The 72,089-nt window shown below is 42.3% G+C and overlaps 2 protein-coding genes across 2 annotated transcripts; both read left to right on the top strand.

Annotated features, from left to right (window-relative positions):
• The first annotated feature begins 28,249 nt into the window (after positions 1–28,249).
• On the top strand, positions 28,250–28,825 carry LOC126086330 (zinc finger protein 664-like). Its single transcript, XM_049902483.1, has one exon. The coding sequence runs from the start codon at positions 28,250–28,252 to the stop codon at positions 28,823–28,825; it is 576 nt and encodes a 191-aa protein (XP_049758440.1).
• An 8,264-nt stretch (positions 28,826–37,089) lies between these two features.
• On the top strand, positions 37,090–52,133 carry LOC126086097 (zinc finger protein 875-like). The gene is made up of 5 exons (XM_049902215.1): positions 37,090–37,315; positions 37,611–37,668; positions 45,814–45,940; positions 46,392–46,487; positions 49,554–52,133. Exons 1-5 carry the CDS (start codon positions 37,215–37,217, stop codon positions 51,050–51,052), a joined length of 1,881 nt encoding a protein of 626 aa, XP_049758172.1. The 5' UTR covers positions 37,090–37,214; the 3' UTR covers positions 51,053–52,133.
• The last annotated feature ends 19,956 nt before the right edge of the window (positions 52,134–72,089 follow it).

Here is a 72,089-nt window from a genome sequence, read left to right as displayed (position 1 = left end):
CAGAACCGACTCGACGGCACCTAACAACAACAACAATCCATACTGAAGGCTGTGGTCTTTGATCTTCATCAGTAAGTGCTTCAAGTCCTCTTAACTTTCAGCAAGCAAGGTTGTGTTATTTGCATAACACAGGTTGTTAATGAGTCTTCCTCCAATCCTGATGCCACATTTTTCCTCATATAGTCCAGCTTCTCAGATTATTTGTTCAGCATACAGACTGAATAAGTATGGTGAAAGGATACAACCCTAATACCCGCATTTCCTTGTTTAAATCATGCAGTATCCCTTTGTTCTGTTTGAATGACTGCCCCTTGATCTACGTATAGGTTCTTCATGAGCACAATTAAGGGTTCTGGAATTCCTATTCTTCGCAGTGTTATCCGTAATTTGTTATGGTCCACACAGTCAAATGCCTTTGCGTAGTCAATAGAACAAAGGAAAACATCATTCTGGTATTCTCTGCTTCCAGTCAGGATCCATCTGACATCAGCAATGATTCCATGCCCTCTTCTGAATCCAGCCTGAATTTCTGGCAGTTCCGTGTTGATACACTGCTGCAGCTGCTTTTGAATGATCTTCAGTAAGATTTTACTTGCATGTGATATTAATGATATTGGTCAATAATTTCTGCATTTGGTTGGATCATCTTTCTTGGGAATAGGCATAAATATGGATCTCTTCCAGTCGGTTGGCCAGGAAGCTGTCTTCCAAATTTCTTGGCATGAACGAGTGAGCACTTCCAGTGCTGCATTCATTTGTTGAAACATCTCAACTGGTGTTCTGTCAATTCCTGGAGCCTTGTTTTTGCCAATCCCTTCAGTTCAGCTTGGACTTCTTCCTTCAGTACCATCAGTTCCTGATCATATGCTACCTCCTCAATTGGTTGAACATCGACCAATTCTTTTTGTATAGTGTCTCCGTGTATTCCATCCATCCTCTTTTAATGCTTGCTGTGTCGTTTAATATTTTCCCCATTGAATTTTTCAATATTGCAACTTGTGGCTTGAATTTTTTCTTTTGTTCTTTCGGCTTGAGAAATGCCAAGGGTGTTCTTCCCTTTTGATTTTCTACCTCCAGGTCTTTGCACATTTCATTATAATACTTCACTTTGTCTTCTCTAGCCACTCTTTGAAACCTTCTGTTCAGTTCTTTCACTTTATCATTTCTTCCTTTTGCATTAGCTACTCTATGTTCAAGAACAAGTTTCAGAGTCTCTTCTGACATCCATTCTGTTTTTTTCTTTGTTTTCTGACTTTTTAATGACTCCTTCCTTTCTTCATGTATGATGTCCTTGATGTCATTCCACAACTCGTCTGGTTTTCAGTCATTAGTGTTTAATTCATCAAGTCTATTCTTGAGTCAGTCTCTAAATTCAGGTGGGATATACTCAGGTTGGCACTTTGGCTGTCATGGACTTGTTCTAATTTTCCTCAGCTTCAACTTGAACTTGCATGTGAGCAGTTGATGTTCCGTTCTGCAAGTTGGCCCCTGGCCTTGTTCTGAGTGATGACATTGAGCTTTTCCATCATCTCTTTCCACAGATGGAATTGATTTGATTCTTGTGTATTCCATCCATTGAGGATAGTCTCCATTTATGTTGTCGAAAAAAAGTTTTTGCAATGAAGTTGTTGGTCTTGCAAAATTCTATCATGCCATCTCTGACATCGTTTCTATCTCCAAGGCCATATTTTCCAACTACCAATCCTTCTTTATTTCCAACTTTCACATTCTAATCACCAGTAATTATCACTGCATTCTGATTGCATGTTTGATGAATTTTAGACTGCGGAAGTTGGCAAAAGTCTTCACTTTATTCATCTTTGGCCTTAGTGTTTGGTGGATAAATTTGAATAATAGTTGTATTATCTGGTCTTCCTTGTCGGTGTACAGATATTATCCTATCACTGACAGCACTGTACTTCAGAATAGACCTTGAAATGTTCTTTTCGATGAACACAATGCCATTCCTCTTCAATTTGTCATTCCTGGCATTGTGGACCATACGATTTTCTTATTCAAAATGGCCAATACCAGTGCCTTTCAGCTCACTAATGCCTAGGATATCAATGTTTTTGTATTAGGTTTTATTTTTGATGGTTTCCAATTTTCCTAGATTCATACTTAGTACATTCCATATTCCAATTATTAATGGATGTTTGCAGCTCCTTCTTCTCATGTTGAGTCATGCCATATCACCAAAGGAAGGTCCCGAAAGCTTGACTCCATCCACATCAACTCTACTTTGAGGAGGCAGCTCTTCTCCAGTTGTCTTTTGAGTGCCTTCCAACCTGAGGGGCTCATCTTCCAGCACTATATCATCCAATGTTCCACTGCTATTCATAATGTTTTCACTGGCTAGTTTTTTTCAGAAGTAGACTTCCAGGTCCTTCTTCCTAGTCTGTCTTAGTCTGGAAGCTCAGGCAAAACCTGTCCACCATGGGTGACCCTGCTGGCATTTGAATACTGATGGTAGAACGTACAGTATCACAACACGCAAGCCCCTACAGTACAAACTGACAGGCTAGTGGGAGAATTATGTTGTCATGTCAGGAATTTGGAACAACCTAGAGATAACAAGACATTAATTACATAAGTAGAATGTAAAATTTTAAAAATATTCTGGAAGAGCTCTTAATGTTTACCATGTATGTGATTTACAAAACAGGTTAAGACATCAACGCTTACATTAAAGAAAGCTTAAATATAGATACAGCTATGCCTGAATGGAGGAATTACAGGTTTAAGAAAAATGTCTAATTGTAGACGGTGGGAAAAAGCACCTGTCTGTGCTCTTGTACATCTAGCCCCCACAAAACGGAGATTCCCAAGTGAGACCTTTCCAGTCCCAGGCGCTTTCAGCTCAGCGGAGCCACGCCCATGCCGCGTTCGGGGCGGGGCTTCGAGTGCGCCTCTGTCTCGCGCAGGGGCTTCTGGGAGTTGTGGTCCTGCCTCCGAAACCGGCACCTACGTGTCCCGGGGTCCGGCCCTGCCAGGTCGTTTTGTAGGTCCTCCGCGCGGGTGGCCCGGGCCGCGGTCCGGAGAGGTGAGGCCACCAGTTTCCCTGGCTGCGGAAGTGGGCGTGGCTCGGGTCCCCGGGTCGTGGAGCCCCGTGGCGGGAAAGCCCGGCGTCCGGGGGATGGCAGGGAGGGAGGCGCTGGCAGCATCTTGGGTTTGTTGAGTTGGGGTGGATTGCTGCGACTGTGTCCCCAGGTTGGCTGCAGGGCTCCCTCGGGTTGGGGGTAAGGATAAGGGGCCCTGGTGTTCAGCGGGCAGCCCGTGCAGGTCATGTTGGTTGGGGTGCACCTGGGACATTGCAACCCCTGGTTAGCGGGGAGGGGACCAGCGAGGCAGGGTATTTGGAGGCGCGCCTGGGGCTGTATAGCCTTCGATTTTTGTGAGGGTGGCTAGGTCCGTGTGTTCGCAGTTTGGGGAGGTGGGGGTATGGGAGCTGGGAACCTGGCGCCCCAGCGCTTGGAGTGTATGGGGTCACGTGTGTTGGTCTTTGGAGTGATGATGAGTTCTGGCATACTTGGGTTCGGGGATGTGGTTTATACTATAAAGAGGGCAGAGTCGTGTATCCCCACTTTTGCTGTAGATGCTTCTGGGAGGCCACCGTGACCTCTGGCCCAGAGTTTTCTGTAAGTGGGCCAGGGGCTGTGCTACTGGAGGGATGGGCAGATTGTCCTGGACACCAGGGTGGGCTAAGCCCCAGCCAACCCCCCTGTGGATTGCCAAAGGACACCGCCCATACACACACACACACGCACACACCCTTTGCTTCTGTGAAACCCCAATGCTCAAAAAGAGACCAGCAGCTACGTCTAAGCTTGCAGGTGTTATGGAGTTAAATGACCTTCCACAGGAGATCTGCCTCTGGGATAGCAAAGTCAGGAATACTGGCGTCTATTCACTTCCAGTCAGGAATACCGGTGTCTATTCGCTTCCACAAAGAACTGCAGAAGACAGTTCTCCACACTGACCCAGAAGGGCCTTGGGAATGTTGTTTTGTCACTGCCCGTCCCAGTGGAAGTTGTGGCAACAGGCATTAAAGGTAGGGGTGTCCTAGTTGTGAACTTGCTATCATGGGACTCCTGCGTCCCAGGCCTGACCCCATTTCTGCAGAGCCACTCTGAGTGCAGAGGTTGTAGGATGCAGATGACTTACTTTGTCCATTGTCCCTGCAGATCGTGGTTGGCTCCTGACTCCTTTTGTGTTTTTCTCTTAGGCAGGGGTGGATTTGCAGAACTTGGGTGTGGGGATTTCTGGAATGTGACACAGCCCGCATGTTCCTGGCTCCCTGTTTGAATGTCTGCTGGCCCTGAAGGATCTGTGGAAAGAGGAGAAAATGGCCCCAGTTCCTGGCACCAATACCCCGGTGAATGGGATTTAAGCTCTTTCCTGTATTGTCATCTCTGTCCCCCGTGAGGGGACACCTGTGTGCTCACCTGCTGTGCATCGTGTAGCCCACCAGGCCTCTGAGACAAACATGAAACACGGCACTGCTCTGGAAATCCCCAAAGGAAAAAGGTGGAGAATGGATGGGAGGGCATTCCAGAGGATGTCCTGGAATACCTCCGGCTTCAGGCTGCAAAGTCCTATCTAGTGGCACGGCAGGAAGAATGGCAACAGGTGGTGGAAGGGACCCAACTAGGACAGTGACTGGGGATGGGGATGAAGCGGTGGGGTCCTGGAGGAGATGGAGCAGTTCTAGGAGAGGAGAGGGCAGCCTGGGCTCTGGATCCTTGGAGTGTGGCTATGTGTACTGCTCCTCTGTACCAACAGTAACCCCAGCCCCCGCCACCGTGCCACATAGCACGTGTCATACAGGCTCCTTGTGTTCGTGGAAATGCAAAGCCCTGCCTGTGGCTGGAAATACAACTCTAGGCTTCAGAGAGGTTTAGTTCAGTTAAGTTACTGACATTAAAAAAATATTGGAATAGAGATTTAAGCTGTCGTTGTCTGAGTTGGCCGTGCGTAATATACCATCTCTTATAAGACCCTTAAGTTCTAATTGAAACATTAATAATATAGTAACATCCTAATGTCCTTTACTACCTAGAAGCAGACCAGTGCTAACGTGTAGTCCCTGAATTTTCCACATCCAAGGGACAGGAGGAATTTCAGAGTTGAAGCAGTGGACCCATAGTGTTGATTACAGTTATAACTATGCTGTTACTTAATTGTGTACAAAGAGTTAGAAACTCAATGTGCTTATAACTTTCACAGGAGTATAAACCCAAAATTTGCATACGCCTGTTGCAGATAGTACAAAGCCAACACAACACTTCCTTTTTTAAATGGAAGTTTTCAAACATCTTGCAAAGTATAAAACCAAAACTTGTATACATTTATAATAAATACAGTACTTCCTTTTTTTAATGGAAATTTTAAACACACACAAAAACAGAATAGAGTAATAAACTCCCATATTCACATCACTCAGTTTTAACAGGTGTCAACATTTTGCCAAACTTATTTTACTTATTGCCCATCTCTTGGACTTTTTTTTCCCCAATGTGTTTTAATGCAAATGTTATATTCTATCATTTCTTCTGTAAAAAATACAATATGTATCCCTAACATGGAGCCCTGGTGGTGCACTGGTTGAGAGCTCGGCTCCTAACCCAAAAGTCGGCAGTTCAAATCCACCAGCCACTCCTTGGAAACCCATGGGGCAGTTCTACTCTGTCTTATAGGGTCGCTGTAAGTCGGATTCTGCTCGACGGCCACTATCAACAACAACATCCCTAACATACTTTTATAGCAGTTGTACTGAGATGGAATTCATACAATTCATTCTTTTAAAGTGTACAATTCAGTGGTTTTTAGTATATTTACAGAGTTGTGCAACTCTCACCTCAGTCAGTTTAGAACCTTTTCATTGCCCCAAGAAGAAACCATCAGCAGTCACTCCTGTGCCTCCCTCCTCCCAGCCCTGGCAACCACTTACCTCCTTTCTGTCTCTCTGGCTTTACCTGTTCTGGACATTTCATGTAATAAAACTGTACAATATGTGGCATTTTGTGTCTGAACTCTTTGACTTCGCGTAGTGCTTTCAGCACGTTGTAGCAGGTATCAGTACTCTATTCCTTTGATGGGTGAATAATACTCCACTGTGTGAGTACACCACATTTCACTTATCCATTCATCCGTTGCCAGACACAGATTATTTCTACTTTCTGGCAATCAATAATGCTGTTAGGAACATTCATGGGCAAGTTTTTTATTAAACACCTGTTTTCAGTTATTTTGGGTCTATGCCTGGAAGTGGAACTGCTGGGCCATTTGGTAATTCTGTGTTAACATTTTGAGGAACTACCAAATGTTTTCCAAAGTGGCTACACCATTTTACTTCCCACCAGCAGTGTATGAGGGTTCCGATTCTCCGTCTCCTTGCCAGCTCTTACTATTGTCTTTTTTGTTATAAGTCCATTTCAATGGGTGTGGTTTTCATTCGCATTTCCCTTATGGCCAATAATGGTGACCATTTTTTCAGGTGTTTAATGGCCATTTATATATCTTCTTTGGAGACATGTTTATTCAGTTCTTTTGCCCATTTTTGATTGGGTTATTTTTCTTTTTATTTTGGATCGTGGGAGTTCTTTATCAATTCTACATGTAAGTACCTTATCAGATATCCCACTCGCAAGGATTTTCTCCCATTCTCTAGGTTGTCTTTTCACTTTCATGATGGTCTCCTTTGATGCACAAATGTTATAAATTTTTGTGAATTTGAGATAAAGTCCAATTTATTTTTTCTTTTGTTGCTTTTGCTTTTGGTGTCATATCTAAGAAATCATTGCCTAATCCAAGGTCACAAAGAATTATACCTATGTTTTCTTTTAAGAGTTTTATAGTTTTGGTTCTTACATTTAGGTCTTTGACCCATTTTGAGTTAATTTTTTTATATGGTGTGAAGTAGGGGCCCAACTTCATTCTTTTGTATGTGGAGATCAAGTCGTCCCAGCACCATTTGTTGAAAAGACTATTATTTAACCATGAATGGTCTTGGCACCCTTGTCAGATATCAACTCACCTTAGATGTATGGGTTTTTTTTTCTGGACTCTCACTTCAATTCCGTTGGTTTGTATGTCTGTCTGTATGCCAGTGCCGCACTGCTTTGTTTACTGTAAGTTTTGGAATTGGGAAGTGTGAGTCCTCCAACTTTGTTCTTTTGTCAAGATAGTTTTGGCTATTTTGGGCCCCTTGAATTTTCATATGAATTTTAGGAATAGCTTCTCAATTTCTGCAAAGAAGCCAGCTTGATTTTGAAGGGGTTGTGTTGAATCTGTACATTAATTTGGGGAGTATTGCAACCTGAACAATATTATATTTTCTGACCCAAGAATCTAGGATGACTTTCCATTTATTTGTCTTCTTTAATTTCTTTCAACAATGTTTTGTAGTTTTCAGAATATAGAGTTTGTACTTCTTTTGTTAAATATATTCCTATAAGTATTTTCTTCCTTTTGATACTATTGTAAATGAGTTTTTTGGTTTGCTTTTTTCTAGCTGGACTTTTTTTTTTTTTTCTTACCCTAACCACAATACATTTTCATGCCTAACAAAATTAACAATAATTCTGTAATACCCTGTCCATATTTAAAGTTTTGCGATTGTCTCACAGATTTTTTTTTTAAGCTTGGCATGTTGGAATTGGGATCCTGACAAGGTCCACACATTGCATTTGGCTGATAAATTTCTAAGTTTCTTTTAATCCCCCACCCTCCTTTTTTTATAACACATATTGAATATTTTATATGAACTAATTGATAAATTTTAGATGTGCTTCTCAGCCTTTCGAAAAAGCCATTTAGTTGTTAGAGAAACCAGATCACCTGTCCTAATGAATTTTCAATATGTGTCTGATTAGCAGTGTTCATTTAATGTGGCAAGATTTGATAAAACTCGAGGTAGATTTAATGTTTCCACGTTTTGATTTCAGTAAAACCAGGAAGATACCCATCTGTGTAAACCTGGGTATAGATCTCCTTGATACTACAAGGGTTATTTGCTAATTCAGGACAGCTAGACCTTATACTGACTCAAAATTTCTCCAGGCAGAAGTCATCCAATGCCTGTTTTAAGAAGGCGTCCCTGATAACTTGGTAGAGAGGTCTTACTCCCTTCAAAATAACCTTAGCATTGTGGCAGTATTAAAATCCAAACTGATGTGGAATGTTGAACATATTAGATAATCTTTAGGGGTTACTGTTAATTTTGTTAGACATGAAAATGGGATTAGGGATATGTTTAAAAAAAAAAACACAAACCTTACCTGAGAGATGCTGCATTAGTTTCCTAGGCTGCCATAACAAATTCCACACACTTGGTGTTTACAATAGAAGTTTATTTTCTCACAGTTCTGGAGGCCAGAAGTCTGAAATCAAGGGGCAGCAAGGCAATGCTCCCTCTGAAGGCTGTAGGGGAGAATTCTGCCTTGCCTCTCTAGCTTCTGGTGGCTTCTGGCAACAAAACTCCAATCTCTGCCTCCATTTTCTCATGGCTTTCTTCCCTGTGTATCTTCTCTTGGGGTCCTCTCCGCTTTTTGCATTTAGAGTCTACCCTAAATCCAGGATGATTTCATTTTGAAACCCTTAACTAATTACATCTGCAAACAACTCTACTTCCAAATAAGGTCATATTCTGAGGTTCCAAGGGGACATGAATTTGGAGGGATACCATTCAAACCACTACAAATACATACCAAGTACTTTAGGGTGAAATGATATGTCTGTAATTTGCTTTAAAAATACAGAAGCAAAATGAGAGTGTGAATTGGTACAACTACCATCGAAACTGTTTGCCAGTATCTGCTGAAGTTGAAATTATATGTATATGCTTTGACCCATCCTAAGTATATATCCCACAGAAATATGTCTATATGTCTACCAAAAGACATGTTAAAAACATGCATCGCAGAACGATTTATAAAATAAAAAACTGAAAAAACAGGTGTCCATCAAAATTAGAATGAGCAAATGTTGGCATTGTCATATGCTGTCTAGATACTTGTTCTACCTAAATGGCTTGTAGTATCACTAAGGTACGGGGAATAGAGTCAAATGGGTTGTTTTAAAATGTGATGCCATATGGCCATGAAACTGAACAAACTACAGGGATGAAAGTTTCAGATAAAATATGGAGCAAAAGAAGCCAGTCACAAAAGAGTGCAAACTGTATGATTTCATTTATATGAAGTTCAAGGGTTGGCAGACTGATTTATAGCGTTGGACGAGAGGATTATGGTTACATTTGAGGAAGGCGAGGGTACTGGCTGAGAGGAGCACGAGGAGAGGCGTCCAGGGTGCCAGTGATATTCCATGAGGAGTGTTTGCTTTGGGATAATTCATTGAGTTGATGTGCAGTCATGATTTGTGTACTTTTGTGTCTATGTTATGATTTAGTTTAAAAAGTTTTTAAAAATATTACAAGATTGGAATAAAGTAAGAAATAATACTCTAGGCAGAGAACAACAACAGCAAACTAACTGGGAAGGAAGGTAAATAAAACAAGATTGGCCTTGAGTTGATACAAGTTGAAGGTCGGTGGTGAGTCCGCAGTGGTTCATTAGACTATTCTGCTTTTGTGTGTACTAGAAAATTTCTATAATAAAATGTTTTTAGAAAAGTAACCTGAAAATGAGAGGAAGAAACAGAAAATTCAGTTCAGATTCAGGAGTAACTGGGACAACCCCTCCCTGGCTCCTGAGTTGGCCATCCTGAGGCCTCAGCTGTAAAGCTGGCCAGTGTTACTTGATTACGTTAACAGTTGGTGTTTGGGCCCCAGCACTGGGAAGAAATAAATGTAAGACTGGCTTCTGGCTGACTCTTCCTGAAGGACTGCTGGGTTGGACATGTTGGGGCTGGCTGGCGTTTCGATACCTGGACCCCCTTTGTAAGAGTCAGGATCACCCCAGGCTGGGCCTGTGACAGGTAAGGCCTGATGATATGCCTCTGGGCAGCCTAGGGCTGCCAGCACCGCCCTGGACTATGCCAGGATGCAGCCTCTGCTGAGGCTGACAGCTGTGGGGACAGGAAGGACCCATGGTCCTCAAGACTACCCCACTACCCTCACCCCTGCCCTTGCCAGATGTTAGGACAGCTCCCCCTGACCTCTGCCTTCCGTGGGCCTTGTACCTATGTACCACATCTTGACACATCGATGACAAACGAGGCTGTAGACTTATTATTTGTTTCTGCTACAAATAAATACTTTCTAACAGCTTGCAGAATGAGGTGTTAAGGGTTGTGATAAATTATTCCTCATGCTGAGGATCTAATTACACAATTTAATTCTCTTGTTCTACTGAGACGTATTAAAAAACAAACCCATTATTGTTGAGTCCATTCCGACTCATAGCGACCCTATAGGACAGAGTAGAGCTACCCCACAGGGCTTCCAAGGAGTGGCTAATGGATTCAAACTGCTGACCTTTTGGTTAGCAGACAAGTTCTTAACCACTGCGCCACCAGGGCTCCACTGAGAAGTATAGTGGGCTGGTAATATTGCAAGCCAGCAGCTACTTTTATGTGTATATAAAAATTTGAGAGTCCCATGATTTGGGGGAAAGGAAGCTTGTTTCCAGGGGGTCATCATTGTTGTCTTGGTAGAACTTTTCCATGGGGGTAATTCTTGCTTATTTTTAATAATAATAAAGTCTTGTTAGCTTGGTCACATGATTCATTTATTTGTTGTAGGTTTTGGGGCTGGTCCTACAGTGTATTGAGAAATCTGCTTGCATCAGTGGTATTTTTGCTTGTCACTTCCCAATAACTGAATTCTATATACCATATATAAGACAATCTCAGTTTAAGTCATCCATACCCCTGTGGCAAAGCTCATGTGGTATAATCTACCCTGTCCTCTCCCCCAAGTAATAACAGCTTGCTTATACAGTGGTCCTTGTGGGGTTAGGGTTAGGGTTATGCTGTCTAGACATTTGTTCTACTTAAATAACTTGTAGTATATCACTAAGGTAAGAGTGATAGAGTAAACTGAGTTGTTTTAAAATTTTTATGACATTCTTAATATTGTAAAATTGTGTATATGTTGTTGTTAAGTGCTGTCGAGTTGGATCCGACTCAGAGCGACCGTATGTTCCACAGAATGAAACACTGTCCAGTCTTGCGCCATCCTCATAATCACCGTGATTCTCGAGCCCATTGTTGCATCCGCTGTGTCAATCCATCTTGTTGAGGGTCTTCCTGTTTTTCAGTGACCCTCTACTTTACCAAGCATGATGTCCTTCTCCAGGGACTGGTCCCTCCTGATAACATGTCCACAGGATGTGAGACGAAGTCCCACCATCCTTGCTTCCAAGGAGCATTCTGGCTGTACTTCTTCAAAGATAGATTTGTTCATTCTTTTGGCAGTCTGTTGTATATTCAGTATTCTTCGCCAGCACCATAATTTGTCCAGCTTCCGCATGCATATGAGGCAATTGAAAATACCATGGCTTGGGTCAGGCGTACCTTAGTCCCCAAAGCGACATCTTTGCTCTTTAACACTTTAAAGAGGTCTTTTACAGCAGATTTGGCCAATGCAATGCATCTTTTGATTTCTTGACTGCTGCTTCCATGGGTGTTGATTGTGGATCCAAGTCAAATGAAATCCTTGACAACTTCAGTCTTTTTTCTGTTTATCATGATGTTGCTTATTGGTCCAGTTGTGAGGATTTTTGTTTTCTTTATGTTGAAGTGCAATCCTTACGGAAAGCTGTCATTTTTGATCTTCATCAGTAAGTGTACCAAGTTCTCTTCACTTTGAGCAAGCAAGGTTGTGTCATCTTCATAACGCAGGTTGTTAATGAGTCTTCCTCCAATCCTGATGTCACGTTCTTCTTCACATAGTCCAGCTTCTTGGATTATTTGCTCAGCATACAAATTGAATAAATATGGTGAAAGGATACAACTCTGACACATACTTTTTCTGACTTTACACCACGCAGTATCCCCTTGTTCTTTCTAAAGTTTCTCATGAGCACAATTAAGTGTCCTGAAATTCCCAGTCTTCACAATGTTATCCATAATTTGTTATGATCCATGCAGTTGAATGCCTTTGCATAGTCAATAAAACACAGGCAAACACCTTTCTGGTATTCTCTGCTTTTAGCCAGGATCCATCTGAGGCAATTGAAATCAGCAGTGATATCCCTGGTTCCACGTCCTCTTCTGAATCCAGCATGAATTTCTGGCAGTTCCATGTTGATATACTGCTGCAACTGCTTTTTAATGATCTTCAGCACAATTTTAATTGTGTGTTACATTAATGATATCATTCGATAATATAAAATTGTGTATATGATCAAAAGTAATTGTTATCTCTTTAAAAAAGTAAACTATTGAAAAGCTCTGAAGATTCTGCTGACCTGTACTCTTCAAAATGTTGGAAGAACTGTCTAGATTAAAGGGCACTAAAAATACATGACAACAAATTACAGAACTTGATCCTGCACTGGGTCTTCTGTTGGAGGAAAAATATGTTATAAAGGACATTATTGGGGCAGCTGGAAAGGGAATATTGTTGGGAAATGCAATATGTTTTTATGTAATCTATAAGACGTTTACTGTGGTTATATAAGAGAATAGCCTTGTTTTTAGGAAATACACACCAAAGGTTTATGGGATAAGGTGTGTGATGTATGTCACCTACTGTTAAATGGTCCAGAAGAAGTTATGTGTATGTGGAGTGAGGGAGAGTTAGATACAGAAGAAGGGAGGGGATAACATGAAGTGAGGGCATCATAAAGCAAATGTGGCAAAATGTTAAAAAAAAAAAAAAAAAGGCATGCTCGGGTAAAGTGTATATGGGAGTTCTTTATACTATTCTTGTGTCTTTTCTGTAAGTTTGGAAGTATTTCAAATAAGATTTTTTTAAAAGCCATTTGAAAGTAATGGCACTATTAGTTGGTGGGATACTCTGCAACCATATTAAAGGAGGAAGAAGCCTTGTAAGTACTGATATGGAACGATCTCCTGAATGTACTTGGAGAATCTTGATTGGGGTGGTGTTCACACAGGTTTAGATATTTGTCAAAACTCATCAAGCCGAACGCTTGAAATGGGAGCATTTTATAGGTATACCCTATAAACCCCGTTGCTGTCAAGTAGATTCCGACTCATAGCAACCTTATAGGACAGGATAGAACGACTCCCACAGGGTTTCCAGGGAGTGGCTGGTGGATTCGAACTGCCTACCTTTTGGTTAGCAGCCTATCTCTTCTTAACTACTGTGCCACTAGGGCTCCAAACACCTTATCATTAATTAAAAACATTGCCTTGAACCTAAGAAGAAATATGCAGAATCTTAGAGAGGACAGCAAAAAACTCCAAGGGCCATGAACACTATTCTTAGATTTTAAGAGGTGATTTAAAGTTCCGGGTGTATTTGAAGATTGTGAAATGGGTTTAAGGCTCATATGGAAAAATATTCTGGAACTAGCTGGAAAATAGATCTGTATAATACACACACACACACACACACTCTTGTTCATATATCAGTGTCAAGAATATCCCCTCTGCGTTATTACATGAACATTTAGTAAGCTCTTACATCCACTGTTCTGCTCTATGAATTTTAGATCTAGATTTCTTTTTATATTGAATTAGAAACAGATACGCAAAGGAAGAGTAGAAAAGTTATGACTGTCTTTAAGGTACCAATAATAATACAATCTAGCATATAACTGAACAAATGATAAGCTGTGTCAGGGACCATTGATATCTTTCAGAGTATTTACTTTTAAAGCTTTATTATAAAGATTAATGAATATGTGGTAATTAAATTTTGGAAAATCTAGAAAGGCACAAAAAAGAAACTCATAAGCCCATCACTTTTTAATAAAAGAGTAGAAGGTGGAAACTGTAGCCATTGTAAACAACTTGGCGTTTCCCTGCAGACATTTGTTGTGTGTACGCTTTTATACTCACTTGCAGGTGTGCGGAGCCCTTGTAACTAGTGGGTAAGAGCTTGGCAGCTAAGCAAAAGGTCAGCAGTTCGAATCCACCAGCCGCTCCTTGGAAACCCTATGGGGCAGTTCTACTCTGCCCTAGAGAGTCGCTATGAGTTGGAAGCAACTAAACGGCAGTGGGTCTGGTTTGGGGTTTTTTGCAGATGTGCACATTTTTTTTTTCAATGAGAGTATTCATATTCTGCAGTTTGTGTTTTTTTCTCCAAACACTAACGTGGATCTCCTTCCAATATAATCTATATCAGTATCTTCTCTTGAAAGATGTTTTAAAAGTTGTATGTTGTTGCATACCTTTGCTACCTGGAATTATTTAGAATTGCTAGTACTTTAAATTTTTGCAGAGTTTTTTTAGGTGAGGTGTAATTTGCATTCAGTAAAGTGCGTGAGTCTTAAGGTACAGTGTGATGGATTTTTAAATGTGTAAAATCGGTGCAATTTTTAAAAACTTACAAAAGTGTATCTTAGAGTTTAGCAGCTTTCTTTTTAAAATTGTAGTAAGGTCATCTTTGCGAGTGTACACAGAACTACCTCCTTTAACAGCTGTGCAGTGTTGCTGGTAGGGTGTGAACATACTTTCAGGTAATTGAAAAATTCCCTGTACTCCAAAGCTCCTGCAGTAAATGTCTTTGCGCGTGTGTCTTCAGACTCTCGTGCAAGTCTTACATGTAGAAGTGGAATTGTGGGGTCACAGGTGCACTGCTCATTAAAAACTATTTTTTAAACTGTATTTTTCAGTCGAGGTATAATTAACATGTAATAAACTGCACATATTTAGTGTTCAATTTGATAAGTTTTGACATTTGTCTATACACATGAAACCATCACCGTAATCAAGATAATGAACGTATCTATCACCCCCCAAAGCTTCTACATTTGCAGACTAAGTGGGCACACCAGCCCAGGGGCAAGGATGAGAAGGCAGGAGGGGACAGGAAGGCTGGTAATGGGGAACTCCAGGTCGAGAAGGGGAGAGTGTTGACATGTCCTGGGGTTGGCAACCAATGTCACAAAACAATACATGTATTGATTGCTTAGTGAGAAAGTAGTCTGCTCTGTAAACCTTCATCTAAATTACAGTTAAAAAATTAAATAAAAACAAATATTTAAAAAGTTTCTTTACCTTTCTAACCCTTTCCTCTGCCCCCTGAATTTGATAGATACTATCAAATTGCCCCGCAAAAAAGTCTGTACCCATTTATGTCCTAACAACATATGAGACAGCAACCTCAGCGATGATGGGATTTTCAGATTTTAAAACATTTTACCAATCTGATAGTTAAAAAGAGAAATTCATGAATGTTACAGGTACACCTTTTGAGAATCTTGAGGTGAGGGGTTTCCTGGGAAGCCTTCACAAAAGGAGCCATATTTCCTGCCCTGTGACATGATCTACCTGTGAAGCTCAGTCCTGGGAAGGTCAGGGCTGGGTGCCCCCATGAGAGGGGACCATGCCTTGTACACCATAGGTGCTTAATAAATGTTTATTAACTTAACTGTGGTTTAGCAGGTGGGACTCTCACTGGAGGTAGAGAGGTGTAGACCCTAGTCTTAAGGTCCCAGCTGCCAGGACATTTCCTCTCATGCCTACAGGAACAAGTCAGATGCCTGAGCATGGAGGCTGTGGGAGGCCCCCACACAAGGATTTTATCTTGGGTGGAGATGACACCTCTGGAAACTTCCTCCAGCTGTTCCAGCTGTAGGTGGGAGAGGCTGAAGAGAGCCCCCCCTCCCAGCAGAGCCACTGGGCTGAGGGGATTCCCCTCCTAATAGGGCAAAATGTGGGAGTATGCAAAAGCTGGAGTGATCCCAAAGTCTTAAGAGAAAGGTGAGAATTAAGTCGTTACCAGGCTCATAGTAGGTAATCAGTGCGCTATTGGAAGGATGGAATGAGGAGGAGTCTGGTTTGGGGGCTATCTGCAAAGGGGAGAGCATCCCGGGGGAGGGCCTGTGTGTAGTGGTGAGCCAGGACCAGTGTCACCAGCTGAGTACCATGTGCCCCCTTCTACCATCTTCGTAAGTAGGAGCCAGGTCCAGTTCTCACTACTTCTTTCTTCTTCCCCAGCACTGCCCTCCGAGGGCTCTGTCCCTCCTTGGGAAGAGAAGGAAATGACCAAACTACAGGTGATTTGGAGTCCACATTCCCTGGAAATGGTACCCCACATCCCTTAATTTTGGGATGAGAGAAGCAGAGCAACATTGGACATACAGCGTGCTCGCCCTGGGCTAGACATGTTACTCCAGTTTCCTTACTTAGTCCTCAGAGTAACTGCCTTAAGCATTCCAGGTAGGAATGTAAAATGATACAATTACTCTGGAAAACAGTTTCACAATTTCTTATAACGGTAAACACATACTTACCATTGACCCAGGAATCCCCTTGCTAGATAGTCACCCCGAAGAGATGAAAGCGTGTGTCTGCACAAAAACCTGTATGTGACTGTTTACAGCAACTTTATTCATCAGAGCCTCGAACTGGAAACAACTCAGATGCTCATCAGGTAGTGAATGGATCAGCAAAATGTGAGATATCCATGTAGTGAGTAACTTACTTGGCGATAGAAAAAGAACAAACTGCTGATACAACAACACAGATGAGTCTCAACATTATGCTGAGTAAATAAGCCAGACACAAAAGAGCACGTGGTGTACGATTCAATTGATATGAAACTCTAGAATAGGTCGATTAATAGTGACAGCAGATCAGTGGTTACTGAGCCAAGTGGTAGGGGCAGGGATCCACAGGGAGCAGCACAAGGAAGTGTCTGTCATCTAGTGCTGCTATAACAGAAATACCACAAGTGGATGGCTTTAACAAATAAATGTATTCTCATGGTTTAGGCAGCTAGAAGTCCCAATTCCGGATGCCAGCTCCAGGGGAAAACTTTCTGTCTCTGTCAGCTTCGAGGGAAAGTCATTGTCATCAATCTTCCCCTGGTCTGGGAACTTCTCAGCACAGGGACCCCCCATCCAAAGGACTTGCTCCACTCCTGGCTCTTCTTTCTTAGTGGTAGGAGGTCCCTGTCTCTCTGCTTATTTCTCGCTCCTTATATCTCTTGTAAGATAAAAGGTGATGCAGGTCACACCCTAGGGCAACTCCCCTTACATACGGTCAGGGATGTGACCTGAGTAAAGGTGTTGCATCCTACCCTAATTCTCTTAACCATAACCTAATCTTGCCTCATTAACCACAGGCAGAGATAGGATTTACAACACATAGGGTAATTTTATATCAGATCACAAAATAGAGGATAACCACACAATACTGGGAATCGTGGCCTAGCCAAGTTGACAACATATTTTTTGGGGGACACAACTCAATCCATGACAAGAACTTTCTTGGGCAACGGAACTGTTCTATATCTTGATTGGTGTGTGAGTTACATGGGGGTATACATTTGTCAAAACTCATCAACTAGTATACATGCATTTCACTATGTCTAAATTATACCTAAATTAGAAAAAACTGTAAGCAGAAAGAAGAACATAAAAATAATCCCTCCCCTGGGGGAAAAAGCTCTATACAGTGTTGGAGACATTCCTGTTTGAGAGGAAAGGAAAGAGGACCATAGAAGGTTTTGTTTTGTTTTTGCCCAGTGTCATCTGGTAACAGAGGAGAAAGACAGAAAGAGAAAGCCTTCCTCTGGAGCTGGCATTCTGAATTCAGACTTCTAGCCTCCTAAACCATGACAGAATAAATTTCTTTAAGTAGTATAGCCAAGATTTGAACTCAGGTTTATCTTACACTGTAGTCTTTTCAGAAATGCTGGTGGTGTGGCGGTTAAGAGCTATGGCTGCTAACCAAAATGTCAGCAGTTCAAATCTACCAGGCAATCCTTGGAAACCCTATGGAGCAGTTCTGCTTTGTCCTTTAGGGTCACTATGAGTCAGAACTGACTTGACAGGAATGGATTTGGGTTTTTTGTAGCCTTTTCCAGGGCTTTGAACTACTTCTGCCTCATTCAGTCAAGGCTGAGGAAGGGAAAACAGAACAGACCCAAATTTTTAAAATCTGGGTGAACCAGAACAGGACAAATTATGGACCGAAGCCCTGCTAAAAACCTAATCCCCTTCTTAGAAAACCAGGGCAGTGTATGCGTTGCATAGCAACCAAATATCTTGTCTGTCCAATTTTGAGCAGAGTCAGAAATAGTGGTGCCGCACTCTAAGAGGGTGGATGACAGCGCTGGTTTGAATGTGTGTCACTCTCCACGTCCTGCCAATAATCCAGTCTCCTGCTTTAGGCTCTCCTCTGTGCGTCACAAGGGACACATTCTGAGCTGCCCATTCCAGTTTTGACCTGTAAGATTTTCCATTCCAGTTATTATTCTGGTTCACCCAAATTTTAAAAATTCAAGTCTGTTCCAGTTTCACTTTGTCTGCCATGACTGAACTGGTTCAAACTGGTTAGAAGCCCTGCCTTTTTCTCTGTTATTTCTGGGTTCTAGGTTCTAGGGTATTTCTGCCCAAAAGAGCACCAAGCAGGTACTTGAGCCCAGTTTATCCACCAGAGGGCTGGGCCTGCACTTTTACAGGAAAAATCCTTAGAGAATGACATCTCTGCCAGCCACTCTCCGTTGATGTCCTTTCTTTGTTGAGAAATTTGTTTTGTCATGATAGTCACTCCTAGCTGCTATTTGAGCACTGCTCTACCAAAAAAAATTTTTTTTTTCTACCAGATATTGTGAGCTGGCGGAATCCTTAACCCCAAGGACCTGACTGTCCTTTTCTTTATTTACGTATACATAAATAAACAAACAAGTACAAGGGCTGAATTGGGGGACACAGTTCAATTCATCGAAGCTTCCTTTCCTTCTTTCTCTCTGCTGTAAAACTCTTTGCAGCTTCATAATGGTAGGTCCTTTATCTTACCAAACATGTAAGTTGTTTTAATTGCTCACTTTATATTATTGTCTAGATGAGTGGATTAAGGTTATCTTTTGGGGTGCTAGGATTGGAGTTCATTTATTTATAAGCCATGGAGGTAATAACTGGGGCCCGTGTTATAGAATGAAGCTGATTCATGCCAAGCAGAGAGAAGGTGATTTGCTTAGGGGTGCTTTTGGGTGACTGCCACTCCACATGCACACTTGAATGTTTCCCCTGGGAGTGGAAGTGAAGAGGAAGAGGGTGGCTGGGGAGAGGCCCTGGATTGTCCTTCCCTTCTGATACATGGAAGGGAGACATAGCAGGAGACTCCATTTTATTCTTCATCAGCATCCACCTTTTGCCTTCTTCTCCACATGTGACCCTTGACCTCGGTCTCCAGGTGACTGTGTTCACATTCTCTTAGCACCATATAATAGGATTTCAGTGTTTGATGTTGCGTCAACATGTAGCAGTCATGGGAGATCGTGGCAGGGATGTAAGAACAAGGAGATGATGAGGGAGAAGAGGGAGGCCATGAGGGGATGTCCTTTGTGGGCTGAGGACGTTAGAAAGGGATGCCAGCAGCTTCCTGTTCCATGCAGTCTGAATGGCCTGTTAGTCTTCACCTAGCAGTGACCTTGACGTAGTTCTCTTAGTATTCTTAGGTTCCAGGTCTTATGCTTTAATGTAGGAATTTCCATTAAGAAACCAAGATGTGTGCATCTTGACTAGATTCTAATTGTAATTTGTATATTTAATCTAATATTCATAAATTAGGTTGAATTACATGAAATTTGTTTTTATGGGTCAAAAAGGGTTGAATGCCATCAATTTTATGTAGTTTAAAATAATTAATTCCTTAATGTGGTTCTGGAGCCCTGGTGCTGTAGTGGTTTAGAGCTCAGCTGCTAACCAAAAAGCTAGCAGTTCGAATCTACCAGCTGCTCCTTGGAAACCCAATGGAGGCAGTTCTGCTCTGTCCTATAGGGTCGCTATGAGTTGGAACCTACTCGACGGCACCTAACAACAACAACAATGTGGCTTTATGAGTTACTATTTCATATCCATTAATTTATTTAATTTTCACATAAGTCACGTGTGGTAGATACAATCGTTAGACTTTTAAAGATAAGAAAAATACAACTTAGGCTGAATAATTTGCTCTTCAGTGGTGGAAGCAACTATCAGTTAGGGAAACTTTAGGTTGCAGGTAACAGCTACTTACTTACAGTGGCTTATACATGTAGATAGTATTCCTTCACTAAATCAAATGTTGGGATAGAGGCAGAATAGAGTGGGAATAGTGCTCCACATTCTCATTAATATCTCATTCTACTTCTCTCTTTCAATTCCACCAACCTCACAGGATGGCTTCCAAGAGCGTACTTGTTTTTTCGTGTTTGCAACATGGTTTTGGCATTACCGGATATCGGATCCATGTTCCAGACAGGAAGAAGAGGAAACAGACAAAACACTTTCTTGCTATTCCTCAGTGCTTTTCTTCAGAACAGGAAGCCCTTCTTGGCAGTCTTGTCCCTACAGTTCTTTGGTTAGAATTGGGTCATGTGACCACTCTAGGCTGAAAAGGAGCGCATTAGTCAGGGTTCTCCCAAGAAACAGAGCCAATAGAGTGGATGGATATGTGTGTGTGTGTATATAGGCATGTGTGTATATATAGGCATGTGCGTGTATATATATACATATATATATATGTATATATATACACACACACACACATATAGATACATGGAGAGAGAGAGATTGATTGAAATTTATTTTAAGGGATTGGCTCATGCAGTTGTAGGGGCCACTAAGTCCCAAATCTGTAGGGCAGGCAGCAGGCTTTCTATGCTACAGTCCTGAGGCAGATTTTTTTTTGTTCTTTACTCCTTCAACCAATATTATCAAGGGTGATCCCCTTTAAACCACGCAGCATCCCCTTGTTCTGTTCAAACAACTGCCTCTTCGTCCATGTACAGGTTTCACATGAGCACAATTAAGTGTTCTGGGATTCCCATTCTTTGCAATGTCATCCATAATTTGTTATGAGCCACACAATCAAATGCCTTTATATAGTTGAAAACACAGGTAAACGTCTTTCCGGTGTCCTCTGCTTTTGGCCAAGATCCATTTGACATCAGCAATGATATCCCTTGGTCCACATCCTCTTCTGAATCCGGCTTGAACTTCTGGCAGTTCCCTGTCAGTGTATGGCTGGAGTCCTTTTTGAATTATCTTAAGCAAAATTTTGCTATCATGTGATATTAATGATATTGTTCAATAATTTCCTCATTCTGTTTGATTGCCTTCCTTTGGAATGGGTACAAATATGGATCTCTCCCAGCTGGTTGGCCAGGTAGCTGTCTTCCAAATACTGCATAGTTCAATATTGAAAAAGATGTGCAGCAGGGTTGTATCCTTTCACCTTACTTATTCAATCTGTATCCTGAACAAATAGTCCAAGAAGCAGGACTATATGAAGAAAAACAGCGTTAGAATTGGAAGAAGACTTAACAACCTGTGATATACAGATGGCACAACCTTCCTTCCCGAAAAGGAAGACAACTTGAAGCACTTACTGATGAAGATCAAAGACCACAACCTTCAGTATGGATTACACCTCAAAGTGAAGAAAACGAAAATCCTCAAAACAGGACCAATAAACTGGTGGTGCAGTGGTTAAGGGCTTGGCTGCTAACCAAAAGGTTGGCGGTTCAAATCCACCAGCCACTCCTTGGGAACCCTATGGGGGCAGTTCTACTCTGTCCTATAGGGTCTCTCTGAGTTGGAATTGACTTGACATCAATGGGCAGTGGGATAATACTACGAGCCAGAGAGAACATTGTTGATATTTGAGAAATCTCCTAAGGATGCTTACTGACTTTGTGGGGATACAGAGAGAGAATAAAGTGAATCCCACTGGATCCCAGTGAAGAGACCAGGCCTTCTCCCATTTCACCTTATGGGTAAATAAATGACAGGAAAATGGACTCCTGACCCCTTCACCCAGTATCATCCTGGTTCAAGCCACAGATGTTAGGGAGCCTTCTGAATTTCCACATTTCTAATGTTCTCCAATTCCAGTGATCTTTAGTAGTTCCAACTATGATTGTGGATTTGCTGATTTCTTCCTTTAATTCTGTCAGTTTATGCTTCATGTATTTTGAAGCTCTGTTGTTAGGTGCATACACATTTAGGATTGTTATGTCATTATGAAACATTTCTCTTTATCCCTGATCATTTTTCTTGGTGTATTAGTTCCCTAGGGCTGCCATACCAAATTACCACAAATAGTTGGCTTAAAACAACAGATATACACTTCCTTGCAGTTCTGGTGGCAAGAAGCCCAAATTCAGGTTTTCAGCAGGGCCATGCTCTTTCTCAAGGCTCTAGAGGAAGATCCTTCCTTGTCTCTTCCAACTTCTGGTAGTCCCAGGCATTCCTTAGCTTGCTGGAGCATAACCCCAATCTGTACCTCCATCTTCATATGGCCATCTTCCCTCTGTACCTGTCTCTCTGTTTCCTCTCCTCTTTATAAGGACACCCGTCATCTAATATAGATCAGGGCCCATTCTCCTTCAGTGCAACCTCATATTAACTGTATCTGCAAAGGCCCTACTTCCAAATAGGTCACATTTACCGACACTAAGGGTTAGGACATCAACATATCTTTTGAGGGCACAATTCATCCCATAATGCTTAGCCTGAAATCTACTTTGTATGATATTAATATAGCCATACCAGCTTTCTTTTTTATTAGTGTTTGTACATTACACATTTTTCCATCCTTTAGTTTTAACCTATCTATGCCATCATCTTTAAAGTGCATTTCTTAGCATATCGTTGCGTCTATTTTTTATCCCAGAAATAACAATCTCTGCATTTTAATTATAGTGTTTAGTCTGTTTACATTTAATTATTTATATGGTTAAGTTTACTATCTTGCTATTTTTCAGTTTTCTTGGTTCCTTTTTTCCTTCTTTTTGTGAAATGTGTATTTTTAGAACTCTTTTATCTCTATTGATTTATTAACTATTTGTATTTTTTTTTTTATGGTTTCTGTAGTCTAATATTCTACTTCATCGTATGAGTTGGAATAAACTTGATGGCAATGAGTTTGGTTTTTTGTTTTTGGTTTTAGTCATTCCAGTGGTCTTCAAAAAGATACCAGCTCACCCACCTTCTTAAGCCTCTACATCACTGAAAAATATTCTATGTGTAATACCTTGGGCTTTAAAAGTCCCCTTTCAGGCCGAGTACAATATCTCATGATTGTCTACACTAGCCATGTCCTCATTCTAGGCAATGCTGGTTCTTTGACTCCTCTTTATGAAGGCACACCTCAATTCTGTCCTTAATCTTTTGCTTGATCAACTGATTTGTATTTGTACTTCCAGTTTTTTTATTTGACAACCTTAGACTCCTCTACTTACACTTGCCTCCCCCTCTAACACATCAGTAGCATGAGAAAATGGCCCTCTCTTCTGGCCTTGCAAACTGGGTAAGGGTGATAGGTTTATTGTATTAACAGCTCCAACTTTTCAAGCCTCCTTGATCCCACACCCTTTGGTAGTGCCCTCCCACACTGCCTGTGGGCTTGGCCAAATGACTTGCTTTGGTCAGTGAGACAAGAGCAAACTTGACAAAGCAGAGATCTGAAAAGTGTGTGCATGTTTCTCCAAGTTCTCCTGTACAATTGGGCCCTCTTTCTCAGACTTGTGTCACCACCTTGAGAACATGCCTGAGATAGCCTGCTGTGGAATGTGAGTGATGTGGAGGGAACTGAGTCATTAGCCGAAGCCATCCTAGACCAGCCAGTCCCCTAGCCAACCAGTTCAGCTAAATGACCACAGACACAAGAAAGCCCAGCCCAGACCAGCAGAACCACCCAGATGGCCTGTAGATTCAAGAAAATAAACAGTTGTTTTAAGCAAAAAAAAAAAATCCCCTTTCACTAAAACCTGGGTGCCTTTCCCCTTTTGTGCCCTTTCACTCTTAGAAAAGCTGTCATTACTCACGTCAAGAGACAAGTACTTGGAGAAACTAGTCTACAGGACAAATAGTCCACACAAACCACAGCCTCACCTACCTTGAGACAGAGAATTTGATGGTGGCTGGCTACCCTTACTAAGTGTCCTAATCAGGGCCACAATAGATGAACCCTGATAGAATGGGAGAAAAATGTGGAACTTCAAATTCCTAAAAAAATAATGAGACTGGAGAACTCCCCAAGACTATTGCCCTGAGATTGGTTGAGACTTGAGGACTCCCCAAGACTACTGCCCTGAGATAGTCTTTAAATCTTGAACTGAAACTAATCCCTGAGGTCACCTTTTGCCATCATCTCCACCTTATGAGTTACCAGCCCAGTGTAAGCCCTCCTGACCACATTCTATATTTGGCAGGCCAGAAATCAGGCTGCTGACATCTGACACCCATCTGCTCTCTGATCCCTGCATCCATCCCTGATTTTTCTTTGTAGTTGTCCCAAGGCTTTCCCTCCTTCTGCTCCCAACAAGCCAGGAGCCTCACTTTCCCCACAGCGGTAAGCACTATCCTGACTTCTAGCACAGTACATTAGCTTTGCCTGGTTTTCAACTGTATTTAATGGAATCATATAGTGTCTACTGTTTCGTGTTTGTCTTCTTCTATATTATGTTTGAGCTTCATCCATGTTGTTGCATGTAGCTATAGTTTGGTCATTTTCATTTCTGTATAGCAGTAATTCTAAAATTTTTGGTCTCAGGACCCCTTTACACTCTTAAAAATTATTGAGGACCCCAAAGAGCTTTTCTCTGTGAGTCATCCATATTACCATATTAGAAATTGAAGCTAAGAAAATTTAAAAATATTAATCCATTAAAAATAAATACATTGCATGTTATTATGATATTTTATGAAAAAATTACATTTTCTAAAAAAAAAGAGAAGAATGGAGTCATTTCACACTTTTGCTCATCTCTCTAATGTCTGGCATAATAGAACATGGGTGGTGCCTCATCTGCTTTCACATTTTCCCTGTTATGAGATCACACATCATGGAAAACTCCTCTGTATGCACATAAGATGGTGAAAGTAAAAAAGCCCAATAATGTCTTAGGATTATTCTGAAAATAAGTGTTGATCTCCCAGACCTCCCCTGACAGGCTCTCAGGGGAATCTTAGGAATCCCTGAACCACACTTTGAGAACTGCTGCTGAATACTCACCCCATATGGGATTATACCACAATTCATATATCCTTTTTACTGTGAATGTGTAAGTGGGGAGTTGGGGTCTGCTATGGATTGTGTCCCCCAAAAATGTGTCTCATCTTGGCTAGGCCATGATTCTCAGTATTGTGTGATTCTCCACCATTTTATGATCTGATGTGATTATCCTATGTGTTGTAAACCCTACCTCTGTGATGTTAATGAGGCAGGACTCAACCTGCAGGATTAGGTTGTATCTTGAGTCAGTCTCTTTTGAGAGACCTGAGCAGAGAAGGGAGGGACCTCATGCCAACAAGAAAGAAGCGCCGGGAGTAGAGTGTGTCCTTTGGATCCAGGGTCCCTGAGCTGAGAAGCTCCTAGACCATGTGAATATTGATGACAAGGACATTCCCCCAGAACCAACAGAAAGAGAATGCCTTCCCCTGGAGCTGGCACCCTGAATTTGGACTTCTAGCCTCCTAGGCTGTGAGAGAATAAATCTCTGTTTGTGAAAGCCATCCACTTGTGGTATTTCTGTTATACCAGCTCTGTGTAACTAAGACAGGCTCTATAATAAACATTATCACTCAGTCATCAGAGAAAGGTTTTCTAGATTGCAGTTATCAACCAAGGAGACTTTACTGTTGCAGAGGACTTGCTCCTTCCTGGTGCAGTTGTCCACTTTTCTTGCCAGCTGGAGTTCTCCACCCTTCTTTCCTTCCATTCTTAACCATCCCACTGGGCTGGTACCTGGCTTTCTCCATGACACCTGGCCTCATAACCTAAGCACACCCTGGAATCTCCCCTTCTCTACACCCCTCCCTGAGTGAATCACAAGTCCACTTTCCTGATTCATAGACTGTGGTATGAACAGCACCCCTGGAATTTTGCAGCTGGTGACCTCATTCTCAAGTACCATTTCTGGTGTACTCTGGTTGAATTTTGAGTCTTCTCTTCCAAGAAACTTTAAGTTCTGAGGAGTAAAAAACGTGCCCCTATTTCTTTTCCATTTTCTACATAATGTAGCACAAGCAGGTGTATGGATGTGTGCCTAAAAAAAATCAGCCTCACTTGGGACTCTAGAAACTTCCAGGACTACTTTTACATATCCAAATTAACTGATGCTGTGAGCTGCATTCCTCTGTGGGAATAGATATGGCTGAGGACGACTGTTTGCTGTTTTAGGAGCTGATGACATTTAAGGATGTGGCTGTGGACTTTACCCAGGAGCAATGGGAACACCTGGATTGCTCTCAGAGGCACCTGTACAGAGAAGTGATGTTGGAGAACTATGAGAATCTCCTCTCCTTTGGCGAGGACAGTGTCTCCCTGAACCCGTCTGCCCTCTCAGTGGTTCAAATGTGTGGAATAAATCTTGAGGATTTAACTCAACTTAGGTTCAGGGGTCCTAATATTCCAGATCCTTCATTGCGGTGGGTGTCAGACTTGAGAATGTATAGGAATACTTAAGCCACTCTTAGAAAAGCTGGTTCCTGTCCAAATTAAAGGAGACTAAAGAGACATGACAGCTAAAGGCAGTGCTTTGTCATGGATACAAAATATTTAGGAAAAAGTGGTTATAAAGGATGTAATTGGGACAATTGGCATTACTTGAAAATTACCTGTGGATTAGATGATAATACGTATCAACATTAAGCTCCCTGATTTTAATAGCTACAGTGTGGTGGTTCTTAGGAAATAACACAGTGAAGAGCTAAGGCACAGACAACCATGCGGTTTACAGCTTTCTCTCAAATGGTTTAGAAATGAATGTGTGTTTGTGCAAATACTAAACCAAATGGGGCAAGATGTTAATAACTGGCATATATGGATTAAGGGGTCTGTGGGAGTTCTTTGTATTATTCTTGCCACTTTCCTGTGAAATAAAAAGTTACCCAGAAAATGCCAGCTCTTGGGTTTTATCCACGGAATCACTACTGATTGAGTGGATTGGGGTGGAGTCTGCATTTTGACAAGTCTTCAGACCATACTTTATTCAGTGTTTGCTTGGAAGGCAGAGAATTGTTACTACTTCTTCAATCCACTGAGAATTATTACTCTTTTATATTGGAAAGGAGCCCTGCTCGCGTAGTGGTTAAGGATTCAGCTGCTAACCAAAAGGTCGGCAGTTCAAATCCACCAGCTGCTTCTTAAAAACCCTATGGGGCAGTTCTCCTCTGTTCTGTAGGGTCACTAGGAGTTGGAATCAACTTGACAGCAACGGGTTTGGTTTTGGTTTATACTGGAAATGGGCCTCATCACTGAAGTTCCCTGGAAGTTCACCTTTCTCAGAGGACCTTCACAGGATTCAAGTTGTGGGAGAGTCCTTGTCTACCATACAATGCCCTGATCCGCGTCTCTTTTCCCTCAAGCAGGGCATCTGCTGTCCAAGCCAGAAATGATTTTTCATTTTGAACAAGAAGATGATGTGTGGACAGAAGAAGAAATGCCAAGAAACTCCTATTCAGGTGAGTTACCAGTTAACTAGGAGTAAATGCCGTCAACAACCCATGAGGGGTTGGGTAACAACGTATTATCTGACTTTTTATGCTAATATTTTAAAAAATATTCTGTTCGTTCCTCATTAAAGTCTTTGACAAGTGTTCATTTCAAATTTGTATAAAAATGAATGTTTTTAAGTTTTTGGAAATGATATTTTGGCAGCATTAACCCCTTACCTTTGAAGCAAAAATGAAAAAGACAGTAGGACAGAAACCAGCAGCCCAACACTTTGCCACTCAGTGAAGCTTCTTTGCCTTACCAGTACTACCCAAGAGTATGTCCAGGTGCACCATGCAGCCTCTGACAAAGCCCCTGCTCACTTCCATCATCTAATTTTCCTTATTCCAGGAGTCAGGGAAAAGGATGGGACTCTCCCTTGGCAGGTGTCTCCAGGAGAAAAACCCTATAGCTCTCCCCATTGTGGCTGAGACTTCTGTCAACTCAGAAACCTTCTAATTCACCAGAAAATCCACACAGCAGAGTAACCTACTCCATACAACGGGTGTGGAAAAGCCTTCAGTGAGAGGATGACAGACCTTAACCTTCCAGTGCTCCTCCCAGCAGAGAAGCCCTATCAATGTATGGAGTTTCCAGGGTCTTCAACTCCCTGTCTGCTCTGGGAAGGAACAAGAAGGGCCACATAGGAAAGAAGCCTCACATGTGTGAGGAATGTGGAGAAGACTTCAGTCTTAGCTCCAACCTGTCTATCCACCAGTGAATGCACACAGGCAAGAAGTCCTTCAGGTGTGGCACGTGTGGAAAGGACATCAGCCGTAGCTCCAACCTCTCTATCCACCAGCGCATCCACACAGGCGATAAGCCCTTCAGGTGTTGTGACTGTGGCAAGGATTTCAGCCACAGGGCAGCCCTACAGATCCACGAGAGTGTCCACATAGGAAGAAAGCCTCATGCCTGTGAGGCCTGTGACCACGGCTTCACCTCACGTTCCATGCTAGCACAACACCAGCAGGACCACGCAGGGATCGAGGCCTACGTGTGTGACACATGCGGCCGAGGCTTCAGCCAGAGAGCCAACGTCTGCCTGCAACAGTGTGTCCACACTGGGGAGAGGCTGTTCGGGTGCGAGGCCTGTGGGAAGTGCTTCAGCTGGAGGAAGGACCTGGGCATCCATCAGAAGGTCCACATGGGCTTCTGGGAGGGACTTCAGGCATCACTCGGCCCTGAAGAGGAACCAGAGGGTGCACACAGGGGAGAAACCCTATCCATGTGCTGCGTGTGGGAAAGGGTTCAGTCAGGGAGCTCACCTGCAGACTCACCAGAGGGTGCGCGGTAGGGAGAAGCTTTGGGGATTGGGTTGTGCATATACAGGTGCCTCCCAGAGCCAAGGGGAATACCAGATGGATGCTAAGTTACACAGCAAGTAGACAGCCTCATGGCACATGGCATTAGTGTTTATGCAGAAAACAGCACAGATCATATGTACATGCAGGTCGGCGGGTTTTCACAAGGCAAATGCACCTGGGTAACTGGCACTTGGAAGAATAAGCAGATAACTTCCAGCCTTCCCAAAAGACCCCCACATGTGCCCTCTGCTTGTTACCCCACAAGGGGAATCACTATCCTGACTTCTAAAACCAGAGTTTAGTTTTTCTGCTTCTGGAACATACTGCAAGCAGAATTACACAGTACATACCCTCTCACATAAGGCTTCATTCCCACAGTACATGTCTGCGACGGTCATCCATGTCGTTACGTGTATCCGAAGTTTGTTCATTTTATTACTATTATTTCATTGTACGGATGACCCAGTTTGTCCATTCACCTGTTCATGGAATATTTATATTTGCGTCATTAACAGTTTTTGTTCGTTATGATAAAGCTGCTGTGAACATTTATGTGCTCGTCTGTGTGTGGGTGTACGCTGTCATCTCTCGGGTATATACCTAGGAGTAGAATTGAAGGATATTATAAAACTTTTCAAAAACTGGGCCTATTAAAGTCCTAAAATGTTGTTTAATGTTTACTATGTATCAACATACCAAAAACAATTGTGGCATCTAACAGTATGATTTTGTACCTGGGAATTTTTTCATGTACGTGGAAAATTTCAAACAAATACAGAAGGAGGATAGTATGACAAACTCTTATGTCCCCCTCATCAAGCTTCATAAATAATCAATTAATGACAAACCTTGTTCTATCGATTCCGCACTCCTCCCTCACAAACCTAACCATGAAGTGTTTTAGAGCAAATCCTAGACTAGGATTTCATCATTAAATAATGTAGTTTACTGTACATCTCCAAAGCATAAGGACTTATTTAAACTCTTTCAAAGAATGACCCTATGCTTTAAAAAAATTTTTTTTTTAATTAATGAGGTAAAAGTCACACAAAAATTTACCATTTTAGCCATTTTAAGCTGCACAATTCAGTGGCTTTTAATATATACGCAATACTTTGCGACCATCACCACTAATTCCAAAATATTTTCTTCACCCCAAAAAGAAATCCTGCGTACGTTAAGCAGTCCCTCCCCATTCTCCCCTCTCCCAAGCCTCTGTTTATCTGTTCTCTGTTTCTGTGCATTTGCCTTTTCTGGACATTTCATATAAATGGAGTCATACGATGTGTGGCCTTTGGTGTCTGGCTTCTTTGGCTTAGCATAATGTTTTCAAGTTTCGTCCATGTTGGAGCATGTCTCCCTGCCCTTTTCATGTACTCTTTTTAGGGGTGAGTAATAATAGTCCGTTCCACCAACACATCTGTCAATTTGTCATACTGTGGTGGCTTGTGTGTGGCTGTGATGCTGGAAGCTATACCACCAATCTTTCAAATACCAGCAGTGACCCACGGTGGACAGATTTCAGAAAACCTTCCAGACTAGGAGTGGGAAGACGGACCTGGCAGCATACTTCTGAAAAGAATTAGCCAGTGAAAACTTTATGAATAGCAGCAGAACACTGTCTGATATAATGTCAGAAGATGAGCCCCCCAGGTTGGAAGGCACTCAAAAGATGAATGGGGAAGAGCTGTCTCCTCAAAGTGGAGTTGACCTTAATGACGTAGATGGAGTCAAGCTTTCGGGACCTTCATTTGCTGATGTGGCACAACTCAAAATGAGAAGAAACAGCTGCAAATACCCATTAATAATTGGAACCTGGAATGTACAAAGTATGATTCTAGGAAATCTGAAATCATCAAAAATGAAATGGAACGCATAAACATCGATATTCTAGGCATTAGTGAGCTGAAATAGACTGGTATTGGCCGTTTTGAATCGGACAATCATATAGTCTACTATGCTGGGAATGACAACTCAAAGAGGAATGGTGTTGCATTCATCGTCAAAAAGAACATTACAAGATCTATCCTGAAGTACAACACTGTCAGTGATAGGATAATATCCATACGCCTACAAGGAAGACCAGTTAATACGACTATTATTCAAATTTACACACCAACCACTAAGGCCAAAGATGAAGAAACAAAAGATTTTTATCAGCTTCTGCAGTCTGAAATTGATCGAACATGCGGTCAAGATGCATTGATAATTACTGGTGATTGGAATGCGAAAGTTGGAAACAAAAGAAGGATCAGTAGTTGGAAAATATGCCCTTGGTGATAGAAACAATGCCGGAGATTGAATGACAGAATTTTGCAAGACCAGCCGCTTCTTCACTGCAAATACCCTCTTTCACCAACATCAACAATGACTATACACATGGACCTTGCCCGATGGAACACACAGAAATCAAATTGACTACATCTGTGGAAAGAGACGATGGAAAAGCTCAATATCATCAGTCAGAACAAGGCCAGGGGCCGACTGTGGAACAGACCATCAACTGCTCATATGCAAGTTCAAGCTGAAACTGAAGAAAATCAGAGCAAGTCCACGAGAGCCAAAATATGACCTTGAGTATATCCCACTGGAATTTGGAGACCATCTGAAGAATAGATTTGACTCACTGAACACTAGTGACCAAAGACCAGACCAGTTGTGGAATGACATCAAGGACATCATACATGAAGAAAGCAAGAGGTCACTGAAAAGACAGGAAAGAAAGAAAAGACCAAGATGGATGTCAGAGGAGACTCTGAGACTTGCTCTCGAATGTCGAGCAGCTAAAGCAAAAGGAAGAACTGATGAAGTAAAAGAATTGAGCAGAAGATTTCAAAGGGCATCTCCAGAAGACAAAGTAAAGTATTATAATGACCTGTGCAAAGAGCTGGAGATGGGAAACCTAAAGGGAAGAACACGCTGGGCGTTTCTCAAGCTGAAAGAACTGAAGAAAAAATTCAAGCCTCGAGTTGCAATAGTGAAGGATTCTATGGGGAAAATATTAAACAATGCAGGAAGCATCAAAAGAAGATGGAAGGAATACACAGAATCGTTATACCAAGAAGAATTAGTCGATGTTCAACCATTTCAGGAGGTGGTATATGATCAGGAACCAATGGTACTGAAGGAAGAAGTCCAAGCTGCTCTGAAGGCATTGGTGAAAAACAAGGCTCCAGGAATTGATGGAGTATCAATTGAGATGTTTCGGTAAAAAGACCCAGCGCTGGAGGTGCTCACTCCTCTATGCCAAGAAATATGGAAGACAGCTTCCTGGCCAACAGACTGGCAAATATCCATATTTATGCCTATTCCCAAGAAAGATGATCCAACCGAATGTGGAAATTATAGAACAATATCATTAATATCACACACAAGCAAAATTTTGCTGAAGATCATACAAAAACAGCTGCAGCAGTACATTGATGGGGAACTGCCAGACATTCAGGCCAGTTTCAGAAGAGGACGTGGAACCAGGGATATCATTGCTGATGTCAGATGGATCCTGGCTGAAAGCAGAGAATACCAGAAGGATGCTTACCTGCGTTTTATTGACTATGCAAAGGCATTCGACTGTGTGGATCATAACAAACTATGTATAACACTGTGAAGAATGGGAATTCCAGAACACTTAATTGTGCTAATGAGGAACCTTTACCTAGATCAAGAAGCAGTTGTTTGGACAGAACAAGGGGATACTGATTGGTTTAAAGTCAGGAAAGGCGTGCGTCAGGGTTGTATTCTTTCACCATACCTATTCAATCTGTATGCTGAACAAATAATCCGAGACGCTGGACTATATGAAGAAGAACGGGGCATCAGGATTGGAGGAAGACTCATTAACAACCTGGGTTACGCAGATGACACAACCTTGCTTGCTGAAAGTGAAGAGGACTTGAAGCACTTACTAATGAAGATCAAAGACCACAGCCTTCAGTATGAATTGCACCTTAACATAAAGAAAACAAAAATCCTCACAACTGGTCCGGTGAGCACCATCAGGATAAATGGAGAAAAGACTGAAGTTGTCAAGGATTTCATTTTATTTGGATCCACAATCAACAGCCATGGAAGCAGCAGTCAAGATAGCAAAAGACGCACTGCACTGGGTATATCTGCTGCAAAGGACCGCTTTAAAGTATTGAAGAGCGAAGATGTCACCCTGAAGACTAAGGTGCGCCTGACCCAAGCCATGGTGTTTTCAATTTTTTTCATATGCATGTGAAAGCTGGACAATGAATAAGGAAGACTGAAGAAGAACTGATGCCTTCGAATAGTAGTGCTGGCGAAGAATATTGAATATACCATGGACTGCCAAAAGAATGAACAAATGTGTCTTAGAAGAAGTACAGCCAGAATGCTCCTTAGAGGCAAGGATGGCGAGACTGCGTCTTACGTAATTTGGACATGTTGTCAGGAGGAATCAGTCCCTGGAGAAGGACATCATGCTTGGCAGAGTACAGGATCAGCGGAAAAGAGGAAGACCCTTAATGAGGTGGAGTGACACAGTGGCTTCAACAGTGCTCTCAAGCATAACAATGATTTTAAGGATGTCATAGGACCGGGCAATGTTTCATTCTGTTGTGCATAGGGTCGCTATGAGTTGGAACCAACTCAACGGCACCTAACAACAACAACAACATAGTCTGTTAATGTACGTGCCTTGCCCTGTGTTATGGACTCACTTATGTCCCCCCAACCCCCGCAAAATGTGTTGTAAATCCTAATCTCTATGCCTAGGGTTGGAGCCCTCGCAGAGCAATAGTTAAGGACTTGGCTGCTAACCAAAAGATTGGCAGTTTGAATCCACCAGCCACTCACTGGAAACCCTATAGTGCAGTACTTCTGTCCCATAGGGTCGCTATTTGTTGGAATTGACTTGAGGCCAATGGGTTTGGTTTTTTGTTTTGTTTTATGCCTGTTGTTATAATTCTGTTTGGAAATGGGTTGTCTTTGTCATGTTAATGAGGCATAATTAGTGTAAAGTATATCTTGAGTCCTCTTTTGAGATATAAAGGAGATTAAACAAGAGAGCAAAGGATGGGCAGAGGAAGAGAGATGCCTAGACACATGGAGATCTCTGAGGAATGAGGAAGATGCTGAAGAGACAAGGACATTTCTCCAGAGCCAACAGAAACAGAAAGCCTTCCCCTACAGCCAGTACCCTAAATTTGGACCTTCTCGCCTCCTTGTTAGGTGTTGTCAAGTTGGTTCCAAGTCACCGCGACCCTGTGTACAACAGGATAAAGCACTGCATAGTCCTGTGATATCCTCACAATCATTGTTATGCTTGAGTACACTGTTGCAGCCATTGTGTTCATCCATCGTTGAGGGTCTTCCTTTTTGCTGACCCTCTACTTTACCAAGCATGATGTCCTTCTCCAGGGACTGGTCCTTCCTGATAACATGTCCAAAGTATGTGAGATGAAGTCTCACCATCCTTGCTTCTAAGGAGCATTCTGGTTGTACTTCTTCTAAGAGAAATTTGTTCATTCTTTGAGCAGTCCATGGTATATTCAATATTCTTCGTTAACTCCATAATTCAAAGGCATTGATTCTTCTTTGATCTTCCTTATTCATAGTCTAGCTTTCACATGCATATGCAGCAACTGAAAATACCAGGGCTTGGGTCAGGCACACCTTAGTCTTCTAGGTGACATCTTTGCTTTTTAACACTTTAAATAGATCTTTTGCGGATTTGCCCAATGCAATGCGTTGTTTGATTTCTTGATTGCTGGTAGCCTCGTAAACTGTGAGAAAAAATAAATTTCTGTTTGTTAAAGCCATCCACTTGTGGTATTTCTGTTATAGAAGCACTAGATAACTAAGAATTTGGTATCAGAAGAGCGGGGTGCTGTTCTAACAGATACCTGAAATGTAAAAGTGTTTTTGTAACTGAGTAATGGGTAGAGGCTGGAAGAGTTTTAAGGTGCCCAATAGTAAAAGCCGAGAGTGCGCTGAAGAGAGTGTTGGTAGAATTACGGACGTCAAAGGCAATTCTGGTGAGGGCTCGGAAGGAAGTGAAGAAAGCTACAGAGAAAGTCTCTGTCATCTCAGAATACATACGGCACCAGCAACAGAATGTTGCTAGAAATGTGGACATTAAATGTGCTTCTGGTGAGCCTTTAAAAGGAATTGATGAACACGTGATTGGACAACGGAGGAAGGGCAATGATTTTTACGCAGTGGCAGAGAACTTGTCTGAATTATGTTCAAAAGTTTGGTGGAAGGTGGAACTTTTAAGTGATGAACTTGGATATCTGGCTGAGGAGATTTCTAAGCAAGATCTTAAAGTGGCTGCATGGTTTCTCCTTACTGCTTATAGTAAAATGTGAGAGGAAAGAGAGGGACTTAAAAACGAACTGTGTAAAATGAAAACAGAACTTAAAGATTTGGAAGATTCTGTCATACAAACTAAGGACACGTGTCCTATCCTGTTCACCAAAGATGTGGCTACACAATCTTTTGTTAAAGCGATTAAGCCTGTGACTGACGTTCTAATCAACTACCACAGCAGAAAACCCATCAGCCTAGACTGAAGGGGACAGAGAAGGAACAAAAGGAGAGAACGCTGTCTGCCTCTTGGAATTCTACAGGCAGAAAACAGGCCAAAGGACCTACATCTGTTGTCCTCAAAGCAAAGGAAAGAACATCCCTGGAGTAGCTCTGAGATCAGCAGAACTGTTAGGAGAAGCAGTGGAAACAAGGTCATCCACATTTCAAAAGGCGGTGCCACAGTCTCCTGGATCACAAAGAGTGGGGCCACACCCTCCTAGGTTTCAAAGAGTCAGATGTTTGCCAACTTGGTTCCAGAGTGTGGGGCTGCCATTAAGGCGTGCCAGGAGAATGGGGCCAATACCCAAAGTGGAGAGGGTGGGGACAGCAGAACAGGGCCTATTTCTTAACTTCTCCAGGCACAGGGTTGTTGGAAGAGATTCTAGAGGGGTGTGTGAAGGTTTAAGAATAATCTTTGAATATTTACATCTTGGAGGTGACTTGGAGGTGGGACTTTATTAATGAAGTCAGGAAAGAAAAAGATCACTCAAACTTCAACAATACAATGAAAGCTCCTAAAAGGCTCTTAGCCCCAGGGGCACAGTGGTTAAGAGCTTGGTTGCTAACCAAAAAGCTGGCAGTTGGAATCCACCAGCTGCTGCTTGGAAACCGTATTAGGCAGTTCTACTCTGTCCTATAGGGTTGCCATAAGTCAAAATCCACTCGATGGCAACGGATTTTTGGTTTTGCCTTATAAAAGGTTAGATCTATTGATGACTTTCATCAGGGCCCAGACCATAGGGCAAAATTTAAGGGGATGTCAAAAAACGTTGTAATCAAGGTAAACAACATTTTAATGCATTAACTTTAAAAGTCAAAATTAATACAAAAAATCCATGATGAACAAAACAGAATTATGCCTCCTCCTGCCCCACCACCTCCTCCTCCTCAACACTACCACCACGGAAATTTGCTCCCAGCTGTCCCTATCCCCCACTCTCCAATAAAACCCCCCGGGGGTTTCTTTCTGAAGTCTGGAGTCTCACCATCACCACCACCACCACCAGGGGGCTTTTACTGTTTGCCCCAAGTCCGGCATCCGCCACCCTCCAAAATCCCAGGAACACACGACCCTAACTTCCACTCCCACTCCGGTAATTTGGCTCAAACCAATCCTGCTCTCCCCGAAAACGGTCTTGGAGTTCCCTGTCAGTCCTAGCGTGTCCTCCTACAGCCAGAGATGCCCCCAACGCGGGAGCCCCGGCTGAGTTTAACCCCGCAGCCCCACGCCCGTGCGCCCAGCCCTGAGTCGCCCCCACACCTGCTCCGCTCAGGCGCTGCGTCCCGCCCCTCGCCTCTGCGCGGAGAAGGGCGCTCCGGCCGGGATCTGCAGGCGCTCACCGCGCTCCTCTGCGTCGCTGAAGGTCGTTGCGCACCGTCTGACCACCGGCCGCTGACGCACACCCGTAGCGCGCCAAGAAGACCACCTTCTTCCAGAATCTTCGGGCGTTCCCGCGACGCTGTCGCGATCCGCGATCTCCCTGGACCTCTGAAGAGAAGCTTCCGAACCCTGTGATAGGGATTGACTCCTCCTAATCTTGGTTTTATAACAGGTGCGGATGTCACCGTCCCCCTGCCTCGGCAAAGGCAACGCCCCCTCCTGCCTCTCTAACTCAGGACTACATTCCCCAGAGGCCTTTGCGGCCGCTTCCGTCCTCCCTTAGTCCCGCCCCGTAAGCAGGAGCACTTCCTGTTGGTGGGTCTGACCTGGAAGGCAGGTTGGCAGCCGATGGCCCAGCGTCTCTTCCGCCCGGCACTTCCTTGTTCCCCCGGCTTCAGCCTCAGGGTCGGCAGCGCGCACCCGGGGACCGTGAGTGCGCTCTGGGCATGGCCTGGCCCTGTCGGCATGGCCTCGTCCAGCCAGCACGTCCCTCTGCTCGTCCCGGTTTGACTCGCGGGGCCACCGGCTGGGAGAGGCAGAGCTGCCTGTAAGCTCGGGCGCGCTCCTGCAGGACTTTCCCCTTCCTTTCGCCCCTACAGGCCTCACGCCGTGGCCGGAGGTTGGCGCTGAGCTCCTGGGTGCTCTGCCGCCCTGGGCCCTTTCCCGGGGCTATTGCTGGGAATTGGGCTGCGCTGATGAAGTTTGTGACACCCTCGACCTTCGATTGTGGGGCTCTGGGGCAAACCCCGCTTCAGCTTGTAGGGAGGGGGTTTCTACCTAGGCACTCTGTCATTTTTCTTTACGTCCCCAGATCGGTCTAATGAGTCTTTGCCCTTCTCCAGGGAGAGCACGCAGGAAACCGGGAAAATGGCCATGGGGCTCCTGAAAGCCAGGAAAGAGGTGAGAATTTTCTGTAATTCCATCTTGCTGTCACCAGGATGGATCCATTCCCTTGTCTTGCCTTGGAGCTGGCTTGCTGGTACCTCCACTCCAGGTCCTGGAGGAGGGGCTCCACTTACGTGGCGTCCTCCAGCATCCCTTTATGCTCCATCGCTGCCTCAGTCATCCACGCAGTAGTTCGCTGTAAACAACACACATGGAGCGGTTTAAATAAAAATACAGGAACGTCCCTGCTCAGCTGTTCGGTGATATGGGTGAAAGGCAGGGGCAGCAGAGATCCAGGAGGCCTGAAGTGGTTGGAGAGGGAGCGTCCAAGGGGAGCAGGGCTGTTTGCGCTGTTTCTCAAGGGCTTGGTAAGTTGGAAAGTTGGGGGAAGAAATGCCGCTGGGAGGAGGGCAGGATGCGTGGTTACTCTTAGAAGCTGGGCCACTGCGCACACTCCCCTTGCCACAGTGCAAGCGGATCGTACTGATCAGTGGACCTACTTAAGATTGACTTTATAAATATGTACAGGCGGAGATACAGACTAGTTGTCCACATGTGGAGCAGGGAACGGTCTGATATGGTCTGACCTGGGTTTTACATTTGAGAGCATTTTCAGCATTTGGCAATTCAGAGATTTCACCAAAAGTTCTGGATTGCCTGCTTCTCAGAAGGATATCTGCCCTGAGTCTGCATTGTGTATTGGTGTCAGGCAGCTTGAGCTGAACAGTGCCTTCCTCATTTAGACAGGACCCGTGGAGTCTATTTACTGTGCTTTCTGTGTCTTCCACACCAAGGTTGAAACCATTGATCGGTTCACATTGTGCCTGCCTCTCCTAATTTTTATTCCCTACTTAGTTTCTGATTCTTTTTTTTTTTTCTCCGTTGCCATTGAGTCGATTGCGACTCATAGCAACCCTACAGGACAGAGTAGAACTGCCCCATAGGCTTTCCAAGGAGCAGCTGTTGGGTTTGAGCTGCCGACCTTTTGGTTAGCAGCCGAGCTCTTAACCACTGCACCACCAGGTTCCTGAAGGATGTGCATATTCCACGTCTGAGCCTGGGTAGGGATAAATCAAACAATTCTGAGCACCAGGTTGAAGAGTGTAGGCTTTGTCTTTGAAGGATGTTGAGAAGGGATTTGACATAGGAAATCAGTGATATATGGGAAATAGTGGTTGTCAATGTATAGGGCTTAAAGAAAAGCTTTCTAATCCCTGAGAATGATGTCTGTGATGTACCTGGCTTAATTGAATGTAATTAACATTTATTGAACCACTACGCAGTTGCCAGTCTGGTTCACTGTCGTTTTTGGTATGAGTTGATTTGGCTATTTCAAATTTGCCTTGACTGTCCTATCAACAAATCAGAGTAGAATTTGGACAGAAAAGGAAGTCTGGATGAATTCTTAATCTTGGTCGCCTGGTATGGAGAGTTGTCTGTTCCTGAATATTATCAGAAAAACATGCAGAATTCTGTGTTTCTTATTTGTAAGATACTTCATTTGAAAGTGTCGGTACCAAGAATGCATAAGAATTGCAATTCAGAGCATTTCCCAAGGTCACACTGAATCTTGTGTGTGTTCTTTCTTTACCACTCTTCACGTTAATAGGGAAGCTTTCTGGTTTGCAGGGAAAAGCCGGACGTTTGTGTCAGCTGACCTTTCCTGCCCCACCTTTCCCACTCTCAGTAAGACCCTTAGGTTGACCCTGAGCTGTATCCTGTATACAACTAACATCTTCGTCAGTATAACTTTTTTCAGAAAGTATTTTACTCAGGAAAAATTGCTGAAAGGGCAAAGCATTGGGATGGCTAAGTTGTTTAAGATGAAACCTCTATGCCTAGAGGAGTGACTGGCACTCCTGCAGTGGTTGATACATTAAGGAACCACAGCCTTAAATCAATTTGAAGGAACTAAGTAACAAAGGAGTTTCTGTTGTTTGTTTTGGTACATGTTATTTGAGGCATATAATTAACCGCATACTTCAGCCAGTTTGGGTTGAATTTCCAGGTACGCTGATAATACATGACATCTGAATTAGATGGAAAAATCTAGGCAAATATACAGTACATTAAGTGTCTCTGCAAAGGACCATTGCCTGAGAGGATAAATTGGAATTTGTATTAAACTTGTAACAAACGACATGGGCTCTCAGACACATGTTACTAATTCTTGGCATTTTTTCACTGATTCCATTCAGCAAACTTGCTGATTGTCTGCTGTGTACAGTACAGCTTGCACACTTGTGAGTCTTCCATTTTATTCTGGTGTTCATCTATCATTTAGATTTGGTTTAATTAAATTAGTTAACATATCCATATCCATATCCATCCATACATATATATCTACATACATACACTTAGACAGGCCTTAATGATAAAATCATAGTGTATTAAAGCTAGTGACAGTGGATCTACCAAGACCCATATTTTTAAAGATGATGGAACAGCCAGCATTTATTGCACAGAAATCGATTTCCAGACTAATACATGGAATGAATGAATCCATCCACCATTTCCCAATTTTTGGACATTAAGCTTGTTCCTTGGTGGTGCAAACCGGTACAGTGCTTGGCTGCTAACCGAAAGGTTGGAGGTTTGAGTCCACCTAGAGGCACCCCTTGGAGGAAAGGCCTGGCGACCTACCGCTGACAAATCAGCCATTGAGGGCCCTGTAGCACGGTTCTGCTCGGACACACGCGAGGCACACGAGTGGGAACTGGCTGTGCAGTGACCAGTTTATTGTTTAGCTGTTGTATATAATGCTTCCGTGTCAACCGTGTGCGTGACATGCTTTTACAGATTCATGTTCTAAAAACAAACGGGACAACGGGAATAGAAATGACTGTTTGGAAGCATTGTGCACTCACACACTCTGAACTCTGCTTCTTCTGAAATTTTGCTCCTTCCGTTGTTTCTCCCCTTTTTGAGCCTCCCTTCTTCCTTCATCGTGTCTGTACTCTGTGCAGTTTTACATGCCCGGGGTGGACCTGCCAGTGCAGACCTTTTTCTCCTCTTACGTGGATGCCAACAGTGATGTCCTGATATGTTTCCGTATGTTGGCATGGTCCTTTGCTGCCCACTGCATGTTTCTGTGATCTTTATTCCCCCAAATGTTACAGTAACATCACTTTTCTGTTCAGAAGCCATCAGGGGCTCCCAACAGTGTCTTAGGTATTTAGAACAGTACTAATTTCAAAGGTTTTGTCATGTTGTCTGACATCACTTTTTTTTTTTTTACTTCTAAGTTAAGAAGCCAAATTTTTTTTTTAATTGTGCTTTAAGTGAAAGTTTACAAATCAAGTCAGTCTCTCATACAAAAATTTATACACACCTTACTATGTAACCCAAGCTACTCTCCGCCTAATGTGACGGCACACTCCTCCTCCCCACCTGTATTCCCTGTGTGCATTCAACCAGCTCTTGTCCCCTTCTGCCTTCTCATCTTGCCTCCAGACAGGAGTTGCCCACATAGTCTCATGTGACATGATATTTTGATTATTCGTTCAAAAATGTGTTCATTGCCACCACAGCAAAGTCATCTTGTATACGCCTGTAATTTAGATAAATTCCATTTTTATGCTCTCAGTTGAAAAAAAGGAAGAATTAACTGTTCAAGTAGTTTAAGTGAATCTGTTCTGCGTTCCCTTTAATGAGTCCATGTTCTAAGGGAGAGTGAGAAATGGGTAGGTTGAATCTGTTACTCTTGTAAATCTAAAAGTTTCTGACATCATCGAGATCTCAGCAAGCCAAGAATGATGTTAGCTGCAAAATTTTTCATATAACATGATTTCTCTATCAGTGTATCAGTTACCCTTTGCTGCATAGTAAACCGCCCAAACCTTAGTGGCTTGAAACAAAATCACTTATTAGCACACAATTTAGTAGGTCGGCATTTTGGGCTGGGCTCAGGTGAGTGCTGTGCAGATTTCACCTGGGCTCACTCATGTTGCAGTCAGTTGGCGGCTCGACAGGGGCTTGATGATGATCCATGTGTGACAGTTATCAGGCTGGTTGGCTGGGATGCCTTTGTTCTTCTTGATTCTCTTCCATGTGGGCCTGGGCTTGTTCCAGAAACTCTGGGCTTTGTCAAATGCTGCTGGGGTTGGGTTTCTGTGCACAGCGAGAGAGGGGCCACAAGCGCCTGTATCTGCTTGGGTCATGTTTCTAATGTCGCTGTGGACAAAGCAAGTCACATAGCCAAGTCCAGAGTCATTATGGAAGGGGATAACACAAGAATATAGATACAGGGAGATATGATTCATTGGGGTCATTACTGTAACTACCCCAGTCTACTCTCTAGCCCCAGTGATTCATAGCCTTCCCGTGTGCAAGACGCACTCATCCCCTTCCCAGGATACCAGAAAGTTTCATCCTTAGACTCAAAGTCCAGTAACTTATGTGCATCTGTTTGGATGTGGCTAAGGCTTCTTCGTTGAGACTCCTTTTGAGTCAGAGACCTCTGTACTAAAAAAACAAGTTATTTGCCTGCTTCCCCCTCCCACCCGCCACCATCCCAGCCATCCACCTAACATACAGTGGTGATACAGGACAGGGAAACTTCAATAGATACTCCCCTTCAAAAAGTGGAAGAATGGGAGGCACATAGGAGGCTTAAGTTTTGAACCATCTCTAGCCTTTTTAGTCCAATCATACAACTTCCTCAAGAACTTTATGTGTTTCCTATGTATCAGATTACAGTCCACTCTGTGAGACAAAAGCTACACTCACAATTCTTTTCCAGATAGGCTTCTCATCTTTGGAATTGCTCTGGGACCCCAAATGCCCATAAGAATCTCAGGAGCACATTTGTCTGGCTAAGAGAGCCTACTAGGCACCATATCAACACTTTCAGAGGTTTTAAGGGGTCTTTTTACCCTGAATCCCATCTCTTATTTCTAGACTTTTTTTTTTTTTTTTCCTGGCAGGTGTAAAACTGTTTTATTTTTTACTGCAGCAAGTACTTGTTTATCTATATTTCCTCTGATCTATGCTTAAAACTATTTAATTGCTTCTTTAGCTCTTTTCTTTCTGTATTATTATATGTAGTTGGAAACATCCAACTGAAACTTTATACAGGCTTTCTGGAGATCTAAGCCAGATCTGAAATTCCTTAGGAATATTTTCTGTTTCCCAAATTATTGCAGGCCATAAATTTGCTAATACATACTGTGGGTCGCCTTTTTCAAGCTACCATGGCAGTTTCCTCACCACTTTTCCAGGCACCACTAGCAGTTTGTTTACTTTTCCAATCTTTGCTAACGGTTTCCTGGATGCTTTCTGCCTATGTCCCGGTCCCAAAGCCAATGTCACAAGCTTTAGGTATTTGCTATGGCAGCACTTCACTTCTGTGTACCAGTTTAGAGGCTTAGAAAACATAATACCTTAAAACAAAATCGTATATTAGCTCACAATTCTGTGGTCAGCAGTTAGGCTGGGTACAGCTGAGTGGTTCCTCTGTCAGCTCGCCTGGGCTGCTTCCTCCTGTGGCGAGGGCAGCTGGTTGCTCAGCTGCAACTGGATGGCCTCACATGTCTGGTGATTGGCGGGCTGTTTGTCTGGGATGTGTTGGTTCTTCTTTCTTGTGGCCCTTCCAGCAGGCAGGCTCAGGTTGTTTACACAGGGATCTCAGGGTTCCCTGCACAGAAAGTGAGGGCCAGCCCTGAACCCAAATACCTTTCAAACCTTTGCTTGAATCATGGTCACTAATGTCCCATTGAATAAAAGTAAGTCACCTTTTAAGTCTCTGCTTGTGTTGTTTGCTGATGTCCAGAGTCATTGTGGAAGAGAATAACACAGGAGTGTAGATACAGAGATACGATTCATTGGGATTAGTTTAGGGGAATGCATAAAGGGTAGAAACAGGGGGGCATCATTCATTGGGACCCGTCGGTATAAAAATCTACTAATGGGGTGTTTTGGCTGCAAGCAACAGAAAACCCTGCTCAGGTTTGTCTAAACAGTACGGAACTTAGCTCACATAAAAGGTAGCCCAACTTTGGGGCTGGTCCTGTAGCTCCACAGGCTTAACAAGGACCAGGGTTCTTTCCTCCATCCGCTGTTCTCCACAGTCAGCTTCACCCGGATGATTCCTCCCCAGGTCATAGGATGTTTGCCAAGGGTAACGTTAATTCTCACAGCGACTCTGTAAGGTAAGTACTATTATGATAACCATCTTATAGGAAGTTTACAGAGACTAAGTTAGTGAGGCAAGGTTGCGGGGCTCGGGGTGGGAAAGCGGGGAGACTCTGTGACCTGAACACAACTTTGTCTCCAGAGTTTGTGCTTTTAGACATTGAGTGAGTCTCAGACTTTAGTGTGCATCAGAATCACCTGGAGAGCTCGTGAAAACTCAGGTTGCTGGGCCCCACCCCAGCATTTCTGATTCGGTGAGGCCAGAGAATTTGGATTTCTAACAAGACCCTGATGCTGTGGCTTCAGAGACCACACGTAAAGCCAGTGTGTTAGACTCCGCTACCTGCGTGAGAACCTGTGCCCTGGTTTATAAGCATCAGGAGAAATGTTAGCTTCCCATTACTCTGTCTTTTTAAAGACAAAGAAACCTGCCAGAATCCTCCAGCAGACTTCTTGTGGCTTGTTCGTCAGCGATGACCATGTGGCCACTCTTCAACTGGCGAAGGGATGGGTTACTTTTTTTTATTATTATTTTTTAATGGGTTTACTATATCCTGCAAAATTTTGTGACTAGACTGAGCAGAAGAAAATGCCTTTTCTGCTAGGCCAGCTCTACCTGGGGCCCCCCACGGAGGTACCTGCGGATATCAGATACCCCTGATGAGGTGGACATGCAAGTGCACTCCATTGTGAATTAAAGTGTACATAATCCTCTGGCGTCATCCGCACGGTGTAAAGTACGTCTCCTTGACGAAAACCAAAAAAAACGAAACCTGTTGCCGTCGAGTCAATTCCGACTCATAGCTACCCTATAGAACAAAGTAGAACTGCCATCTTTAAGATGACGACGTTATAAACAAATACGGCCTGAATCTCGTGGCGCATAAGCGCCTCACTGCTTCCCTCTAGTGGTTACGTCGGTTTCATCAAGTGGCTCGCATGTTGCTAGGATGCTGAACAGGTTTCAGCAGAGCTTCCAGACTAAGACTAGGAAGAAAGGTCTGCTGATGCACTCAGTGAAAACCTCATGGATCACAACCGTGTGATCCGCAGCTGATCATGGGGGTGGCACAGGACCAGACGGCATCATGTTCTGTTGTGCGTGGGGTCACCATGAGTGAGGGACAGCTAACAAATTGGCAGCTAGTTGGCTCCTGTTCCAGGAAACCCAGACCCCCCTTGTGGAGGGCAGGAGGAGGCTCTAGATTTCTGAAATGGCAGAGTCAGGGCTGCAGAGAAGCAACCAGAAGCCTGGCAAAGACAAAGGACCTGGATTCCTTCCACCAGATCCTGTGGATTTTTTCTCCCTCAGACATAGGATGGATTACTTTTATCTAGGCAGACCTCCCCTTGACCTAACTCCTGTTGCCTGAGTGCTTATGTCCATCAACTCTTTCAGTCCTCACCACAACCCTGTGAGATAAGCACTGTTATTTCACAATGAGAGGTTAACTTAATTTACCCAAGGTTACACTAGTTGGGGTCAAAGGTGGGTTCCAAATCTAGGAATGTGGTGTGAGTCCATGCTCTTTACCACTACTTCCTTGTACTTCTTGGGCCTGAGCAGGAAGAGGGGCAGTGTGAGGTGGGGGCAGGGAGAATGAATTGGTGGGCTCTTTGCACGCCCTGGAGGCTCAGCTGTTTCAAGGAGAACACAGATTAAGTAGTTTGTGAGATGCTTCAAACTTAGATGATTATTTTTTACCGTTGTTTAATTTTTGCGTCTGTTTGATGTCTCCCTCTTCTCTGCCTAGATTTAAAGCTGCCCAGGTGTAGGGATTGTTCGTTGTTTGTTTTTAATTTCACACAGCAGCCAGCCTGGGGTGTTGGCAGTAACAGGTACACAAGGGATGCTTGCTGAATAGAGATAGGAGAATGGTGGTCATTGCATCCTTGGCACCAGGGTCAGAATCCAGAGAAGGGTCTAGAAATCTTACCTCCCTCCCTCAGGGCAGCCTTTTGACCTCTCGTCCTCAACTGTGGGCCAGGCTAGCTCCTGGATGAGCAGGGGTGTGTTTTGTGTTAAAGGCTTTCGTGGCGTTCAGGGATGTGGCTGTGGACTTCACCCAAGAGGAGTGGAAGTTGCTGAGCCCTGCTCAGAGGACCCTGTATGGAGAAGTGATGCTGGAGACCTGCAACCACTTGGTCTCACTGGGTAAGGATGGCTTCCCCTAGCACTTAAAATCCACCCCACAGAGCGTCTTCCACTCACTGTGAGAGGCTACATGTGAAGCAGCTCTGCCTTAGAGTTGGGCTTAAAAGTAATCATTTAGCATTTCGCTTAGGGTAAATCTGGATTTAGAAGGGTCGGAAGCAGGTAGGTTGGTTCACATTGTGTGTGACACTGCATTTCCAGGCCTCGTTCCCAAGACTGAATTCACTTCTAACATTATCTTGCTCCAAACCCAGGAGATGTTCATTCACCAAGCGTCAATATGCTCTCTCTGATTGGAACCACCTCTTCCTTAGCCCTTCTGCAGAGAATTACTACTCATAGTCCCTTTGGACCACCCTCTGAGTTTCCCTACCTATTTGGGGTCTAAGTTCTGGAATGGCCCCTCGAGCCTATAACCAAGAGTCTCCTTGTTTTCTTTCCCTGTGAGCAGGTATTCCATTTTCCAAACCAAAACTCATTACTCAGCTGGAGCAAGGGGAGGAGCCCTGGGAAGAGGAGAGAAAACATCTGCTGGACCTCTGTCCAGGTGAGTGGGAACCCCGGGCAGATGGGACAGTCAGCAGCTTGGCAGGTGGGGAAGGGGGAGGCACCTCAGGTATTCAGGAGGGACCTCTTCTCCAGGGCTATTGTTGTTAGGTGCTGTCGAGTTTGGTTCTGGCTCATAGAGACCCAGTATACAACAGAAGGAAACACTGCCCGATCCTGCGCCATGCTGGCAGTTGTTGTTAGGCTTGAGCCCGTTGTTAGCCACGGTGTCAGTTCATCTAATTGAGGGTCTTCCTCTTTTTTAGTGATCCTTTCCTTTACCAAACATGATGTCCTTCTCCAGGGACTGGTCCCTCCTGATAACATGTCCAAAATGTATGAGCCAAAGAGGCTCCCTTGTGCTACCCTCCTCCCAACCTTCACCTGATCTGTTCTCCATCACTTAGAGTTTTCTCATTTCAAGAGTGTTATTAAAATTACCCATTTTCAATATGGCCTTTTGTAGTAATTTTAAGTTTAATATTATTGGGTTTGTCAGTCTTTATATGTTTGTGTTTTTGTGTGTGTCTGATTTAAGAACTCTTACTTTCTGTCAAGATCATAAAGATATTATTTAGACTTATTATTTAGTCTTGCCATCCTTGCTTCCAGGGAGCATTCTGGAGGTACTTATTCCAAGACAGATTTCTTCGTTCTTTTGGCAGTCATGGTATATTCAGTATTCTTCGCCAGCACCGCAATTCAAAGGTGTCAATTCTTCTGTCTTCCTTATTCATCACCCAGCTTTTGCGGGCGTATGAGGTCTATTAGGTCGCTAGTAAGACTGCCTGGCATGATCTCCGTTCTAGAATATCATCTTCAGTTCAAGGAAGGGCTTTCCTTGTTTTCTTTTTAGGAAGCCTCCCCTCCTCGTCTCACGTGGCCTGCCTTCTCCATCATGCTGTCTTCCCTCAACCTGAGCTCCTTTCTCCTTCATGAATCTTAAAGACTGCACCTACCCATGAACGTTAAGCCTGCTGTGCTCCTAAATACTTCCCAATTGCTCTTAACGCTGAGCATAATTGATGATCTCCACTTTTCCAGCTCCCATATTTTTAAAAAATTTATTACGCAGTATTTTAAGATTACAGCAAGCTACGAATAATAATAAAATACAAACTCATTATGAGAGGAAATCAGCTTGATGGCGCACAACAGCAATTCTTTATTTTCTCTATTTGTTGAGTCACTGTTACACTGTTGTCATTGTTGTGTGCCTTCAAGTTGACTCCTACTCGTAGTGACCCTATAGGACAGAGTAGAACTGCTCTGTAAGGTTTCCTAGACTGTAATCTTTACAGGAGCAGATCACTAGGTCTTTTCTCCTATGGAGCAGCTGGTGGGTTCGAATTGTCGACTTTCCAGTTAGTAGCTGAGCACTTAACCATGGCATCCTCAGGGTTCCTTCATTGTTATCGTACTTTCCTTTAATTTTTTTTACCTATTTCTTTAGTATTTGAACACATATATATGGTATCAGCTTTGAAATTTTTTTTCCTAAACCAACATCTGAAACCACTCACAGTTTCTTAAGTATGAGTCCATTTTTCCTACTTCTTTTAAAATTTGATATTTTAAATAACTACATTTTATATTTATTATTTACAGTATAACTTTTTATAACATATTTTGATAAATATATGTTGTAATTTATTATTTATATTTTTATAATATTTAGATATTACACCTCCGATACCTGCTTATATTCCCTGCCTGCAGATTGTTGTTGCTGGTCTTTGTTCTGTGACTTCTCTAGATTAAGTCTGTGAAATACGTCTCCTCTGTGGAGATGATGTTTCTGCTCATTATGTAAAAAAAAAAAGCATTCTTGTGATTATTTTCACCCTGGCTTTGTAGATGTCAGCTTTGTGTCTGCATGGCTCAGCAGCCTGTAATAATCGGCCACGGGTTGTGCTTAAAGGCCTTGAGCCAGCAACGCTGTGCTGACGGGTAAGTGTTCAGGGTGTAGAAGGAATTCAGTTCAGGCAGTGTTCAGTCTTCCCCAGCTATTACTTTCCACTGGGCTTTCTTGTCCTTTTCTATACCTGGTTGCAGCCTCCTTGTCAGGCAGGGATATGTGGATAGCTTGGGCCCCTTGTAGTCTTTCTTATTTGTGATCACAGCCTTCTAGTCAGCTAGAGTTGTTCGAAGACCTTATCAAGCCCTTTCCTTCCTGTCTTATTTCCAGTGTCTCCCTGTTAAATTTCTGACTAGTCCACCAGTCTGTTTTTCATCCCAACTAAAACCACAGCCTCATACTAGCAGAATTGCTGGCCGTCCGTTTTTGTTTACCACCGGATAACTACTTTTATTGACAGCTCCACTAGGCATTGGCTTTTTACCTTCCATTCCAGATCAAGTGCACCCCCTCCAGCAGTAACAAAATTGGTGGTTTCATGGCCTGCCCTGGTAAAACGACCACGCTAACCGAGCTGGGGGCCATAAGGGGTGACAGCGTCTCCAGGCAATGATGTCAGAGACTGCTGCTGTTCTTATTTTAAGTTCAGTGTTTTCCCACTAATAAACGTTTTTCAATTTATTATATGCTTTTGGTTGATTTCTAGAACCCATGAAAATGTTTAGTGTGCCAGATAATGTGAAAATGTCTTTGGTGTGGGTTTTCTGCATTGCAACAGAATAAGGGTCAATAAACTTTTCCTAGAAATGGACATATAATAAATGTTTTAAGTCTTTCAGACCACATGCATTTTCTGTTGTGTAGTCTTTTTTTAAAAAAAAATATAAGATTTTATTAAATGTAAATGTAAAAATTTTATTAAAAATGTAAAAGCGGTTTCTAGCTGGTGGGCCATACAAAAACAGGGTACAGGCTGGATTTAGCCTACCAGGCATTTGCTGACTCCTGCAATAGAAAATGCAATGTGTAATGCGAAATAAAAGACACATCTGGGGAAGAATGTCTTGGTTGGAGACACCTTGTGATGTAAATGTACTTGGAATGAATTCCACGTTATGGATGATCAGTGGGGCGTATCTACTAGATAAGGCAGAGTGGCCTAGGCAGGCCTAACTTTGATAACTCTGACTGAAAATATTCTTTCTTTAGGAGGATCAAAAGCAGAAATTCAACCTCATCCCTTCTGCCATCTGGCATTCTCCAGTCAGCAAGCCCTCAGCCAGCATGGGTGGCTCAGTCATTTCCCTCAAATATTCCCAAGTTTATATCCAGAAAATCATTTCCATCCAGGGAAACAAAATCCAGGAGGTCAGAAACAGCAGCAGGAGCACCTTTTTGATCCTCGCTGCTCAAGTGACAAAGCAGAAGTTCAACAGAAAGAGGACTCCAAAACCTCGCTCAGGAGAGCAAACAAGAGCACCGCCTCAAAGGCGTTCTCCAGCCCACCTGAAGAGCAGCCTGTCTGGCCCAAGGAAGACAACACAGCGGTGGATATAGGGCCCAGCTCAGAACAGAGGACAGACCTTGAGGAAACAGACAAAGTCTTTAATGATTTAGAAATCTCAGGATTTGAAGCAATCAAATACGGAGAGCTTGGACTGGGCTTTATCAAGAGGTCAAATCTACTCGACCTCGAGAAGGGACACGCAGGGGAGACATCTTACATGTACAATGAGTGGGGACAAGACTTGGGCAGTTTGTCAGCCCTCATCAAAAACCAGGGGACACACTCTGGGGAAAAGCCTTATGTGTGCAGGGAATGTGGGCGGGGCTTTACCTGGAAGTCAAACCTCCTCACGCACCAGAGGACACATTCAGGGGAGAAGCCTTATGTGTGCAAGGAGTGTGGACGAGGCTTTACTTGGAAGTCAAACCTCTTCACACATCAGAGGACACATTCAGGGATCAAGCCTTATGTATGCAAGGAATGTGGGCAGAGCTTTAGCCTGAAGCCAAACCTCATCACACACCAGAGGGTACACTCTGGAGAGAAGCCTTATGTTTGCAGAGAATGTGGGCGTGGCTTTTGCCAGAATTCACACCTCAGTAGACACAAGAGGACACATTCTGGAGAGAAGCCTTACGTTTGCAGGGAATGTGAGCAAGCCTTTAGCCAGAAGTCACATCTTGTCAGACACCTAAGGACGCACACGGGAGAGAAGCCATTTGTATGCACAGAATGTGGGCGTCACTTTAGCTGGAAGTCAAATCTCAAGACACATCAGAGGACACACTCAGGGGTTAAGCCTTATGTGTGTCTGGAGTGTGAGCAGTGCTTTAGCCTGAAGTCAAACCTCAACAAACACCAGAGGTCACACTCAGGGGAGAAGCCGTTTGTATGCAGGGAGTGCGGACGGGGCTTTACTCGGAAATCAACCCTTATCACACACCAGAGGGCACACTCAGGGGAGAAGCCGTTTTATGCAGGGAGTGTGGGCGAGGCTTCAACGATAAGTCAACCCTCATCTCACACCAGAGGACACACTCAGGGGGAAAGCCTTTCATATGAAGGGGGTGTGGTAGAAGCTTCGGCCAGAAGCCGAACCTGTTCAGGCACAGGAGGACACATTCCGGGGGGAAGCCTCATGTGTGCCGGGAGTGTGGGCAAGGCTTTAGCTGACAGTTACACCTCGTCAGACACCAGATGATGCATTCAGGGGAGAAGGCTTATATTTGCAAGAAGTGTGGGTGACGATTTAGTCAGAAGCCAAACCTCACCAGACATCAGAGGACACACTCAGGATAGAAACTTTGTGTCTACAAGGAGTGCAGTGAAGCCTTTAGCCAGAAGTCACATTTTATAAAAAGGACACACATAGGGCAGAGGTCTTTTTGCAGAGTTTGGCTGTGGTGTTAGTAATCAGTCAGTCATTGCCAGGCATCGAAGCAGAGATGCCCAAGAGTCAGCATCTCCAGTCTACCCAAAGGAGACCTGCTGGCCCGTCTCCAAAAGCTGTCCCTTTCTCTAGGATGGTGGTTTGTGGAAGGTCACTCAGGTAACTTGAAGAGAGAGAGAGAGTACTTTTAAAATAGGCTGAAATTAGGAAGCAGACTATTCAGTGTGGTTTCCCAAGCATCCTAGAACACTTCTTCCACAGTAACCTGCATGTTGTGGAAGCGACCTCTAGAGCTTGTCTCTTTTGATGTAGGTCTGGCCTATGTGAGAGAACAAGAGAGTTGGCCAAAACTGGTGCTTATTTCATTTTGATTCTCCAGGGCCAGAGATGACCCAGGAGACTCAGCCTCAGGGAGAGTTTGGGGAATGGTGAATTCATGAGAACAGGGATTGTGCATGGGTAGAAGAGGGTTTTATTGTACCGAGTGATGATAGGTGAGAAAGATAGTAAGTGCCCCAGCTTGAGATTTGGGAAGAGGTGTCTGTGTTTTGAAATATCCTAGCTTTGCTTTCTTCCTGAGGCTTTCTCGCATTGACGGTTGAATCCGTACTGGAGATATTTTTATTGACTGAATGTGCCTAGACTACAAATGTAACTTTTTTTTTTTTTTTTTGAAGAAACCACATATATGCTGAAGTATAAAATTAAATTACTTTCTATTTTTTCCTGAATTACCATATAACATCTCACAGGTAATTCGTTGGTGTAAATCTTTCCAAACGCTGCAAAATATGCTTCTGGTTGGGAGTATTCTCTTTTTGAAAACAGTAGTGTCTCACAAATTAATTTGTACATCCTTGGTTAAGTCCCTTTTTTTTATTTCCTCATGGAACTTGAGTAAATGATTCTAAATTTTATTGAAATAAAATAAATTTTATTGAAATAAACTTTTCAAGAATGGACAGGAAAATATGTCTTTTTGTGGGACGTGGGTATTTAGAATAGATCTTTAGAACCCTACAAAAGAAAAACCTATCTATACATGAGCATTTAAAGTGTGATAAAGCAGTATTTCAAATTAGTGTGAAAATGGCACATACGGGACAGGGTTTGAGCCATTAGCTTTCAATTTAGGGGAAAAAATAAACATGGATCGTGTAATGGAGTGAATTGTGTACCCCCAGAAATGTGTTGAAGCCTTATCCCCAGTGCCTGTGAAATTGACCTTATTTGGAAATGTGGTCTTTGTAGATGTAGTCAAGTTGAGGTCATGCTGGATTAGGGTGGGTCCTATATGCATTGATGGTATCCTTATAAGGAGTGAGTTATTTGGAGACGGACACACACAGAGGAAAGACGGACATGTGAAGATAGAGCAGAAATTGGAATGATGCAGCTACAAGCCAAGGAGTGCCAGCAGCCACAAGAAGCTAGGAAGAGGCAGAGAAGGATTCTTCCTTAGAGCCTTCAGAGGGAGCATGGCTCTGCTGACACCTTGATTTTGGCCTTTTGGCCTCCAGAATTGTGAGAGAGTAAATTTCTGTTGTTTTCAGCTACCCAGTTTGTGGTTAATTTAAGTCTCAATATCAAAGGCATTAGAATTAAGGACTTTTATCCCAAATAGTATGAGGTGTAAAAGTCTTAATATGTATTCAAAATCTAAGTATGTTTGAGTAGAGAGAAGAACCTGGTGAAAAATTATGAAATACTAGCCTAAAGGGACAGTTGGCATGGCCTGACCTTCTCCTTCCCCACGACAATGCCTGGACTATCTATTCCTACTCAATAGAAAAGTATCTTTTGAGTTTTTATCATGTTATGGATTGAAATACATCCCCCAAAATTATGTGTTGTAAATCCTAACCTCTATGCCTCTGGTTATAATCACATTTGGGAATGGGTTGTCTTTGTTATGTTAATGAAGCAGGATTAGTGTAGGCCATGTCAAGTCAATCTCTTTCGAGATAGATATAAAAGGGATTAAACAAGCAAAAGAAGCAGAGATGGGGGAGGAGAGATGCCAAGCCACAGGAAGATTGCCCAGGAACAGAGACAAGGACATTTCTCCAGAGCTGACAGAGAGAGAAAGCCTTCCCCTAGAGCCAGCACCCTAAATTTGGACTTCTAGCCTCCCAAACTGTGAAAATATAAATTTCTGTTTGTTAAAGCCATCCACTTGTGGTACTTCTGTTATAGCAGCACTAGATAACTAAGAATTTGGTACAGGAAAAGTGGGCTTCAGCTCTGCTTTCTAAACCCACTGGGATGGCAACCTTGCTGCCTTGACTTTGGGCAGCCCCATTCGCCTAATCCACCTGAGTCCCCCTTGGATCTCCCCCAAGTGTCCAGAGAGGGTGGCCAATACTCAGATTCAGGAGGACAGGGGCATTACCTAGATAGTCTCAGAGAACTGGGGATTATTTTCTAGTCTTGAGAGTTAACGTGAATTGTTCTGCTGGGTTTTGGACTTGCTTGGTGCCTGTTATCCCTTCTTTCCCTCCAATTTCTCCCATTTGTAATGGAAATGTCTACCTTGTGCCTGTTTTACCATTGTGCTTTGGAAACAGATAAATTGTCCAGAATTCACAGACTCACACATGAAAAAGAAATTTTGCCCTGGGATACAATATGCAGAAAGTCTCACCCTTATTTCATTTAGATGAGATTTTGGGGTTGGAGTTGATTTAAGACTTTTGGGGTGATGTGATGGGGTGAATGTGTTTTGCATGTGGCTAGGCCATGAATTTTGGGGGCCAAAGGGTAGAAGGCCAAAGGTTATGCCTTATAACTATAGGCATAGAGGTTAGGGTTTATACACATACCACATATTTATCTCACAAATCAAAATGTTAACATCAGCAACTAAAACAAAAAAAAAATCTGCAACTAGAAGGAAGAAAATTAATGTTTCCATTGCTATATACTGTTATTTCAGTGGAAACAACTTGATGGCATCACTGGGATTTTTCTTCACAAAGTGCTGGATAAATGTACAAGACTGTTGTAAGGTGGGACTTTAAGTGGAAGAAAACAACAGACTATGCAAATGTAAAATCGAAGTTATGCCGGTTTTTCTAATATACTGAAGATACACGGCTAGAAGCACTTTAGTACACACTGGCTCTAATTCATTTCTACAAATGTATTTATGCATTCTATTATGTTTATGTGACCAAAGTCTAAGACCTGTTTTTACTGTAATGTAATATATAAAAAAAAATGTAATATAGTGAGTATAAAATATGTCTTAATGTTAATATTACTTCTTATCCCTTGAGTTCTAGTATAGAACGAATCAGAGAAAATCCATGTCAAGAATTTTCAGGTATGAAAAGGTTGATATAAAACCACATGTAAAATTTGCAACACAGATAAGTTTCGAGGGAGGCACCTGAAGTGTCACCGTCCGGATGGATACAATGCAGTGCAAAGCAAGAAGACTGAGAAGATTGAAGAAAGCGTTCGCGTAAGCAACAAAAACATCAGACGAGTTTGCCGTTACAGAATGCCTCAAGGTGAACAATTGTTGATGCGTGTCGAATTAGTTACTGTTAACGGTTATTCCTTTCAGTTAATTGAATATGCAGGATTCTGTAAAGTTTTAAATCCATTTATTGCTTCAACTGGTCAAAATTTTTTAATCACCTCAGATATTAGGGAAACAATAATTCGCTTGTCCTTAAAATTTAGCCCCCAAAATAGTAGTAGTCTAGAAAAACTAATATTCTCTTTGAACGTGGATGTTGCCTGTAGGTTGAGTTGGTCAGTTCTGGAAATTAACACTCAGTTCGCGCAAGACAGTAAGATAACATCTGTTGACACTGGGAATGAAAGAATTAAAGACAGGTCTGGACATAAAAAAACACTGTATCAGATTTTAGAGACGTACAACATTCATTTACAGCAGATTATTCCATAACAGCAAATAATGGCTCTAATATGATTAAACTTGTTGACGTGCTCAGAAATGATAGTGAAATCAAATGGCAAATATCAGGGCAAAATGACAACTTTGAAGACTCTGACAGTGCACTCTGACTTGTAGACACTAATCATTACAGGGTGCAGTGAAAGCGACAAGGTTTATGAGAAAAGATCGACTGGTATAAAGTGTGCTGTGCACACACTTCAATTAGTTATTAAATATGCAATAAAGGATGCTGACCTGGAAGGATTTTTAGGAGACTGTCATGAACTTGTTTGAATACTTCATATTCTAACGTTGTTTACCAAATTTTTGGAAAATAAGGAAATCTGTACTGGATTGCCCAACAAGGTGGAACAGTACACGTTAGAAACCTCACTAGGATGCAAAAATCTCTGCCATGTCTTAGCTGAGAATAATACGAAATATTACTCTTCTAATGACAAACAAGCATATGTCAAATTAATTTTGGAAACTTTGAAACCTTTAAAGAAATTTATGGTAAGATTGCAAAGTGAACATTTAACCGTAAGTGGTTTTGGGTATGTGGATGGAAACTAAGCTAAAATTAAGAATTCTTAATAATACATTTGGGAACACATTGATTGAAAAGTGCAGCATCAGGAAAAAAGTGATCATTGACAATGAGAGCATATTAGGAACAGTTTATCTAGATCCTCGTTATCAAATTTTAATTAGATCTGAACTTAAGGTGAAGGCCATATTACATTTAAAAAACATTTGGGATATGATAGAAAATCTGAAAAAGAAGAATATGAAAGTGTAACAAAGAACGCAATTCAGGAAATACTCGTTTAAAATGATAATCTTGATGAGATGGAATTAAAAAAAGTTAAATTGAGATCAAATGACTGTACTGTTAATATTGACTATATTAACAAGCTTTGATGATATACAAAGAGTTGAGGAAAAAAGTATTTTTTAATTTTGGGAAAATTGCTAACAATATCCCCATGTACATGAAATTGCTGTGGTAGTTTTGGGTGCACCAGCTACTCAGGTCAGTGTTGAGAGAGCTTTCTCAGGTTTGAAATCCATCTTGCAAGACAACAGAGATAACTTAAATTGAAAAAATATCGGGATATTTTTTCTTTTAATTAGGTATAATTATGGTTTATTGCAATGACTGTATAGTTGTGTACAAATTCAATCTATATAATAAAATGTTTATTTTATGTAATGTTAATGCAATTCATCAGCTTAGAACTGGGATAAATATTAAAGTATTAAATATTTTATTATTCTTTGCCTTTATGTATTGATGTATGAGGGTTGATAGCATACTTTGTATTTCTACTATTTTGTGAATGAATTCTTATTGATTTTACATGACTATTTTTTATTAAGTTTAGTAGTGAAACATTCCCAGATAAAATTAAGTTTGTTTCAGTATATTTTATAGTATTAAGTTGAGAATTTCCTACTGAAAAGGTATTTCGAATCTTCAATTTAATACACAGTATGTTAGGAGTATTTTTTAATCACAATACTATTTTTAAAGTGACTCAATGCTGCAGTGAATTCTAGTATATTTTACAAAATAGAATTAAAAATATATATATATTTTACATCATGTTTTTCTTTGTATTAAAACGTTTTAAGACTGCTTAAAACTGATCATCACTCACTTTAGATTAAATTATTAATGTGTAGAAAGAGTTTAATATTGATACTTTCAAAATTAATTACAAAATCTTGGGATGAACAAAATTCGAGTTAATATAAAAATGCAATACTATTTGCAACATAAGGAACAAATTTGGTAGCCGTATTTCCTCAGATTATCCACTTGCATAATATACGAGATCGAAGAGTAAGAAACAGGTTCGAATCAGTTCAAACAGGTTCAGTCATGGTCAACAAAGTGAAACCGAAACAGAACCAAGTTTTTAAAATTTTGGTGAACCAGAGAGTAGCTACTGTATGTAATCTAATATTGTTGTTGTTGTTGTTTGTTGTTAGGTGCTGTTGAGTCAGTTCCAACTCAGCGACCCCATGTACAACAGAACAGAACACTGTCTGGTACTGCGCCATCCTCACAATTGTTGCTATGTTGAGCCCGTTGTTGCAGCCACTGTGTCAATCTATTTCTTTGAGGGTTTTCCCTTTTTCGCTGACCCTCCACTTTACCAAGCATGATGTCCTACTCCAGATTCTGCAGGGTGAATTTTAAAAGGCATTTCAGAAATAGACTGTAAGTTTTCTGGCTTTGACCTTTCTGATTTTGAACTCTCTGCTCTGATTTTGAACTCTCTGCTCTGATTTTGAACTCTCTGCCTCTGAATTCTTTTTTTTTTTTTGACTCTCTAGTTTTGGGCTGTTTGACTTTGAATATTTAGCAGATTCTACCTCTGGCTTCTGCTTCTGGAGAAAAGATTGAAGTTGTCAAGGATTTCATTTTACTTGGATCCACAATCAACACTCATGGAAGCAGTAGTCAAAAAGAAAAAAAAAAAAAGCATTGCATTGGGCAAATCTGCTGCAAAAGAACTCTTCAAGGTGTTGAAAAGCAAAGATGTCACCTTGAAGACTAAGATGCACCTGACCCAAGCCGTGGTGTTTTCACTTGCCTCATATGCATGCAAAAGCTCGACGATGAGTAAGGAAGATCGAAGGTGAAATGACACCTTTGAATTGTGGTGTTGGAGAGGAATAGTAAATATACCAAGAACTGCCAAAAGAACGAACAAATCTGTCTTAAAAGAGGTACAATCAGAATACTCCCTAGAAGCAAGGATGGTGAGACTACGTGTCACATACTTTGGACATGTTATTAGGAGGGATCAGTCCCTGGTAAAGTAGAGGGCCAGCAAAAAAAGAGGAAGACCCTCAACAAGATGGATTGACACAGTGGCTGCCAACAATGGGCTCAAGCATAGCAACGATTGTGAGGATGGCGCAGGACCGGGCAGCGTTTGTTCTGTTGTACACAGGGTCACTATCAGTCAGAACTGACTCAGTGGCACCTAACAACAACAACTTCTGGCTTTAAATCTTTAGTAGCTTCTCCTGAGAAGAAAGGGAGAAAGGAAGTTTCCACAGAGTTTTCAGTGGAACAGAGGCAGAGGAGGATATAGAGAAGAAGGGGGCGGAGGGAACTGCAGCAGAAGGTGTCAGAGGAGGATACAGAGGGACACCTGCCAGCAGAGGGAGCTGTAGCAAGGGGCTTCAGCACACCAGAGCTCTGGCCTTCTAGTTCTTTGCTTTTTTTAGCTAACTTAGAAACTGAATTCTGCAATTCTGTTCAGTCAATTTAGAAACAGAATTCTGCAAAGAGGTTATCTTACTTTATTGATGTTGTTTAGAGGCCTTAAATTGCCAATCAAGAAAAATGTCCCGTTGAAATGTTTTAATCCAGGACCCTTTTTGTTCTAATTCACTGCACAGGGCAGTTAACTTAGAAAGTTCAACTGTCCTATAAAGTGGCCATTCATTCATACTGGCTTTCATTAAATCACACCAAGCAGACAAGAATAAGCAAGCAGAAAAACTGTAATGCTTATTCATATAATGAGTGGAAGTCCTCAGGGGAGGCTCAACACAGCTCTTAGATTTGGCATTTCCAATATTTCCAAAGGCAGTGTAAGGTTAGCTTCAGAACCTTTTCAAACAAAAGGTCAGCGCTCTCAGCTTCTCAGAACTAGCTAATATCTCTAAAAAAGGAGTACCACAGAGCTTGGAAATGTGGCTTCTCACGGTTCAGAGGTCCCTAAGCAACGACTATAAAGTACGTAAAACGAAAGGAACTTATGTTCTGTTTAAAAAGACAGAGAACAAAGAGGAAGACAGATCTTCAACAAAAGTCAGGGAGCTTCTCATACAAAGAAAATGATGATGCTCATGACCTGAGGGTATTTTACCTTGCCACAATTCCCAGGATCCCTTGACAAGCCCAAGAGGCCTTTGCTTTTGCCAGAAACTCCGATTTTCTTACTGCCCCAGATTCTGCAGAGGTAAAATCCTTTGGGTCCCTTCGTGGTCTCCAAGAAATATCTTTTTTAAAACACTAGACTGACCCTTTGCTAGAAACTAAAACAAGAGTTTTATTGATGGAAACATCATTTGAGCAATAAAAACCGCATTGTTGTTGAGTCGATAAAGATTCATAGCGACCCTACAGGACGGAGTAGAACTGCTCCCTTGGGTTTCCAAGGCTATAATCTTTAAGAAAGCAGACTGCCATAGCTTTTTCCCGTGGAGCAGCAAACCACGGAATCATAGCAACCCTATAGTCAGGGTAGAACTGCACAAGGGTGTTGGTCTTTACAGAAGCAGAATGCCACATCTTTCTCTGGCGGAGTGGCTAGTGGGATTGAACCACTGACCTTTTGGTTACCAGCTGAGCACTTTAATCATTGTGCTTCCAGGACTCCATCTAACCTACATAGAACCCTGGAAAAACGAGGATGTGTACTATAATTCCATGATGAAACACCCACGTAATTTAAGGTTTATGAAGGAGAGGGTATCTGTGCCCCCTTTTACAGATGTCAATAGTAAAGTTTCCAACTCATAACATGTACATGTAGTAAAGTTTACAAAGATCCCATATAAATGGGGCCAAAGCAACTTTTTCATGCTCCTAATAATGTATTAAGAAAAAAAAAGAAAAGTAAAATAGAAATGGGTCTCAAGAAGCCTGAGATTCCAGAGTGCGGAATGACAAATGGACCATATATAACTCATCAGAAGTCAATATAAATAGGTTGTTTTAAATAAAAGGCAAGCTTTCTAAAATCAATGTTTACTTACCGATTGTTTACTTACCAACAGCTATTTGCTTCTCAGGGAACTCGTACTATCATACACTTCTCTGTTGACATACGTTCTGTGTACGAAGTTACTTGGTGTTTGAATGCCAAACCCTTTTGCTTTATGATTTACATATAGTAAGATGCATCCATTCTTGGCCAATCTTGGATTTTGTGTTTGGTCTTCGGAAGATTTCCTCTTGTGGCCTAAGTGATAGTTTGTTTTTCCCCTTAGCTGTTTTGAGCTTCCAAGTGCATCTTAAATGTGTGACTTGATGTCACAAGTCATGTTTGAAGTCTCCAAACATTGCCTCTAAAACCTCCCTCTACTTGCCTTCTATAAAAATGGTGTGATGGAGGCGTCTGACCTCCTCTAACTTCATAGGGAAGAGGGGAGAATCAAGATCAACAGCCCAAGGCTGATTTCTATGAGGCAGAGGTTCAGACATACCTCCTCTCACCAACCTTTTTGCCAATTCTGACACCAACCTCCCACAGCACTCTCTACTTCTCTGCAGAGTTCAATAATTCATCACAATGGCTGCACAGAACTCACAGACCATACTCACAGTTATGGGGTTTATTAGGGAAGTGTAATAGGTTATAATTCAGGATCAGGATACAGTTCTTCCATTAGGTGAGCCTCTTCTCAGCTGTGCCCACAGGGCCTCAGCCCCTCGCCCCAGCTTCTGCTATGCTCAGGCAAGTGTTACAAAGCTCTTTTAGCTCTGCCAATAAGTACCCGGAGGCACTCCATTCCACCAGTAAGCTTTGGACCCTAGGCACTCAGCTCTCTAGCTCCATGGGTTGGCAAACGTAGCTCCACCAAATGCTTGGAGGTACCCCAGTCTGCCAGCAAGTCTCCTGCCTGAAGGCACTCACTCAGTTTTCTCACTCTGTGTGCTGGAAAGCACCCGTGCTGTCTCCTGCCAGCTTCCTGGTTCTGTTGCCACCATTTCTCTGCCACTGCTTCTCGCCACTTCTCACCATCTCCAGTGTTACAGCTGTCTCTGTCTAGAAGATTCTCAGCACAGGGGCTCCAGGTCCAAAGGATGAACTCCTCTCCTAGTTCTTCTTTCTTGGTGGTACAAGGTTCCCCCTTCCTACCTCTGGCATGGCTCATTTTAATCATATTGGGATGGCAAAACTGACCAATCTCCTTGTTAGGGTTCCATATACCTAATTTGCATGGTCCCACTCCCACAGGTGTGCTGTGCAGCTTATTTGCATAGCCCTACATTGGAAACCCTGGTGATGTAGTGGTTAAGAGTTTGGCTGCTAACCAAAAGGTTGGCAGTTTGAATCTACCAAGTGCTCCTTGGAAACCCTATGGAGCAGTTTTACTCTGTCCTGTAGGGTCACTATGAGTCAGAATTGACCTGATGGCAATGAGTTTGTTTGGTTTTGGATTTTTTTTTACTTAATCATTTGGTGGTAGTTACAAGTCCATGGTGAGAAAGGCCATATAAAAATGATTCATCCCACCATACCTTCCAGGATCCCAATGCCACATAAAACCAAAAACCAAACCCATTGCCATCTAGTCATCAAGCCTGGTGGATTTGAACTGCCAACCTTTTGGTTAGCAGCTGAACTCAGTGCCTGTATACCCTGGACTTTTACTTGGACTTCGCTCTTTTTTATCATTTTCTCCTCATACCTGATTCTGGAGCTTACATCCTACATTCCAGTTGGCTAATACTTTCTTCAGCTGTGTCTAATCTGCTCTTATGCCCATCTATTGAGTTATTTCGTTCATTTATTTTTAAATTCAGGAAAATACTATTTGAATCATTATTTTTCTAGAAGAGTTTCCATTCTCTCCCCAAACTAAAATGTGCTGTTTTCTGTCTTTTAACATATAAATTGTAGTTATCTTTGTATCCATCCTGTATCTCTGAAATATACTTATAGTGGGATGACTTATCTTTTAATAAATGTACCGTTATTAAAATATACCACCTTTAAATAAATGTAAAGTAAAACATGAAGTTTGTTGAGTTTTGGCTAGTGTATATGCAAATGGGGTGTCACCAAAACAAAAAACGCAAACGTGGCATTGGACAGAACCTGGAAAAACTTAGAGGAAACTGTTAGTGAAAGCAAGAAGAGCCTTGAAAAAAAATTTCTTCTTTACTGTGTTCACTCATTGAATAAATTATCATGTCATCATTATCATCATTTTAAAGATGGCAAAACTATGGCCCAGAGAATTTAAGTCAATGGCCCAAGTACCCACAGTTAGTAAATATCAGAGCTAGGATTCAGGCTCAGGTTGACTCAAACTACAGAATCCAGGCTGTTAACCACTAAGTTCTATGGTCTCTTGTAAGCCACAGAGAGATTTGCTGTAAGACAAATTCATGGGGTCAAATCTCAAAACAAACTCATTTATGACTACAATGTTTGACTCCTGTCTTTCCTAAATAAACTCCTCAGGTTGGACCCAAATCGCTGTGACCCCAAATATACTTGATTGCCATCTGTTACATTCTCTCCAAGTAAAGGCCCTGTCAGTTTATGTATGAAACAAACAGCTCCTATCTGGCCTCTTTTCCAAAATCAGAATATCAAAGATATATGATACATGATGCCACCTAGGCCTCATTTATTCCTCTACAAAATATTACCTACAGCAAAGCCTTTAACCTTTCCCCCATGGGGAAGAAGACTCCCCCAAAACACAGAAAGATGAAAGAGTTGCCAAATAATATGTAAACACTAGGCATGAGGGTCGTTATGAGCCGGAATTGACTCGATGGCAACAGGTTGGTTGTTGTTTTAGGCAGGAGGAAAAGAAGCACTGGGAAGGGTCTTCCTTTGCCTCCTCATTCTTTCCTGCTCCCCCTCCCCTTTGTTATTCACCATGAGGGTAGGGATTAAGAACTCTACCAAAGAGGCAGCATAGGGCTTGAGATGGAAAGTACAGGTCAGCCAGAAATCCAGGGATGTCCTGGGAAAACAAAAAGACCAATGGAATCACTGCCATTTTTCAAGGGAAATTCTGTGTCTCATGCAAGGTGCCTTTTAGGTAGGCAGCAGCCACACATCCCTGCTCCTGGGGACCTCTAGGAAAAAATACAGAACTTGTGACGGGTTCAGAAAGGTCTTAGGAGATGAGGACTTGCTCATAACAAATTCAAATTTACATAATCCATTCCATTACTCCATTATACCTGCTGCTTGAGGTGTGATAGGGAAGGTGGTATGTACAATGGAATATTATTTGACCATAAAAAGAGATGATGTACTGAGACACGCTACAACATAGATGACCCCTGAAAACGTTATTCTAAGTGAAAGAAACCAATCACAAAAGGCCACATATCTTATGACTGATGGTGGTGATAGCTGCACAAATCTGTGAATGTACTAAATCCTACCGAACTGTATTTTTGTATATTTTAAAAGAGTGAATTTCATGGCGTGTGGATTATATCTTGGTAAAGCCACTATTAAAAAAAAAAAAAAACAGAAAAGCAAAACAAAACAAAAACTCCCTGTCAATTAGACATACTAAAATATTAACAGATGAAATTACATTATGTCTGAAATTTGCTTCAAAATACACCAGGAAAAAAGTGTGTGTGTGTGTGTGTATAGGGGTAATAGGAGAAAGTCTCTTACGGATATTCAAAGATCCATTTAACTTATTAATGAGGGAACTAGTATAATTGGAAAGTTGGTTTAAGGACAATATGATAAATGGGTATATATGAGTCACTGGTACAAAGAGTGCTGGAATAAGATTGCAAAATTAGATATAAAACCAGTTAATGTCCTACAGGACCACAAAACCATAACCCTTAAGGTTACCTTTTCTGTACAAATCTGTTGGAATTATTATCACAGGAAATGCATAAATTGTCTGCAAGTTAACATCTAACTTTACAAGGTCTGTATCCTAATCAACGGTAAAATCTCAGTCAAGCAAAGGCATATTCCACTAGGTCAGTGGCTGTCAGCTGGGGGCATTTTTATCCTCCAGGAGACATTTAGCAACGTCTAGAGACGATTTCTCTATGAGTCGGAATTGACTCGGGTTAGAGACAATTTCCATTCTCACAACAGAAGGCGGGGGATACTACTGGCATCTAGTGGTTAGAGGCCAGGAATGCTTCCAATCATCCTACACAATGCACAGTATTGTGCATATAACCACAAAGCAAAGTATAATCTGGCCCAAAATGTGGATAGTGCTGAGTTTGCCAACTAGTTAGACTAGTTAGACCATGATCTAGTATGACTTTTCAAGGGCATACAGGATTAAAAAAAAATAATAATTCTTACATGCTAGTTCTTGAAACAATACCGGAGACCGAATGATAGAATTCTGCAAGACCAACGACTTCTTCATTGCAAATACCTTCTTTCACCAACATAAACAGCGACTATACACATGGACCTCACCAGATGGAACACACAGAAATCAAATTGACTACATCTGTGGAAAGAGACGATGGAAAAGCTCAATATCATCAGTCAGAAGAAGGCCAGGGGCTGACTGTGGAACAGACCATCAATTGCTCATATGCAAGTGCAAGCTGAAACTGAAGAAAATCAGACCAAGTCCGTGAGAGCCAAAATATAACCTTGAGTATATCCCACCTGAATTTAGAGACCATCTGAAGAACAGACGTGACACATTGAACACTAGTGACCAAAGACCAGACGAGCTGTGGAATGACATCAAGGACATCATACATGAAGAAAGCAAGAAGTCATTGAAAAGACAGCAAAGAAAGAAAAGACCAAGATGGATGTCAGAGGAGACTCTGAAACTTGCTCTCAAACGTCCAGCAGCTAAAACAAAAGGTAGAAATGATGAAGTAAAAGAACTGAACAGAAGATTTCAAAGGGTGGCTCAAGAAGACAAAGTATTATAACGACATGTGCAAAGACCTGCAGATAGAAAACCAAAAGAGAAGAACATGCTTGGCGTTTCTCAAGCTGAAAGAGTTGAGGAAAAAATTCAAGCCTCGAGTTGCAATGTGAAGGATTCCATGGGGAAAATACTAAATGACACAGGAAGCATCAAAAGCAGTTGAAAGGAAAACAGAGTCAGTGTACCAAAAAGAATTTGTCGATGTTCAGCCGTTTCAGGAGGTAGCATATGATCAAGAATCAATGGTATTGAAGGAAGAAGTCCTAGCTGCACTGAAGGCACTGGCAAAAAACAAGGTTTCAAGAATTTATGGAATAGCAATTGAGATGTTTCAACAAGGGGATGAAGGGCTGGAGGTGATCATTCGTCTACGCCAAGAAATTTGGAAGATAGCTACCTAATCAACCGACTGGAAGAGATCCATATTTGTGTCCATTCCAAAGAAAGGTGATTCAACAGAGTGCGGAAATTATCAAACGATATCCTTGGTATCAAAAGATTGGAGGAAGATGACACAACCTTGCTTGCAGAAAGTGAAGAGGACTTGAAGCACTTACTGATGAAGGTCAAACACCACAGCCTTCAGTATGGATTACACCTGAACATAAAGGAAACAAAAATCTTCACAACTGGACTAACAAGCAACACCATGATAAATGGAGAAAAGTTTGAAGTTGTCAAGGATTTCATTTTACTTGGATCCACAATCAATGCCCATGGAAGCAAGAGTCAGGAAATCAAACGACGTATTGCATTGGGCAAACCTGCGGCAAAAGACCTCTTTAAAGTGTTAAAAGGCAAAGATGTCATTTTGAGGACTAAGGTGCACCTGACCCAAGCCATGGTGTTTTCAGTCACCTCATGTGCATGTGAAAGGTGGACAATGAATAAGAAAGACCAAAGAATTGATGCCTTTGAATTATGATGTTGGCAAAGAATATTGAATATACCCTGGGCTGCCAGAAGAAGGAACAAGTCTGTCTTGGAAGAAGTACAGCCAGAATGCTCCTTGGAAGCAAAGATGGCAAGACTTTATCTCACATACTTTGGACATGTTAGCAGGAGGGACCAGTTCCTGGAGAAGGACATCATGCTTGGTAGTGTAGAGGGTCAGTGAAAAAGAGGGAGACCCTTGACGAGATGGATAGACACAGTGGCTGCAACAATGGGCTCAAGCGTAACTATGATTATGAGGATGGCACAGGACCGGGCAGTGATTCCTTCTGTTGTACATAGAGTTGCTATGAGTCAGAACCAACTTGGTGGCACCTAACAACAACAAGTGTTAGATAGGCACCCTGGTGGTGTAGTGATTAAGGCAGTCAGGTGCTAACCAAAAGGTCAATGGTTTGAACCCACCAGCTGTTCCATGGGAGAATGAGGTGACAGCATGCTTCCATAAAGATTTATAGCCTTGGAACCTCTATGGGGACAATTCTCTTCTATCTTATAGGGTCATTGTGAGTTGAAGTCAACTCAACTGTAGTGGGTTTGATTTTCCTTCTTTCTTTTTTTTTTTGGTTTACTGTAGTTGGAACGCTGTTGGTTTTTAAGCCTACTGTGGAGCTTGATAGAGGGTGTCGAGATTAGTGTTACTGAGTAAGTGACACCTGCTACCACCTCAAGGGTAGGAGTTCCACCACGTAACAAACAGCATAATAATGCCTGACACCAGGAGAAACATCCCTAGGATGTCAACCCACTCCATGGTTTTCAGATGTCAGGGCCACCATGAAAGACACAACTCACATAGGCACTAACTGGAACAACACTGTATTCACATAGTGAAGAGACAGTGCAAGATCCACTTCAATGATGATGTTGGTCCCCCATGGCCTGTGGGTCTCTTTCCACAGCCAGTCCAAGGAGTGGTCTACACACACCCCTCTTGTGCTGCAGGCGAAGGGCCCCATTCCTCCCTTCCGGGAACGGATACAGCAGTGGGGTTCTCCAGATGCCATATAACATACATGCTGAGATAAGCAGTTCCTGGAAATGTTAACATGTGCTCAGGGAAAAGGGGGAGGGGTGTGATGACGGACCACTATCTGCTATGAGATGTATTCTGGGTCAAGATGCTCCAGAAAGGAAGTCAGCCCACACTCACATCCCATCCATGAAACCAGAACAACACATATCGACTTAAGCACAAGGTTCATTCATGGGTCACAGGGAAAGGTGGTAGGCTACACTTGGACTGTCTTCTTCCACAAGCATAAATTAAAACTCACCAAGCTCTTTTCTTACCAATATTCAGCCATTTTTCTTTTATAGACACTCCTCAAATTGTTGCAGGCATTTAGGTAATTTCCAAAGTTCTGAAAAAAATTATTTTGGCAATTTTTACCAGTGTTCTTATTGCTTTTATAGAGAAGCAAAGTTTTAGAGGTCCTTATTCCACAATCCCAGAAGTTAACTTTGGTAAGGACTTTTAAAAAAGGTAACAATCATTCCATTATTGACCCTACTAAGGTTTTAGAGAACATGTATTGCCAAATAAATTTAGAGTTGGCTTTTCAATCCCAAAGCAAGCCCCCCCGCCCCCAGGCTCTAGAATGCCATCAGCAGGAAAAGAATTCTTCTAGTACTCTCCAGATATGACCAGAGACTTGTGGGCAATGAAGAACCTTCCTGAGGTCAGAGCCAAGGACTATCATATTGGGCAACGGAGAAAATCATCACCTTCCCAGGTTTCCCTACACGACAGTATTTTGTAATTGCTACGGACAAGTGGCTATTACATACTTTTCTCTCTTTTTCTGAATGAGAGATTTTTGTTTTTGCTATTTTCATTTTTATACTTTTTCATTGCCTCTCCACCATTGTATATGTTGGGGTCAGAGAATATCAGATGAAGATTCACACTACCAAGAGAGATAAGTCAGCCTAAAGGGCTGCTGTAACAAAGTCCCAGTGTCTTAGTCTGAGTTCTCTAGAGGAGCAAAACCAGTGAAGCATATGTACATAAATATACCTAGAGAGATTTACTTCAAGGAAATGGTTCATGCAATTGTGGAGAGCTAGCAAGTTCCAGATCCATGGGTCAGGTAGCAGGCTGAAGACTTCTGCTGGTTCACATGGTTGCAAAGGCTGATGAACTGAAAATCTGCAGGTCAGGCTGCAGGCTGAAGACATTTGTTGGCTTATGTCTCAAGAACAAGAGGCCAGATGACCAGAAGAGTGCAGGGTCAAGAGAGAGCAAGTGAGCCTTGCCAGAACATCCACTGATATACTGGAGGCAGGCCACACCCCCAAGGCAACTCCCTTTTCAACTGATTGGCGGATCAGATCACATCATGCAGGTGATTACATTACAGAAGAGTAATCAACTCAAGCCTCGAGTTGCAATATTGAAGGATTCTATGGGCAAAATATTGAGCAACACAGGAAGTATCAATAGAAGATGGAAGTAATACATGGAGTCACTGTACCAAAGAGAACTGATCGATGTTCAACCATTTCAGGGGGTGGCATATAATCAAGAACCGATGGTATTGAAGGAATAAGTCCAAGCTGCATTGAAGGCACTGACGAAAAACAAGGCTCCAGAAACTGACAGAATACCTACTGAGATGTTTCAACAAACGGATACAGCGCTGGAGGTGCTCACTTGTCTATGTTAAGAAATCTGGAAGATAGTTACCTGGTGAACCGACTAGAAAAGATTCATATGTTTGCCCGCTCCAAAGAAAGGTGATCCAACAGAATGTGGAAATTATCAATCATATCACATGCAAGTAAAATTTTGCTAAAGATCAAAGGTGATTGTAGCAGGACAGCAACAGGGAACTGCCAGAAATTCAAGCCAGATTCAGAAGAGGAAAGGGAACAAGGGATATCATTGCTGATGCCAGATGTATCTTGGCTGAAAGCAGAGAACACCAGAAATATGTTCATCTGTGTTTTATTGACTATGCGAAGGCATTCAACTGCGTGGATCATAACAAATTGTGAAGAATGGGAATTCCAGAACACTTAATTGTGCTCATAAGGAACCTGTACATAGACCAACAGGCAATTGTTCGAATGGAACAAAGGGATACTGCATGGTTTAAAATCAAGAAAGTGTTGCATCCTTTCACCATACATCTCCAGTCTGTATGCTGAGCAAATAATCTGAGAAGCTGGACTATATGAAGAAGAACATGGCAATAATCAGTCCAGTGTCTGCCAAATCACTGAGAATCATAGCCTAGCCAAGTTGACACATAGCATTAACCATCACAAGCAGAACCTAGGTGACCTATAACAACATAAATTTATTCTCTCACAGTTTTGGAAGTTAAAAGTCCAAAAAAGTCAGCTGTGTTGATTCCTTTTGATGGTTCTTAGGGAGAATCTATTCCATGCATCTCCCCAAGCTTCTGGTGATGGCTGGCAATCCTTGACATATCTTGGCTTGTAGATGCAGCACTCCAACTCTGCCTCTGTCTTCACATGGCCACCTGTGTCTTTTTCTCGTCTCTTGTTTATAAGGACATACTTTGGATTAGGATCCACCCTACGTCATTGTAACCTCATGTTAATTTAACTGATAACATTTTCAAAAACCCTATTGCCAAAGAAGTTTGTGCTCACAGATACCAGGATTAGGACTTCAGCATATCCTTTTGGGGAAAATAATTCAATCCATGGCACTATCTATGATAATTCTAGTTGATAACCAGGTATCATCAGCATTGTTTTCTTATGAATTCATCTATGAGAAAGGATGATCAAGTGTCATAGACAGGATCTGTTAATTGCCTCCCAAAGTTCTCCTACTCCCTACTCTCTCTCTCTCTCTGTGTTTGGCAAGGGAACTCATTATGAGATGAGTTCCCTTTATTCTCTTTATGTCAGAAACTGTGGTAGGCATTTACCATACCAAGTTCTATAGGCTAGGACCTCACAAAGGCATCAAGCCAAGGGAGCAAGTAAGAGCTTGTGGTCAATGCAGACTGGGTCAGCCCAGAGCCTTTTACATGAGCCCAGACCCTTTTACATGTCAAGCCATGAATCCTTAGAGATAAGTCAGCCCAGAGGCTTCTTTTACTAATTCCTCTGCCCAGAGTGGGCACTGTCATAAGCTGTAAGTGCTCATGATAGCCTTGGCAGGTTCCCATCTTTCTGGAGACCATGGCAAGGTGTGTTAGTCATCGAGTGCTGCTATAACAGAAATACCACAAGTGGATAGCTTTAACAAAGAGAAGTTTATTCTCTCACAGTTCAATAGGCTAGAAGTCCAAATTCAGGGTGCCAGCTCCAGGGGAAGCCTTTCTCTCTCTGTCAGCTCTGGAGGGAGGTCCTTGTCATCAGTCTTCTCTTGGTCTGGGAGCATCTCAGCACAGGAATCTCAGGTCAAAAGAACGCACTCTGCTCCCGGCACTGCTTTCTTGGTGGTATGAGGTCCCCAACCCTCTTTACTTCCCTTTCATTTCTTGAGAGATAAAAGGTGGTGCAGACCACACCCCAGGAAAACTCCTTTTATACTGGATCAGGGATGTGACCTGGTAAGGGCCTTACAATCCCACCCTAATCCTCTTTAACATAAAATTACAATCACAAAATGGAAGACAACCATGTAATACTGGGAATCATGGCCTATTTAATACACACATTTTTTGAGGGGATAGAAGTTAGGTAGGTTAATTCAATCCATAACACAAGGTGTCGTCACTTCTTCTCTCACACCCTCTGTTACCTGACCCATATGATCACTCTGATTTTTTTTTAAACTAAGGTATTATTTACACATAATAAGTGCACAGACCATAGAAGTTCAATTTGATGAATCCTGACAATTATATAGACCCATTAAACCACTATACAAACAAGATATAGGACATTTCATCACTTTAAGAAGGTCCCTTCAGCCAATAGTACCTCTAGTCAATTGCTTTTAGGTTTATAACTCAATAGAATCCTACAGGTGTGTACTCTTTTGAAATCATTCCTTTTACCTGTCTCCTCTTTCCACACATTCTGTGCTTTAGATACATTGAGGTTCTAATGAATTTTTAAGGAGCCCTGGTGGCATAATGGTTAAGTGCTCGACTGCTAACCCAAATGTAAGTGGTTCAAACCCACTAGCCGCTCCATGGAAGAAAGTGTGGCAGTCTGATTCCATGAAGATTTACAGCCTTGGAAACATATGGGGCAGTTCTACTCTGTCCTATAGGGTCACTGTGATTCCGAATTGACTCCACAGCAATGGGTTTGGTTTTTTAATGAATTTTTAGTAAAATTTAATAATAATGGTAATGGGCCTTTACATTTGGTCCCTACCTACTAGCTGGGTGATTTGGAGCAGGTCACCCCACCTCTGCGCCTCTTTTTCCATAAGACAATGATGCTAACTAACACTGTCCTCGCAATGTCTGTGGCACTTTTTAATGTTGTTCCCTGAGTATGTCCAGCTCTCCCCATTCTAGGCTCATGGTAGGAATGCATTTCCGCTCATCATGTGGTTGGGTGGCCACGTAATATCTAATGAGTAGTGAAAGGACGTATGCCGTTTCTGAGCCAGAGTATTTAATTCCCAGCGCAAGACCCTCCAAGGTTCTCTTTCCCTCTCCCTTTATGACTAATAATTTACTGCTTGTGGCTGGGCCTAGGATGAGGGCAGCCCTTGTATAGGCCAGGCTTGTAACAGGCATTCTATAAATGGTCATTTTTATTAATTACAATAATCACTTCAGAGCACCGTCACATAAGCCACTTGTATTAACTGGAATGAAACACATCTCTTAAACTCTCTGTTAAAATAAAAATTCCAGCAGAACATACGCCTTTAATTTTTCCATTTTTTTTTTTTTAGAGGACAAGAAGAACCTGCTAATCCTTTCAATCTGATACAGCAATCTCATAAATTTAGGAATTTGTTTAAGATACGCAGAGGTATCAATTACAGAGTTTTTACCACAGCATCAAAGTTATCTATCCTGAAGTCAGCAGCTTAAAACAACAAACATTTATTTTCTCACACAATTTCGGAGTGTCAGGAATCTGGGAGTAGTTAGCTGAGTGGTTCTGACTGAGTCTCTCTATCAAATTATTGGCCAGGGCAACAGTTGGACTGCAGTGTCCCAGATGCTTGACCCTCAGAAATTGGCTGGGGTTGCAGTCATCTCAAGACTTGACAATGGCAGGAAGATCTGCTTTCAAGATGACCCACTTGCTTATAGGAAGATATCAGTTCCTCCTGGACTGTTGGCTGGAGATCTCAGTTCTTTCCCACATGGGCCTCTCCACAGGCTGTCTCAGTGTTATGGCGACTAACTTCCC

The sequence above is a fragment of the Elephas maximus genome, chromosome 11 (genome assembly GCF_024166365.1).
Source record: "Elephas maximus indicus isolate mEleMax1 chromosome 11, mEleMax1 primary haplotype, whole genome shotgun sequence".
Lineage (NCBI taxonomy): Eukaryota > Metazoa > Chordata > Mammalia > Proboscidea > Elephantidae > Elephas > Elephas maximus.
Note: the sequence above shows the minus strand (reverse complement) of the source record. Positions and strands in the feature narration are given on the sequence as shown.

What these genes read in the sequence shown, in the direction of transcription:
- LOC126086330 (XM_049902483.1), top strand. Translation starts at nt 28,250, where the DNA reads ATGCACACAGGCAAGAAGTCCTTCAGGTGTGGCACGTGTGGAAAGGAC.
- LOC126086097 (XM_049902215.1), top strand. Translation starts at nt 37,215, where the DNA reads ATGGCCTGGCCCTGTCGGCATGGCCTCGTCCAGCCAGCACGTCCCTCT. An exon ending in TCCTGAAAGCCAGGAAAGAG is followed by an intron (nt 37,669 to 45,813) that starts GTGAGAATTTTC and finishes TTTGTGTTAAAG; the next exon opens with GCTTTCGTGGCGTTCAGGGA. An exon ending in TCTGCTGGACCTCTGTCCAG is followed by an intron (nt 46,488 to 49,553) that starts GTGAGTGGGAAC and finishes TTCTTTCTTTAG; the next exon opens with GAGGATCAAAAGCAGAAATT.